Source organism: Ostrinia nubilalis, chromosome 11 (assembly GCF_963855985.1).
Source record: "Ostrinia nubilalis chromosome 11, ilOstNubi1.1, whole genome shotgun sequence".
In the NCBI taxonomy this organism is placed as follows: Eukaryota; Metazoa; Arthropoda; class Insecta; order Lepidoptera; family Crambidae; genus Ostrinia; species Ostrinia nubilalis.
The window spans coordinates 8,385,038-8,447,726 of record NC_087098.1 but is presented as its reverse complement, the minus strand read 5'-3'; the positions used below and the strand labels follow the sequence as shown (position 1 = coordinate 8,447,726).

The following is a 62,689-nucleotide window of genomic DNA, read 5'->3' as shown; positions in this document are numbered from 1 at the left end:
AAATGTCTGAGAAATAAATTATTTATATTACCTACATATTTTCGCGTGGAACTGAAACATAGGCGGTGAAATTTTACTAGGAAAGAATCTTGAGTGACCCTAGCTGAAAAATTCAAAACTGCTAGATTTAAAAAAATGAACCTGTCAACAGTACTGGCTGGATCAGGGGTGATTTACTGTTTGTACTCCGAATGACTGTCGTGAATACACCGATCAAAATGGCGTGAATAGTTATGCGCAACTTTAGGGCCCTGTAACTTATTTATTTGTAGAGATATTTTCATGATTATTTCACAATTATTATAAGTTTTACTTATATTTATTTCAAGTTTATTTAAAAGAAAAAAAAATGGAAACTTCTCCATTATTCAATCTTGCTTCGATGAAATCTTTTTCAATTTTCTTTACATGGTCATAATAACATCTGCACCAATTTGTGAGATATACCTGAAAACCCCGATAAAGCAGCTATTAAGTAAGAATAATATAAAAAAAACACAACCCTCCTTCTGAAGCAGTTGGGTAATAAACTAAATGTATCAAAACATTTCAGTCCTACTTACTGTCAACTCGACGACGCGCTTTAGAATCAAAGATTGACTTTGATTTATGCCTTATTTTACAATTCACATTAAAAACAATATGCGTTGCTTGAACTTTTTCGACTTTTTCAGAAAAATAACAAATAGTCAAGAAGAGATTACAAAAATTTTGCAGCGGCTGACAGATTTCATAATTTTCTTTGACAGGTGACAATTAAACCATAGACAATGGCCATATGAAAAACACACTTTTCCAATATTTTTGTTTGCCATGAGATTCTGGTACACCTATAGATGACCCACGGTGAACTGTCCCACCAAACTCAATGACAGGGGGGCGCTACCATCGTTCAACTATAATATGGTTTCCAACATGGCAAAAATCGAAACCAGCTATCCGGTATTGACGGTGGCGCCCCACTGTCAATGTCATCGATAGGACAGTTCAGTATTTTGGAACTATACTTTACTACTTTTAGGGTAATATAAATTGTCCTTTTATTACTTTTATAGCCTGACCAGGAACATAAAAACCCTCGCCATGTTGCGGAAAACTAATGGTACTAATTTCTTTTAATGGCAACAGTAACTGAAAACTTCATTGACATGTCACCTTGCATGTCAGTCTATTGTTGTCAAAGTGTAAACAAACTTTATTTTAAATGTGTGCAATTGATTTTGTGAATTAAATTGCTAAAATATTTTTATAGTCGTGAAAGAAAAGTGGTTCACAATGTGTTAATGTATTTGTCGAAGAGAAATACTAAGGGTTCGGACAATATTTTCATTGAATAATGTTTCCGACAAAGGTTGTCAAATTGACTGACATGTTTATCGTATAGTACAGTCCGCTATGAAAATTAGCTGTAGTCTGTTTCACTAAAGCCCGGTCCGTGAGCACGTAGAATTTTGTTCAATGACCCCTAGCTACCCACCCTTATCGCTCGCGCGTAATTATATTGTTGTCGCGACTGTGCGACTGGCACCCGCAGTGAGTGTGCGAGTGGCGACTCCTTTGAGAAACCCTGCCTTAATGCATAGGTACACGGGTAGGTGTTAGGGAACGTGCCGTGGTCACGCTTATGGCGATCACTGCAGAGGAAGGGCACCATTAACCGTAAACAAAGCAGGTTATTATTGACATAGATAGTAAGTTTTGAATTTTATGGAATTGGGAAAGAAGTACCGAGTTTGAAGCGTTAATGAGCAGAACTTGCAGTTGAATATTCAAGTTCTGAATTTGATTATTGATGAATAATAAAATAAATCCTACTAGCTAGATTGATGGTTTCATTTAATTTATTTAAACCAGGTTACCTTTAATAATATTTTTTCTTTAATTTATGAAAATATCAGATTAGCCCGTAATCTGAATCCTTATACATAAATTTAGCCTATTAATTTAACACATGTACGACTGTACTCAGTGTTGCACTATCAAATGCAATTGACGCGCCTCTATGCCAGGGTTTTTATGTTCCTGGTCAGGCTATACCTACCCCTACTCTCGTCATTTCACTCAGAAAAAAAAGTACGTAGATCTACGTATTTTCTTTATGGAAATAGTACCATTTCTACGTAATTTTCTAATCTGTTCTACGACTTTTTCAAAATCCGAGTTGGCAACACTGACTGACAGGGACAGGTGGTCACACTAGACATACTCTCTAATCTGTGGTCACACCACAGATTAGAGAGTATGTCTAAAGACAGATAGGAAACGGCCCTAGTATTGGTTAAACGATAAACAAACTGGTACCGAGCTAGATTGTCCAGTAGGTGGCGCTGAATACAATATGGCGTCTGCCACCCACAGATTAAATATACCTGTCATACTTTTTTATATTCCGTTCCTTTTCATGTATTGCGGTTAAAAATAAAACTATTGAAGTATCAAATGAAACTTTATTGATGAAATATAACATGAAATATTTTGTTTACGAAAATCAATAAGCATTAAAACTATTGGATTTTAAAAGATTACAGTTACTGTTGTGATTACAGTACATTGTTTTAGTTTTTACATAATGTACTCACGGCTTGACATTTGTATGTAACTCATACAAAATAAGTTGCGTTATGACTTATAGTAAAATAGTTTTTAATGTTCTCCATAAATTCACACGTTCACTCTCACTTTGGTTCTGTCCAATCCAATAGCCACTGTAAGCAGGCCAGATCTACACGTTTCTCACCACCTGTAAAATATATGAAATATTTGTAAATTTAGAGCAAAAAGATGCAAATGTCACCGTAAGACTGTAATCTCCTACATCATCTACATTCTACACTAATATTATGAAGAGTACAGCAGATGAACAAGTGATCTGTCTTATCTACCATACCTACTTACTGTCTGTTTTGTTTCTAGATTTGCACTACTTTGTTAAATAAAATTAATTTACCTTGTCAAATGGTGTACTTGTCAATCAATTACATGTACATTCACAGAATCTGGATTCCACCAATCTGTAATTAAATAATTAACTTTTATTTGATCCTAGTCGAAAAGCGTCAGAGGATAAGGTTAGAATCATTTTGAGGGTGTTTTAAATTTTAAAGGTACTTACCAAATGTTCTTATCAACAGAAGTTGTTTTAATTGTTATCTGGGTAATTCATCTAATACAAATCTTCCTAATTTAATGCATTTATGTCATGGCATAACTTGCAAATGAAATGAGTTCATCGTTTGTAATCAAGCATTCTTGGTCTGGTTTTATTGCTTATATAGGTTTCTTCTAAACTTATTTGAATAGGAAGTAAAGGTTGGTTCATCTGGATTTTAAGTAACAGTTGACAATAATGATCAGCACCGGTGATTCCATAGCAAGCACTTTTATTGTAATTGCAGCTTAACACCTTATAAGTTCGATATTAACCTGAAACAAATAGGTACTTAGATTCACTGTATAAAACACGTATCATTCACTGTGTCCTGCAATCTATGCCTGCAATGTACCTACGTGTATTGTATTTTGGGTCCAAACTCCAAAGTATGTTGTTACTCCATGAAACGATCCATATGTAGTTTCCATTGATTTAAATGGAGTTATGAATGATATTGTAATGAAGATTTAATCCTTTGTGTGGTTCAATACTTGATAAAACATGATGTTGCTGCAAGCTGCAATAACCTTTCTCGAGTGGATATCTTACTTGAGAGAAATTTCTTCTTAAAACAAACATCAATCCAACTGGCAATCCATGCACATGTAGTTCTTATTAATATTGATTGAGAAATTATTGATTTTAATTAGATAAAATTTGTTAGAAAAACACGTTTTTTCGATGAAAATTTTTGACGTTTTTTTTTTTAATAATGTCACAGTTGTAGACTTGAGACGGAACTAAATTGATTAAAGTGAAAATTACGACTTTGAATTAAAATACTTTTAAATAATCATTTCATTTATAGAATGCAAATAGATTCAATAAAATAATTTATAAATAAAAGTTGAAGTTGTAATTCGAAAATGTTTACTAACTTGATTCCAGACACGCAAAAGACCATTGTCGCATACAAACGACAACTATAAAAAAAGTCACTTCCTCTCGGAACTGTCAAAAAAATTCACTCTCTATGGAGCTGTCAAACTCTATGGCGTTTCCACCCCGTGGGTCACACTGCTGTCAAAGTCAAAAATAAAATCGATTTCTTCTTTCATCTTTTCGCGTAAAATAAATTGTTGCACTGTAAAAGCTGCGCACGTGACATTGGCGGAATAGTGTGCCCTCAGTGGCGAAAAAACGCAAGTTCATCGCCATAAACCAAAGAAGAAGAAGAATTGTTGCACATCTTTGCGGATTATTATCAATTTATTACCATTACTTGTTAGATAGCTTTTTGAATCTCAATACACCATGATATTGTTTTCTGTAAAACTGAATACATAAATATTTTTAATCGTATTCCCGTTCGTGTGTTTTTGTTGCGATAAAAAAATGAATTTTGAGAAGAACAGGTTGGATACATTTGGGACTTGGCCCGCCTCAGCTCCTGTTGAGCCAATACGAATCGCAAAAGCGGGTTTCTATTACACGGGCCAAGGTACAGAGGTGCAATGTTTTAGTTGTGATGGTAAAATATCGCAGTGGAACTATGGTGATCAAGTGATGTGGCGTCACAGGCAATTGGAGCCCAGTTGTGCGTTTGTAGTGAATCCCGACCAATCTGGGAACGTGCCTATCGTGCTTAACTCCTCAAGTGATTCCCCAATCGAATGTCCTCCGGACGAGTGGAACCCGGCAGATTGGTCCTTCACATTTGGACAACATGAGGTTGAAGAAGAATATGGAAACTTTGAACACTATGGAGTCAATGAAGACGATTTCTTGTACCGAAATGATGCGCTACGGCTGTTGTCTTTTAGCAATTGGGTTGTGAGCAAGACTATTTATTGTACTTTTAATACCCTAGACAAGTTGCAAAACTAGACAGTTGTAATTTCAAAAGGGTTTTGGCTCTGGTGTTATTTGTAGAAAGTTACTTCGCTCTGTGAAGGGATTAGATTTTCGGAAAGATCAAAACATGCCACTTGTCTAGGGCCCAAGGCCTTATTATGTTTATAGTCAATATCATATGTTTTAAGAATTTCTTCTTAGTTGCATGCTTGTATAATTAACACACAACATCTAATATTTACTTGTTCTTTAACCTTGCCCTTGTGAAGTTAAGGTCGTAGAACACTAACTTTTCAAATTCAACCTCATAGAAAACCTTGAGACAAAGTGAAACTAATGCAGGTTTAGTTAATGCACCTATTTAGTATAGCATATGGTTATACCTATGTAAATATTAATTTGAACATTTATGGGAAATGTTTATAAGTTATTGCATGTTAATGTAAAATTTATGTAAAATAAACCTGAATATACATCGAGTAGGTTATAATAGGTAAGGCGGTTTTAGAATCGCGCTGACTGCTCGCTGATCATCGGCACTGACAGATCAATATGTATGTAATTGAAGGGAACGTTCCTGAGTGACGCTGATCGCTCCGCGCCGACGCTTCATACATTTCGGCTGTCAGCGCTGACGGTCAGCGAGCGTCAGCGTGACTCTAAAACCAGCCTGAAATAGAAACAAAATTCACTGATTATCGTAGTAGGCAGTTAAAGTTATCACTTATCCCCTAACTCTTAATCTCTGCATGTTTTTCATGGTTGCTCTATTGCCTAACTCAGATTTTTCTTTTAAATAGGATGGTTCAATATCCAGAGAGGCTTTAGCTGCTGCGGGGTTCTACCATTCTGGGGAGGGTAGACTTCGGTGTGCGTGGTGCGGAGGGGAGTTGGCTCCGTTTAGAAGATTCGGATCACTGGGGGCCCCATTAGAAGTACATAGAATGTAAGTCTTCTAATAACACCTTATTACATGATTTATTTATTTAACATGCCATTATTGAACATCATGTATGTAAAATTTCCTTTCAATTGCTCTTTTGGTCCGTCTTATATTCAATATCTAAGTTGTTTACATAAATATTGTAATCAATGTTACATTCACCTTAACCGAATCTCATAACATAGTCATAAATCTTGATTATTTATTTATTCTTTCTAGGGACTTTACTTGTGTTTTCTGTTTACATAATAAGATAAACAGCTGTGATTATGTGTCAGGTATTTCCCGAACTGCGCGCACGCCCAAAGGCTTATGGAGTCAGCCAGGGATGTGACCCGTCAGATACAGGAGGCCCGCGCGGCGGCGCCGCCGAGGGTCCGAAGGGACGAGTCTCCGGGGTACTCTTTCAGTGACTCGATGTCTGAGCCCGAGAGGGCGGAAGGGACGCCTCCTCTCCCCGAGCCACCAAGTCAATCGTAAGTTCATCATCGTCATTAGGTCATTTAGGTGCTTATTACAGAACAGAGCTCAGAACTTGATTCAATTTCTTGCTCCGATTGAGACTTTTGATTGGCTAAAATTGAATATTTAGACCAATCATTGAACAGAATCCATGAACTTAAATTTAATTGTGTTCATTGTTTGATATATGGACAATGAACATGAATCCACTACATGTGCCATGTGGACCCAAAATAAAAGACAACAATGAAAACAGGTGCATCAAGCATATTTGTGCAAAGCCTATAATAAATTGATAATGATCTGCAAGTCACGAATAGATAATTATATAATCTACTTACAATTATCTCTAACTATAAATAAAAGTCATTTAAAGTGATTGGATATATTTATAAAAAAAATACCCTTACAATATTTAGGCTATTTTTACCAACGATTTTATAATCACTGAAGATAGTGAAAATAAAAATCATTTAGTCAGATAAAAGTTTTAATCTTGAAGTATGCTGGTAAAATGCAGTATTAAATAAAATTACAAAAAAACTTGTTTTTAATAAAGTAATATAATAAAGCCTTTTTTTTTGTCTTGTTGCCGACCAATCCTTTTACGTCGTTATTGTGTATGTGTAAAGTTTGGCCAATAATGTTGCATCAGTGCAAAGTAGTGCACACATATTTTGAAATTTCTATTTTTATCGTAAAATATTGGATGACTTAAAAATTATTCTGAGTAACAGATGAGTAATATTCATCAGAGAAGTGAGCATTCACCTTAAATGACGTCATCAATATTAACGTTACCTATTTGCGTAGCCTCTTACATAGAACTTCCCCTCTTCAACTGGTTAACGTGGATTCATGATAGTATTTGTTTGTATGTATAACATTACATCATAATTATGTTACATTTATATCTGCACAGTTATTGGAGAGTTTGCTTGTCATACCTACCTCGGTCCTCTGTATCTACCTCTCTCTATCTTCTGGGATAATCTCGAGATATATTTAAAATGATATTATACTTAAATGTTTTACAGAACTTAGTTATTTGCGAGTTAAATATTTTAATTAATGTACGATTGTATTGCAAATGTATGTATGCTACATTGTAAGTCTGCCCAAGTCTAAACACTGATACTGACATTGAAACTTAGCCTCCAAACAGTGTAAATTGGCATTGAGTTTACATACTTACTGTTGTATACTATACATAGTAAATTCTATGTAAATAAACAGCATGTATGCACAAGACCCCGAGGGAATGCAGCAAACAATATAAATTGATTGATTGAGACTGTTAATAGATCGTGCACTCGCATTGTACGATTGCAACACTATCGATTGTTGTTGAGTAATGCGATCTGTTACTTGTGCGATTTTATAGGGCACTTTGAAGGTTTCTTATTTCACGACTAAATGATTAACCCTTTATATACTCAACGTCAAATAAATCGCACCTTCCGCGATACGAACTTTAAAGATTTTCTTGTGACATAATCATGGTGCCCCAACAATTTTGGTGTTATTTGAAAGCCCAATAAATATCCTTTAAGAAAAACACATTTAATTTCTTAATAAATTATTAACATATACCATAAATGTGACTTGAAAAATGACTTCACTTTGGGCTCACCTGTGGGATCAATAAGACCAATTTTTATGGTTAGAAAACCAAATAATGACCTCACGTGTCCTCTTTAACAGATGGATAGCGATTAATCCCAACTTAACAGTTTTGTAGCCATAAAAGTTGGCTCAAGCGTAACTACCTATTTTTTGAAGAAGTGACTCTGGATCCTTCTAAAGACACATTTTTGGGGTAAAAGCCTTTCCTTTAATGAAATTAAGCTTAGAACTAGGCTTTCAAATGGTACCAATGTTGGTGGGAAGTGAGGATGCATACTTTTGAAAAGTGCTTGTTGCGGGAGGTGCGATTTATTTGATGCCGAGTGTAGAATTAGTCTACATTATTTTATGTATCTTCATTATTTAAGGATGTATTTACATGTTATGGTATTTAGTCCTATAAATGAAGACGAATAGGAAGTATTCTAACTTACAAAAAGTAAGTTGTTGCTTCTCTAAAAACTTTAGTTCCTCGCCTTAGAAATCCTGTCGATTTTTAGCTTTTTCGAGTCCTCCTGTTTAATCATTGAGTCAATGACTGACTGAATAATGACCTCTCGCTTCTATAGACGTTAAACATAGATATTAAACAACTTTTGATGATGATATTTCAACAGAAATGTCATTGTTGACAACAGGTCAGGTGCAGAGCACAACACTCGCTTACTGGATGGGAACACTTGGCGCAACCTCGGCGTGGTGAGCGGATGCGCGAGGAATCCGTCGCAGGCGTCGCTGGCCGCGCGACTGGCCACATTCTCGCGGTGGCCGACTGACCGCCCTCAGGCCCCGCAAACGCTGGCCGAGGCTGGATTCTATTACTCGGGGAATGAAGATCATGTATGTATTCTAATAGCTGTGCCCGCGAAAACGCGTGATAGTAGTATGAATTCCCGTTTTTGAAACATTTTTCTTTTGGCTGTAGAGTGGTGTTATATAGCCTGAAGCCTTCCTCGATAAATGGGCTATCCAACACATTTTTTTTTAAATCGGAGCTGTAGTTTCTGAGATTAGCGTGAATGTGGTGATAAAGAAAAAAGTTAAAGAAAATCATGTATATTTTGTTTCATCAGAATAAGATTTATTTTAATTTAACAAAGGCGATGGATAGTGCTTATTTGATTTGTGTCCATTTGCGATTTGATTTCCACAGCAGAACAAGAAGAATTTGGCTTATACATCCATATTATGTCGACCATAATTATCCCTTAGTTGCCTTTTACAACATCCACTTGAAGATAGAGGTGGTCCTATTCTACTCTCTCTAACCATACGGCTCATAATTTCTGACACTGCTGTTATTTTAAACCTTATTATGAGACCATACGTCTTATTTTTGCATTATAGGTTCGTTGCTTCTACTGCGACGGCGGCCTTGCCAAATGGGAGACGACTGACAAGCCGTGGGACGAGCATGCGCATTGGTTCCCGCATTGTGGCTACGTGCTGCTTATCAAGGGACGGGATTTCGTCGAAACTTGCCGCAAAAAGCCATCGCAAGGCCAGGTGGAGCGGACTGTAAGTCTTAATATCAATGCTATAGAGTATATTTTCGTGTAGCGATTATAAATAAAATAATACAGATTCTTAAACATACTTATCAAATACTTTTTTTTTGTAAATAAATTGCACTCGCGAGCAAAATATGGAATCACCTATTTGTTCGAGCGATCATAAGAACTAAATGACCAATAGAAGACAAATAAAAATGGTACCATTTTAAAGGTAATTATTATAAACTTTAAATTGATAATATTGATATCATAGATACATTCAGTTCTTATGATTGCTCGGAACAAAACATAACGATGATTCCATACTTTTGTTCGTCAGTGAGTATGAGTTCGTATTTATATACTTATATTTTTGAAGACTGCTATATTGTTAGACTAATAACATTTTTATTATTACAGCTATCATCTGACAACGCGCGAAGGCGGAGGGGTAATAATAATAACAACAACAATCCAGCAGCCGCCAACCCTCCTCCACAGTCAGTACTAGACACACAGGTAATAATAATTTGAAATGGTAAATTAACAAACGCTTATGACGATTAACAACTCAGCAATTTGAAAAGTAACTTGATTACGGGATTTAGGGCTACGATATTTATTTCCCTTAAAAGGGGTAAGTGTACACTTTGTACACAATAGCAGTTACATAATTAGGACCTTAAGACATTACAATAGCATTGAGTGAGTGAGTAGGATGACAGCTCGCAGGATTGCCAAACTATTTTATCCCTTTCAGCACAGAATAATACGAAAGTGCGTTCGACTTTGAAAAAATCTAGTGAATTGGTAAATCAATTTTACCGCGCCAAGACGCCTCCGATCGATCGTACGGTTCGATATATTTGCTATTTTTCATACAAAAACTTTCAATGGCGTTCAGTCGGTGCTGTGTTGAGTGACAAAGATGGACGTGTACATAACTACGGGAGGCGTGAAAAGTATTAATTTATTTAAATTACTTCTTTTGTGGATTTCAATGAATTTTGTGCGTATTAATTTAAATTATATCCTTAAAAAATATAATTCGCTTTAAGTTTATAAAAAGTTAGATGTAGCCGAGTACCAGGTACTCCTAAAGTTCTACAGCACGAGCGTGCATGTCGGGACGATGTTTGAATTTTTGGTAATGTAAGTAATGGAAACCTTTCGAATCTTTTAAAGGCCTGAACATCAGATTTACTCTAGAATAAACTCAAGAATGTCTCCGAGACACATAACCACCAAATAGTACAAATCCGCTGTAGAAAATACAGCCACCAGTGAAAATATCGAGTGAATACCAGGATTCTAGTACCAATAGATGAACCAAAATGATCCCTTTTATGAAAATATCTAACCCCATGTGTTATTGAATAATAGCCTCGACATCTGGGATTAAAAAAAATAAGTTATTACTAAAAACGAAAGCTCATGTTCAATTTTAAGATGCTACTACCCCAAAAATTCAGGTTTTGACAGAGTTCTAGGTTAGGGCCATGAGCTATTTTTGAATTTTTTATCAGAAATTAGTATCTAATTACGATATCATGTCTTTATGAAGAATAATAAAGCTCCTTACATCTAAAATGTCTTTTTTTATTAGTTTAAATTTTAATTGTAATAAAATAGCTATTCATAGGTTCATGACGGATTGATACGATCGTGCGGGGGGGTTAAGGGGGTTAAAGTCACCCCCTAAATTTTTTCGCTATTTTTCTCTATTTACTAAGATCCTAAAGACCCCAGAAACTAACGCGATTTTTTAGAAATCGTCAAATTTTTCTCTGGTGCTGAAAGGGATAATGGCCGTTGTAGAATAATAATAAGTACTACGTACAGAAGTTTTACTTCGCGAAGGTATTTAAAAAAATGTATGCTCAATGTCATTAACAATATGGTGTAATTTAGCCTGTCTCAAGAGTCAAGCACCATTTTGTTGACAAACGTCAGTGATCGGCACTGCGCCGAAGCTACAGGGCTGACTTCGGTAAAATGATGTGACGTGAGGTGAGGTGCCAAACTGCGGAAAATGGCGGAGGAAATACATGATTTAGCATGAATTATCATGAATGATATTAACTACTTATTTACCTCTCAGTGTCTTGAGGCAACTTAAAAAAGTACATTCTGTGTTTTTATTATTATTTAGGCAGTTAAATACTGCACAGTATTTAGTACACCATTTTCTTTATTTTCTTCCATCATACACAAGAATACGCGTGCGTGAGTCAATGTTCGCTCGTATGTGAGGCCTTGTCGAATAGTATCCTGTAGGTGGGCCATCGTGCGTGTTTTGTTTTCGATGTAAACTCGCCGAGATGAACAGGCCTGGTTGTAGCAAAAAGTTCATGAGTGGCGACCGATCCAAAAACGTAGTATAGGTTGGCCTCCCGCGATGGTCTGATCATTGCGGAAATCCTTGTGGGATGGGAGGTCTGTGTCCAGCATTAGGCTGCGTTTCCACCAGAGATTTGCGCGGATGCGTAGCAAGGGATGTGTTTGTAAAGAACCAATAGAATCGCTTCATTTACCGGTGCGAGGTAAATGAAGCGATTCTATTGGCTACGCATTCTCGCACACCTCTGGTGGAAACGCAGCCTTAGACGACGTTGACCGAAACGATGACTAACTCTGCGTGCTTTTAATTGTATTTTTTCCTTTCAGGTGGAAACGGTTATGGATAGTAACATCGTGACGGCCGCGCTGGGAGCTGGCCTCGACGCGGCGAGGGTCCGCAGGGCTATAACTCGAAGGCTGCGCGCTACTGGTCAGTATAGTAAACATCCTTCATGTTGTAAATAAAGTAATTATTGCTCCATTTATGAAATACTCTCAAAAACTTACAGTTTATTGTTTGTCTGTAATGAGCTGTTTTGTTTTAGGTGGTGAGTTTTATGCTAACAAGGTGTAAAAATAATGAATACCCAAATACCTGACATGTTGATAACACGCACGTGGTTGTATCGAAAAATAGTATGGACTGGGCAGGTGGCACAGACTGGGTAGATTGCGTGCCGATGTCCGTTCCGTGCGCCCGCGCAAGTTTTATCGTAGGCTTACTTAGGGGGCGTCCATAAATTACGTGAGACAATTTTGGCCATTTTTCAACCCCCCCGCCCCCCTTGGTGAGATTTGGTGAGATTTTGCCTGACCCCCTCCCCCACCCCCCTAATCTCACGTGATATTTAATAAAATGCCTATTTTCAATGTCTATGCTTCGAGTCTATTAGATTTATATGAAAAAATCAGTAACCCAGTGTCGTGCCACGCGCAGTGCAGGGTTCTTGGCATCAGGCACTTGGCCAATTTTTTACGCAATAGCGATGCCGATGACGTTTTTTTTTAATTTCGAATTTTCTTAATTTCGACATTTATTCTGCATCTTTAGTGTTCACAAATGCAGATGGAGGCATTTTTAGTTTAATTTGATTAGACGGTTTAGAATAAATTGTCGTTATCATCATAAAGAAAATCATTTTTTTTTACTTCAATAACCCAGTTTTCTGGCAATTTTACTCTATCTCTTGCGGGAAAAATTACGTGATATTTTCCGAGACCCCCCCTCTCCCCCACGTGAGATTTAGTGAGGTTTTCGTTGACCCCCTCCCCCCCCTAAAAGTCTCACGTAATTTATGGACGCCCCCTTACGCTTAGTCTGAATGAGGAAGAGCCGCGGACAAATGTCCAATTTTAGGATTATAACTCGCGACTTTAGAGGACACCGGGTTTTAGTTGAAAAGCCCTGTCCTTCTGGCGGGGAGAGTCCCAGATAATAACCAACTGGCCGTACCCATCGGCCAATGGCTATGCATAATTATTTCCCGAAGGAAAAAAATTCTAAATAAGGAAAAAAATAATCTAAGATATTTCTTATGCATGTAGAAATAAAACTTGTTCTTCAAGGAAAAAGCCTAATCAGTATTCAAATGCATGACCAATCTTTCGGCTAAATATAAAACTTTCCGCTAATTTACATCGATTTGGTAAACATTACTGTTTACAGGCATCCCATACGGTTCAGCGGAGGCGCTTATAGACGCGGTGTTGAACGAACAACTCAACGAGGAGGCTTGGAGCGTGAACCCCCAAAGCCAACAGTTGGCCCGCGACATACTAGCGGAGACACTAATGGAAATATCGCCTAGGGTTGGGTATGTAATATTTGTTTATTGTTTACTAGGTTTCGTTTCAGCCAAATGACGTCCACTGCTGGACAAAGGCCTCCCCCAAGGTTTTCCACAATGAACGGTCCTGCGCTGCCCGCATCCAGGCTCTTCGCGCGACCTTTACCAGATCGTCGGTCCACCTAGTAGGAGGCCTGCCCACGCTACGTCTTCCAGCCCGTGGTCGCCACTAGAGAACTTTCCTGCCCCAACGGCCATCGTCTCTACGAGCTATGTTTACTAGATCTAGCGCTTAACTCAGTGCCTGAGGTATAGGAGCGGCACGGGAGGAGTGACATTGACATATTATGACGTGACAGAGCATATAAATCTGAAGTCTCGCTGACGTTTGGTGTTACAAGAAAAAACCGGCCAAGTGCGAGTCGAACTCGCGCACCGAGGGTTCCGTACCATTGATTTATGAAATTAAAATTATTATTTTTTGTTTAAGTTATTAGTATGAAAGATTACGCGGTAATAAGCGGTTTACGATTTACTAGGTATTAAAAAAAAAACTACTTACTAGATCTCGTTCAAAACAATTTTCGTTGGTAGTTTTTATAGTATTGACATTCCCATTTGATTTGTCAGAAATTAAGAAATCGTTAAGATACCTATGTCTTGAAATGTCGTAATTGCGGTAACTTGCAATCAAATATTTTATTCAAATCACTTAAATATATACTTCAAGTAACATTATCATCTCATTGAGCTGACCAAACTTTCTCCACAGTAACCAGATGCCTACGTCATGGGAGGACAACCAGCCCGAGCGTCGTCTGACCATAACGCTTCCCCGAGAACCGAGAGAGTTAATTTTCAACACAGCAGATCCGAGAGCATTTTCTCCGGCCATTTTCTTCACTAACCGTGCCTCTACCACCCCTAGCCCCCCTCCCCCCGTCTTCGGGGCCCCCCACGCCCCTTGCTTCGTAGAAGCCCCTAGCACAACAGATGCCCCTAGCGCAACAGATGCCCCTAGCGCAACAGATGCCCCTAGCGCAACAGATGCCCCTAGCGTAACAGATGCCCCCCCTGCTCTTCCTGCCCCTCCTGCCCCTCCCGTGAAAGGGGATGAAGCGAAGAAGGAAGAAGTGGATGGTAAAGAGAAAAAGGAAGAAAAGACTCTGACGCTCGAGGAAGAAAATCGGCAGCTAAAAGAGGCCAGGGTGTGCAAGGTGTGCATGGATAATGAGGTGAGATTTGATTTGTTGGGTAAAAACACTTCAACATTTGTCAGGCTTTTGTTTAAAAGCCTCTTTATATGAATTTTTATTATTATTTGAATTTGAATCAACGATACGTTGTATTTAAAAAATATTTACATTTCATCAAGATATTATTTTATCGATCTTTGCTTAGGAATTGGTTTGATGGTTTTTGGAAAGAATTCCATTCCAATTGTTTTTTATAAAAATTGGAGAACCTTACTGACAGTGGCGCCAACCTGGCGATTGTATATGCGATCTTTTCGGCTTTGACCAGTTGGCGCCACTGTTTTAGCCACAAGCTAGTGGCAGGAACTTACTCGCCAGTAGCGCCAACGGGTGCAGCGGTGAGCGCAGTTTATTAAACCCTCATCATCCCAATTTAGCAAGACGTGTATTGTCATTTGACAAATTAAGCAAACATTTTATACTTTTACCGCCGAGTGAAGTGCTAGCATAACTCAATGAAGGCTATCGTTTTAATGCTCACAAGTTGGCGCCATTGTAAAAATCATGAAACTCATTTATTTATGCAAATAGGCTTTTAAAAAAAGCACTTTTACACGTCCCAGTAATTAACCCTACCACTGCTTCGGGACAATAAATGGGCCAGTGCTGCCAGAAGAGGCAGCAGCAGTAGGGTAAGGTCACTGTTATTTGCTAGTGGCGAAAGAACTCGGCGCCAAATAGTGAGCGCTGAAGCGGTAGGAGGACTATCGCATTTGCACTCATCAGCCGGGCTAAGATGGAATGGATGGCGCCGTGATAGAATCTGATTTTAGACGACATGTATGGTCTTATCGCGTAAATTTAATAAAATGCCTCGTTAAAAGTTTATCGTGGCGCACATCCTAGTTGGCGCCACTGTAGAATAGGATCATGTCAATCTCCATTAGTGCCAATGAGCGCTATCGTTTTAGCGCTCACCAGTTAGCGCCACTGTAGAGTAAGATCCTGTCACTTGCTAGTAGCGAAGACAGTGGCACCAACTGGTGAGCGCTAAAGTGTTAGGAGGACTATCGCATTTGCACTCATCAAGATGGGCGCCACTGTAGAGTAAGGTCCTGTCAGTCGCCAGGGGTGCCAACTGTTAAGTATAAAAACGATAGCCCTCATTCAATGAGTAGCTATCGTCTTCATAACAGTTGGCACCACTGGCTATTGACATGATCGTACTCTACAGTGGCGCCATCTTGGTGAGTGCAAATGCAATAGTCCTCTATCTTCGTCACTAGGAACTGACAGTGACTTTACTCGCCAGTAGCACCAACTGGTAAGCGCTATAACGATAAACGATAGCCTTCATTGATTGTTAATAAGCCATGATAGCCGAACGGTGAAAGACTGGCCGACTAGTCATACGGAGAACGCGGGTTCAAACCCCGCCTGCGCTCGACTATTTTGGTGAGCCCACTCGTGACACAAGCATATTAAAAGCTAAATACTAAATAATAGTAGTAAGAGGGGCTAACGGGACTTGTATACTTGGCAAAAATTACTTAATATGACCTCGCCTGCCACGAGATTTTGCGTCGATATAATTGTGCATAACTTTTAAAAAAAATAAAACCGACTTCAAATGCGTGAACACAAAAAAAAAAACTAAAAATTAAAAATATTGCGTATAAAAAAGTTCATCCCCAATTTTCCACCCTTGGGGGTGAAATATTTTCTTCAAATTCGGATGAAACCACCCTTTTGATAATACCTATTCAACAAAAAAATAATCGTTCAAATTGATTTATAATCGGCGGAGATATTGCGTATAAAAAAGTTCATCCCCAATTTTCCACCCTTGGGGGTTGTTTTTTCTATTATTAAATTTAAATGGGACCACCCTTGAGGTATTACCTATACGCCGAAAAAAGATTTGTTCAAATCGGTTCATAATTGGCGGAGTTATCGCGTAACAAACATAGAAAAAAAAAACATACGGGTCGAATTGAGAACCTCCTCCTTTTTTGAAGTCGGTTGAAAATCAAATCACTAATAAATCTTTAAACAAAAAACGCAGGTGAGCGTGGTGTTCCTGCCGTGCGGGCACCTGGTGTCGTGCGCGGGCTGCGGCGCGGCGCTGTCGGCGTGCCCTCTGTGCCGCTGCTCCGTGCGCGCGCTCGTGCGGGCCTACCTCGCCTAGGGCACAGGTGTGTATGAGCCACTAGCTTTTTTTTACATCGGGAAATGCTTTGCGCATACCCACTGGTCGATGGGGACGGCCAGTGGGTTATGTGGGACTCTCCCCGCCTACCCACTAAAGGCGGGGCCTACCCACTAAAACCCGACGGTTTCCACCAGAGCCCAAAGAAACGGAGCCGCGAGTTATTGTCCTAGTTGGACATTCGTCCGCAGCTCCGGCTCAGGCTAGAAGCTCGCTCACGAGAGAAAGTCTCTGGCTTCGAGGGAACCCTCAATCCCCTCCTCCAGTTGTTTTTTATAGAGGTTTTCTCCTCGCGGCCCTGGTACAACAGGACCCCCGGCTCGCCGTAGCGGGTTACGGTCTGCTCCAGCTACTCAGCTTTGCTGATCAGAAAAGTACCGAGAGCGGCCCTCCAAAGAATGGGCCCGGGCAAACGCCCCGCCAGCCCCGTCCAAGACAAGTGTCCCCTGATATGTCGCAGAAGAAGTATGAACTCTCCTAATCACTAATCAAAGTATAAACAGGGCCTTATGCGTTAAGTTTATCAAACTAAGGTTTATTCAAAACCGCGCAGTAGATACTGGCAATATGCACGGCGCTATTGCCATAAAAAACCGCGCAGTGGTCAAGCGCTACAGTCACTTAAAGGAGGTAAAAAATCTGATTTGCCCCCCTTAGGGCAGAAGCTGAGTACGCCAACACGGATGGTCGTGACAAAGTATTGCAATAATCATCGTATTCTTCGCGACTGCACTGTTTTGCGCTTGTTTGTCGTGTCTTCAAATTTTTGTTTCGACCTAGTGCCGTCCACTGCTGGACAAAGAACTCCCCAAGGATTCCACAACAACCGGTCCTGCGCTGACCGCATTCATTCTTCTTCTTCCCTTCTTTTCTATATTTTTAACATTTTATCTGATTCTAATTCCTATATTGCTGTTTCAGGTCCAATAATGGCGGTAAACGGCCACGTGCATCAGCTACCAGTTTTCCGTTGCGTTACTTTATCTCTGACTACTAGGTGTATTAGGTATGTATTACAATAAATATTATATTATGTATGGATATTCATTACATTTAGGCCTACATGTGATGTATGCTCGTAGTGCATATCGGTGATAACCGAAAACGGTAAAATTAATTTTAACTTGCTATTTATAATTATATTTTATTTATAAGCGTATGTATGACCACTGAGTCGTTTTTGTAATATAACTAGCTTTTGCCGGTAAATTGCAGTTGTAATCCGAACAAACATTATAATCCTGTAATGAATTTGTGACCGATAATATAAGGTTATTCTGAAACAATCATTCTTTATGGCATTAGTGTGCCATAAAGAATGACTGTCGTCGATAAGTCGATTCTTTGTTTTTTCTACTGTATGGATTAAATTGATTTAAAAAGGCTATCTTTGAATCGATTATTTATAATCGTTGTCGGTTAATTCCGTCGTCGCTACAGACTTAAATATATAGATTTACTTGCCATTTCATAATTTAAGAACCTTGACTGCTGTCACTCTTATCTCACTACTTAATATGAACAACAAAAAAGTAAAATTTATAATAATGAACTATGTATACCTTATCATCATTATCGAATAATTTAGGTTTAATTAATTTAGAAATTAACAAATAGATATTATGTATTTATTTATTAAAATTTAAAAAAAATCGAATTTCTCTAAATATTGTCGTTTACAAACAACACACCCAAATAGTCGTAATGTTTATTTCCGTTATTCCGAAATATATTTGGAAATATCATTGTCTATAAATAGATTAGTGATAATTAACGAGAGGGTGGTAAAATGGACCCCAGTGTATAATCCTATGAAAGTACTTTTAGTGAAACGGTTTTAGAGCTCACTTTACTATTAATATTAGATTGTATAACCCATGGTGTAGATGTGTGCGATTCAATACAATAGTTGTCTGTGAAACGGCTTGATTCAATGTGAACCTTATTCGTGTGAGATTATGTCTCCACTTAAGTAAGTAAGCATTACATTTAGCGTGAGAAGTATGGTTGAAAGGCAAGATTAAAAACCCAATATCTTAAACTTTAAAGATCACCTTTCCCTTACTTTTTGCTCCAAATATGTGATTTCAAGATCTTAGCTCGTGTCGTAGGTTTAAAACCATTAATATAATAGGTACTTATAACATTAACATACCCTGCGCAGCTTGTAGTTTCTGTTTAGTGAAATATGACAAACAAAAGATTTCTGTACTTTCCAACCACAAACAAATACATATAAATAGCGTAACATTTAATAATACATAAGGCCCAGAACACACGGTGAAACGCAACTGCAACTTCTAGTTACTTTTGAGTTGCATCTAAGTTTCTGCCATAGCGTCCGTTGAGAGACCACACATGACGCGACCAGTTTGAAACGCGTTGCAAATCAGTCGCATTGAAACCGTCGCGCAGGAAACTCGCGTTGCGTTTCATTCATCGGCTTCTTTTGTACAAAATGGCTGACGACGAACAAAAAAACATTACATTTGTGTTAGAAGTGGAAAAGTATCCTTGCTTGTATAATACCACACTATCAAGCTACTCTCGCTCTCAAAAAATTCATTTTGCAGACGTCTGTTCTCAAAGAAAACGAAATAATTGTGGTTGCAGCGTGTGTGGAAAATGGTTGAAACTGGTTTCTAATCAATAATTTCAAAAGGGTTTCGTTGCAGTTGCGTTTCACCGTCTGTTCTAGGCCTTAGAGTCGTGAAAACTTCACATACATATTGTAGGAGATTGGGATAGGAACGGGATGGGATACCTTCGATTGAGCAGACTCCACAGGACGGTCCAAGCTTGGTTCTTCTTTCACTTTCACAAACACTTGAATTTTTATTGAGATGAGTTTAGCGCGCGATTTGTGTTTATTTGAATTGGTTTATTTTGGATACTTATTTAGCAATAAACGCCCAGATAGGTAGGCGAAGCGGCGCGTTGCGATGCGAGAGCGAGACTGAAGGTGGGAGGGAGAGGATAGGAAAAGGACTGTCAGAATGAGTGATAGAATAGTGTGACATGAGTTTGAATTGCATGAGGTTTTAATGCTGGCGCGTACAACTCCCCCGGCCTAGAGGTCTTCCTCTAGATTGAGTAGCGTTTGTAAAAAAAAACAAAGTTAAAAACGCAAAAAAGCATGCGTTAGAGAGAACTAAACGAGTTAACTTAGCGTTAAAGTTGAGTTAAATTAAAATTAAAGTTGAGTTAAATTAAAGTTAAGAATATTAAAATTAAGAGCATTATTTGAGTTACTGTAAAGGAAGAGGACAAACTCTAACTACAGGCCGAACATAAGTACCGGTTGCAGTGCGAATCTTTAAGGTGCGAATGATTTTGTCCTTTCCGGGATATACTTCCACAACCACACCCAATGGCCAACAAAGAGGATGCGCATTGTCATCTTTTATAACAACAACAGAGCCCACATCTATCGGTTTGGTCACCGTATTCCACTTTTCACGGCGTTGTAGAGAAGTTAAATACTCCTGACTCCAGCGACGCCAAAAGCTTTGCACTAATTTATTGACTAACTGATAACGCGTTAACCGATTGTCAGAAATATCAGAGACATTCTCTACTGGTAAGAATTTCAGTGGAGTTATATTGAGAAAGTGATTGGGAGTGAGAGCGGATATATCAGATGGGTCAGAGCTAAGAACACACAATGGTCTACTATTCAATAAGCCTTCTATTTGTACAAGTACAGTGTTGAACTCTTCGTATGTTAACACTTGAAGACCAATAACTTTATAAAGATGCGTTTTTACATAACGAACATTTATCTCTGTGATGCCGTTAAAGTGCGGACCATATGGTGGACTATGAAGAAACTTAATGCGTTGTTCAGCCAAATGTGAACTTAAATAATTTTTGTGAGAGTCAGATTCCAAAAGAGCGTAAATTTCGTCAAGCTTGCGTTTAGCGCCAATGAAGTTAGTACCTCCGTCGCTATATATCATGGAAACGGGGCCTCTTCTACAAATGAATCGACGAAAAGCGGCGAGAAATAGATCAGAGCTTAAGTCTGAAACTAACTCTATGTGTAGAGCCTTAGTTGTAAGACAGCAAAATAAACAAATATAAGCCTTCTGGCTTTTAACACCTCTGCGGCGAATGTGAGTAATAAAGAAGGGACCTGCATAATCGACCGATGTATAAACAAAGGCTTTAGCTTCTGAAACGCGAAATGATGGCAAGTCGCCCATAAGAGGGTTTGTAGATTTAGGGTTTAAACGAAAACAGATATTGCATTGATGCACTCTTTGACGTACTAAGTTACGTGCGGAAAGTATCCAAAATTTCTGTCTAAGCAGACTGAGTAGAAGTGAAGGACCAGTATGTAAATTACATACATGAAAGTAATCAACTAAAAGTTGAGTGAAGCGATGTTTAGGCGATAGAATGATTGGATGCTTTTGTCCATAGTTGAGTTGAGAGTGAGTGAGTCGACCTCCGACACGAAGTATATTATCAGAGTCAATGAAAGGGTTAAGTTTAAGAAGCGATTTGTTAAAGGGTTTATTATTTTTAATTGCGTGCATATCTTGAGTAAAAAATAGTGCCTGTATATGGCGTACTAAATAGAGTTCAGCGAGTTCTAAATCAGAGGATGTAACCACTCCGTTTGAACGTAGTATTTTAGCGAAGCGTAACACGTACACAGTAGCGCGTAATAATTTTGGGTACGTGGAAATGCGATCAATTAATCGATCGAAAAAGTGAGAGTTCGATTGAGAGCTTGTCTCTGAAACAAGAGCGATAGTTTTCTCTTCCAGTCGAACACTGTTAGATGAAACTTGAAATGGCTCGATAGGCCATTGCGAGATTGGCTGAGCTGTCCATTGAGGAGAGTGAAACCAATTTAATTGATTTAATAATGCTTTAGGAGTTACAGGTCGCGATATTACATCTGCAGGATTTTCATTTCCATTAACATGATGCCAAATTTTTGCGTTGAGTTTCGAATTAATTTCAGTAATTCTATTCGCAACAAATGTGTGAAATTTGTACGCGGGAGAATGTATCCACGTGAGAGTGACAGTCGAGTCTGAAAATGCGTAAATTGAGTTAACAGGATAACGATTCTCTATACTATCGCGAACCGATAATAAAAGATTTGTCAAGAGCAGCGCTGCGCACAGTTCAAGTCGCGCAAGAGATATTTTCTTTAAAGGCGCGACACGCGATTTGGATGCGATAAGAAAGACTTCACCGGGTGAATCTGCATCAGAGCTCACGCGCACATAAACTACAGCGCCGTAGCATACTTCGCTGGCGTCCGCGAAGCCCATGATAGTGACGTGACAACCCGCGGTGATTCCTATGTGACGAGGTATTTTTAATTGCGATAAATAGTTAATCTCACTATCAAACCGATTCCATTTATTTTTTATTGAGTCTGGAACTGGTTGATCCCATTCAAGTTCGCGCTGCCAGCATTCTTGAATTAAGAGTTTGAGAAACGCTGTCACAGGGCCTAGCAAACCCAAAGGGTCGAATAATCTAGCGGTTGCGGAAAGAATCGTGCGTTTTGTGCATTGGTCAGAGTTAGTAGAGTTAATTTTGTAAAGAAAAACGTCATCATTAGGTTGCCACTGCATGCCTATGATTTTTGTCGTAATTTCTGAGTCAGTGTCAAAATCGACGAGCTGTGGATTTTTATGCGAATCGGGAATCTTATTTATAAGCTCAGGGTTGTTCGAGATCCACTTAACCATTTTAAACCCCCCGGCCATGAACATCTTAACCATTTGATGGTAAGATTGTTCAGCTTTTTCTAACCCGTCCATCGATGAGACATAATCGTCCATATACATACAGGATTGAGCTTCAGACGCGGCGATAGGATAATTCGCGCGCTCGTCCTCAGCGAGTTGGCGAACGACACGCATAGCGAGGTAAGGCGAGCTAGAAACGCCAAAAGAAACCCTATTGTATTGATAAGTATCAATCGGTGATTCAGGATCAAATCGAAATAATATGCGTTGAAACGGGTGGTGATTTTGATCAAGCTTTACACAGAAATACATCTTTTCAATATCAGCAGATAAAGCGACTGAGAAAATGCGTAAGTTAATTAAAAGATCAAAAATATTACTTTGTAAGTTTGGGCCAGTGTAAAGAACATCATTTAACGACTTTCCAGAGGTTGTTTTACAACTTGCATCTAAAACGACTCGAGTTTTTGAAGTGAGTTTATCTGGTCGGTATACTGCATGATGAGGTATATAATAATTTGGAGTATTTTCCTCTGAATTCGATGCGTTTTCGACTTTTGACAGAAAACCGCGATCGATACAGTCTTGAATATTTTCATTATAGTTAGTGCGTAAGCTCGGAGTTGAGTCTAACCTTTTCTCTAAGTTATAAAAGCGACGCCTAGCAGTAAAGTAAGAATCGCCGAGTTCTGATGGGTCGAGTTTAAATGGCAAAGAAACGGTATACGTCCCAGAGTCGTCGCGAGAATGAGTTGATTGGAAAATGTTTTCACATATTTCGTCGTCAGGGCTGATGTGTCTCTTAGTAGGTACACTTTCAAGCTCCCAAAAGCGTTGCGTGAGTGATTCTAATGAGTGCGAGTCTACATTGCAAAAGAATGCTTTATTATCATTGCGTGAATGAGCTGAGTAGCACTGAGCGCGTCCCATAGCGAGATATCCGAGCGTGGTTTCGATGGCGATGACAGAGGATTGCGGTGAAGTTATTTTATTACTACCTAAAAGAAGCGGGAATATCTCATTGCCTAACAAACAATCGATTTCAGCAGGGATATCGAAGCTGTCATCAGCCATAGGAAGACCTTGTAAATGTGATAACTGGGTTATGTCAACCTTTACATTAGGTAAATAATCGGTTATTGTATCAGTGACGCGTGCGTTAATAGTGTATTTACACCTGGGATCAAAGCGTGAGGCAATTGTGAAAGATACATATCCTAGCGACACACTTTCAGACTGACCTATGCCCTTAATAGTGGTAGGTAGCGGATTGACTTTTAAGTTCAGTCGCGCACAACATTTATTTGTGATAAAGTTGCTCATCGAACCTGTGTCTAGAAACACGCGTAATTTTTGACACGTCTTATTATTGTCATAAGTATACACTGACGCGGTGGGTAATAAGACCGTGGTACTAGATTCATCAGCGATCGACGGCGTGACTGCAGAGAGAGATACATTGTTGGTTGGCATCGATTGCAACGGCGGCGTGACCGGACCGGGCGCGGACATGGACGCGTCGGTCGGCGAAAGCGTCGCGCTGCAAGTCAGCTGTTGTGACGTCATAGGTCTATTCACGTTAAAGTTATCTATATGAATAAGAGTGTGATGTTTACGTTGGCAAACTGAGCAACGATTTTGAGATTTGCAATATTTAACATTATGAAAGCCCAAACAATTGAGGCAAAAGTTACATTTTTTCACTAAAGAGTAGCGAGTTGGCGCATTTTTCGAGCGAAAATAACTGCATTTGAACAGGGCATGTTCAGGTTCCGTCTTACAAAGTTGACAATTCTTGCGTACAGCGGATGGAGTGTATGAGCCTTGCGAATTCGGTTGAGATTGAAAGTAATGTTGATTGGGTTTTACTCCAGAAGCTGTATTAGAAACAAACGACTGTGTCGGTTTCGAGTTTTTAGACTGCGATGCGAAATTCGTTTTATTATTAACGTACGGCTTATTCTGCGTAAAACATAAGCGTAAAGCATGGATTTTATTCTGTTCTTTTATAAAAGTCTTGAGATCATTAAACGTAGGCATTTTTACGTGCTTAATGGATTGTTCAAATAAATTTAGAGTGTCTTTGTCTAATTTACTGAGAGCAATATGAGTCAAAATGAAATCGGAAAGGTCATCAATCTGTAAACGTCGTAAGGCAGCTTCAGCTGAGCAATACTGTTCCAAAAATTCATCTAAAGATTGCGATTTGAAGTTTATTAATTGTTCCAAATACATAGAGGCTTGTACTCTTATGTCTTGGTATTTTTCTAATAGGTTGTTCCAAATTATGTAATAGTTCTCACCAGTCGGTGGAATACCCGAGCAAATTGTAAGTGCTTTTCCGGAAAGTTTTCCTATAAGGTATTGAGCCTTTTCACCTGGAGACAAACCAGTGTTCTCATGAATAAGCGTTTTAAAATTTTGGTAGAAAACGGGCCACTTGGAAGGGGCTCCGTCGAAAGAGACTAGTTCTAAAGGCGGTAATTTTTTTACGAAATCCTGTTTGCGACGCTCTGTGTTGGCCTTTAGTTGTGCGATGGAGCTTTGCACCGAAAGGATGTTACAGTACAAATCGTCAAACGAGTCGAGTGCGGCAAATGTAGGTTTGAGTTCCTCATCATTTTTCATATAACACAAATTAAGTTCGTCAATAGTATCAAGAAAATCCGATCTTGTTTTTTCAATCGAATGCATGCGAGACATGAAAATTTGTTCAATCTGAGGGTCGGAGACCTTTAGGCTGAGGTCGTATAGTTCCTGAACCCTCTGAAAAAGCGCTTCTTTTTTAGCTTCAAGCAAATTAATTTTGCGTTTTACTCCCTCCATTGTATTGTAGGTGAGCAAACACACGCACGAGAGCTAGCGTTAAAAATGAGTTGAGTTGTGCGTATTTATTTATAATCCAGTAGGAAAATAAAATGCGTAGCGTATGTAAGCGAATTTGAAATTGAATTGAAATAAAATTTTAAAAGATTGAATTTAAAAAATACACGTGTTTACAAACAACGAGTTGACGTTTGAGCGAATAGTAATTTCTAGAATGTGTCAAATATCAAACGAATCGAACTTTCCAGAAAGAATGTGTCAAACGAGCGAATTTTCTAGAATTTTCTAGAGAGTTGTCAAAATGACGGATGCGTGAAAATGTGTAGTTGTGATTTTCTGTAAGTGTAAAGGATAGGAAATGAACCATGCGGCTCGGTAGGACCAGAAAGGAGTTGTAGGAGATTGGGATAGGAACGGGATGGGATACCTTCGATTGAGCAGACTCCACAGGACGGTCCAAGCTTGGTTCTTCTTTCACTTTCACAAACACTTGAATTTTTATTGAGATGAGTTTAGCGCGCGATTTGTGTTTATTTGAATTGGTTTATTTTGGATACTTATTTAGCAATAAACGCCCAGATAGGTAGGCGAAGCGGCGCGTTGCGATGCGAGAGCGAGACTGAAGGTGGGAGGGAGAGGATAGGAAAAGGACTGTCAGAATGAGTGATAGAATAGTGTGACATGAGTTTGAATTGCATGAGGTTTTAATGCTGGCGCGTACACATATTACTCTTCGTGTTCTAAATGTAATATTCCACATGATGATTCAATAATAATTTGATGTTTTAGAATAGAATAAATATATTATTAATCAACGTAGCACATTAATCAGTTCCAAAGTTAAATTGCTTGTAATATTGAATTGCTACTTAGCTTAAATTTTGTTGAAATTCACGCGATCCTTATAGTGATACAAATAAGAATGAATGTTAGAAAATAGACAAAACAATATTATCTTACTCATCTTGTGAAACTATTGCACTTTATAATTTTCCAAGCTCTCGACATACTGTTTTTTTTTATTTCACTTAAGTAAACTTGAATTTTATTTAAAAAACGAAACCTTTGCACAGTCACTTGTTCAGGCTAGCATTCTGAATCGATGCTCAAAACCGTATTTAATCTCACGTATTGATTCAAGCCATGATATGAAGGTTGAACTTCAAATAGGTGCGAGGGTTGTTAAGTATGATTGTATTCATCTCATTTAAATTCCATAATAGGTAGGTATTGTTAAAAAACGGGCGTAAATTGTCTACGGCAGTGTTTTTCAACCTGTGGGTCGCGACACTGGGGGGTCGCCAAGCCTCTATAGGGGGGTCGCGAGAGGTCGTAAAAACTACCTTAGTAAAAAAACAGTAAAGTTATAAAGATTTATCCGACATCTAATTTTGCACATGCATAATGTTGTATGGATTGAAATATTCGGTTCCTACAACATGTTTATAACATTATAAAATGTATGAAAAAAAAAGCGAGCGGTCAGGGGTTGCAAAATATTTTTTTCATACTAGGGTGTCGTGTCATGAAAAAGGTTGAAAAACACTGGTCTACGGGATCATGCATGCATGTGTGTACGCAGTTTCAGTGCAATGTTAGGTCATTAGGTTGGTATCGGCGTGTTCGCGAAAAAGAACCACTAAAAGAGCTTTAGAGTACTCCCTCCAAGTGAAATGAGTACATGTGTACATGAGTACAAGATTGTGTATCGAATGGCGGATTTTGTGATTGAGAAGTATGTAGTTATAACGATGTTCGATAGTGGCCCAAACTTAGCGGTCAGATAAATTAATTGGAATGAATAAAATTGTATCAATTATTATTATTATTATAGTACCTATCTGTTTCCATTACAATTTCGGTTGTTTCATTTTTTTATTTTTACCGTAAAATGATTTAAAAAAATGATTTTTGTAAGCATACTACTTCTATAATTTATTTATTGTCATAACCTATTGTATGGATTAGATTTGTGTAACAATTTTGAAGTAATTATTATCTATCTATCGTATAATATAATTACTGTAGAAACTAATATATTGGTTCAAAACCCACTAAAGTTATTATAGTAGTTTTATTTATATCCTTAACGCAATGAATTTAGCTTTTGCCTGCTGATAAGTCAAAGCCGTCATTAAATTTTCCGTTATAATATGTATTAAAATTAATATTATTCATGGGCACTGAAATACAGGTTGTATTATGAAATGCTATAGGTACTTTGAAATGTTTAGCTATAGGTGTAATGTTATTAGAAGAGTTCCTAATTATTATTTTGAACAAAGGAAAAAGTCCAGTCGGCAATGAAATTGGCAACCGATGCCCATCCAGTTTCATCTCCATGACATTTAGTGTAAGCAACGTGCAAAAGCAGATATAGATGACGGCACGTCAAGCTAAGCACGGGGGCATCTTAAGTGGTTGATATAGGGGCTATTTTACAACAAAAATGCATAGTCTGATATGCTGTATAAATTAGAAAATGAGCACAAAACAGACGCGAGTGCGAGTGCGCAGAGATCAAAGGCGATTTTTTCGGGACAAAGGTGAAGTGCGGGCGATGAGCGGTGGCAGTGGCACGCGCGGCGCCGTCTGGCCCGGAATAGCGCCACCGAAATAGCGCAGACAGACCGACATCGCCGCGATCCGGGCCCTGAATCACACCGAATTTATGGCAAAAGCATATTTACACCGAAAACAGAATTTAGAACAGTTTAGCAACCGTATGGTAGCAAGACACGGCAGTAATCACTAGTTTAGCAGCTACACTATGCGTTATTTATTGGAACTACAACAAGATTCTTGAACGAACGGAAAGTTAATGGAAAAGTGGAAGTGGAATTTTCGGGAGAGGTCTAGACGATTGTGGAACCAATCTGACAACACTGGCGATTATTAAGAACTTTCTAGTATGATAAGTATGGAAATTTCTGGAAAATAGTGGAATTTTCTGGAAAGTTCTCGAAGGTTGTGGAATCAATCTGACAACACTGACGATCGAACTCTAGTATGATCTAGAACTTTCTCGAACATTCGACGATGTTCTACACTTTTCCAGAGAGTTCCAATCATGTCACTCGTTAGGGTTCCGATAGCATTTTTTAATCGACTTGTTTTTGCGTCAGTCTTCATTATACTTATAAACAAAACCATTGACGTCCGTCCATACGCGATTTCCTTGTGTAATCGTTTGAGTAAATGTTTACAACAGTAACAACAGGAACCTATAAATGGTTAAATGGAAAGAACCGGGCAATTCCATTATAATTTTCCTTCGGCCGTTTGCAGCTTGCGCAGTGTAAAATGTCCAAGGATAAATGTGTATTATTTATTTATTATTTTTAAATTTGCATGCATTGGAGCGCAGTTGGGTTCGGTGTGAATCGGACCCGAGGCTAATATTAATAAGCGAAAGTCGCGCACCTCGCTAGAGAAATTTTAGACACGGTGATTCATGGAAATGCCGCCCTTAAATGTATTAATAAAGGCACATCGAACCTAGTGTTGTGTATGTATGCGTCCAAACCTTGGTACACTGGAATAGATTTATAGTAGAAGACTGGGTATATTATATGCGATGATGTGACTGCTCTTTGCACAGGTTATTTTGACTGTGAACATCTTAACAGTTGGAACCTGTTGGGATTTAAAGAGATTGGCATTGCTGTTCGTTGCTTAAATAATACAGGGCGTATTTTTTAGATAAAAATTCAGAATAAGTAATGACAAGACAACTAATAGATTATTAAGGCTTTTATAGACCCATCTTGAATTATTCTCAAGCGACATATTATTTATTTGTCTTACTCAGTCTACGTGTCCACGACTGTAACAACACAGCCGAAACGACAAGCTGTGAGTACTAATGTAACTCATGAAATTGTCGCGTTGAGACCCGTTTCTCTTTTTTAAATCAAATAAAGGTCTTTGTAACAGGAAAATCATAAAACTTTTCGCGCTATCCGCACTAATAGATGGCGCTGCTAGATCGGAGGCTTTAAAACGCAGATTTTAACGTTGGCGTGTAGTGAGTCACCACGAAGGTGGAATTAATTAACTTACCAGTGCATAGACGTCCTTGCAAGGCTATTGCGTCCCGATCACGTGCGCCTGCGCTGCGTCTCGATGACTCCGCGTTGCATTTCTGTGCGAAAATGATGCTTACTCTAAAGGGACACGGTCGAAGGATCAATGTATCTGCCTGCCAAATTATGGCGCGCATTAACTGTAATCTGTGAGGGGATTTTTAACTTGTTTAAACATCATAACCTATGTTTGGTAGGCTATAATTTAAAACAATATGTCACAATTTAAATTCACGTGGGCAAAGCCGCGGGCAAAAACAAGTGTTCAATAAATTACTAAAAATAGTCATCGTTATTTATGCTTTTCAATGTAATTTCATTTAAGTATGCACGAGTACGTGGTAAGTGGGTTTTCTATACAAGTAATTGATTGACTATACAAATTATTGCATCAGGCAGGATATTTTATGAGGGTCCTTAACCATGAGTGATGATGATTTTCATGATTTCCTGAGCACCTACTATAATATTACTATACACGTGTAAAGTATTGCGCCTTGTCATCTTTGAACTACTTACTGATACTGACCTATAATTATTTTAACACTAACTTTAGCCCACGATTTTCCCACTTATATTTCGATAAGCCTAGCCGCAGACTACAGACTTTTTGTAGGCCGATAGTTGGCTCGGGCTGTTAATCAGTATGGACAATATGGACATGTATGAAAGTGCGCACATAACACTGATTTGGTATCGGCCGATTCTTCATACAAATTAGAATCGGGCCCAACTATCGGCCGATTAAAAGTCTGAAGTCTGCGGCAGCCTGAATAATTTAATTAATAGCTATTTGATATACATACCTACTCATGCTGAAACTTTAACATTGTAAAGTTTCATCTAAATCCATCCATTAGTTCTTTCATGAAGTATAAACTTCTATCATAATGGTTGTTTTTGATACCTATCGTTGATAATAGGTACCTATAAATATAATATAATAAATATGTATTACTAAAGCAGGATTTTAGCAGTATTTACCTTGTATGTAAGTAGTACGAACTTATACAGCTTTATACAGTAGAATATAGTCTGCAACAATGAGGGTTTTCGCGATTGAAAAATCCGCCAGATGGCAATATGTAGACGGGAGGTCCAAATGCTGCATGATTGGTTATTTTTGACATAACATTGACAGATATATCAAAATCCACCAATCATGCCTTTTTAAACAAACTATTACATAAATTGTCGTTTGGCAAAACCATAAGCAATAAGCAAAAATGCATAAAACAAAAACAAGGAAATAAAGCAAGGAAACAAGGAAAGAAAGCTGAAAACAAGGAAAAATAATAAAAAAGCTTCGCCAGGCAATAATTTTCATGCCTAAGGCAGGCAGAAATTACAGATTATTTAAATTAGAAGTGTCAATTAAATTATTAATTACAAGAAAGTACGAACACAAACAAGCAGAATAAGCAGCGCTAAAAGCAAGCAATAATGCATATCCTTGAAATATTTATGTGTTTTTGTAGGTATACTTATTTAAATAATTAATAAGTAGGTACGTGTTTTTTCTACGCATTTTGTACCTACTTATATTATCGAGAAACGTCACGATAAATTAATTTATTATAGTTCGGCTTGTTTACATGCTTATTAATTTAATCGCAAAAATAGACAAGTTCTGTTTTAAAATTCAACAGTTCATTGTTTCAAACCATACAATACTTACGTGCCTTTTAATTCTTTTTCGTATTTCTCGTCGTAAAGCAGACTGAGACACCCACCCACAGTCGACTTGCTTGCGGCGCAATTATTGGTGAATCCACTCCAAGGTCAATCTTTAACTTTAAAACTATGGCAGTAAGGTTAATTTTGTGATAAACAACGATGTAGTGTTGCGAATCTCCGGCGCCGACCAAGTCTGAATCGGGAATAGAGGCTGAAAACACATATGGCTTAATTTATGAGTAAAGATCATTACGAGCAAACTGGCGTGACATCGTTTAGTCAGCGTCTGGCCTTCTTGTGTGATGATAGGGAAAAAATAAGCAGGAAAATCTAAACAGATGGAAAGACAGATTGAGAACAGAAAGACTACTTATAATATGAAAACAAAATCTAGATCATAATCAATTAATCACATCTGATTAAATTAGTCGAATTTTTTAAATGAGGGTCTCATGAATCGGCAAGATAATAATTAAAAATACCCATGCGCCATCTGGTGTATGGAATCCATACAAGTATACCTAGTAAAGGTAGGAAGGTGTGGGTGGCGCCTTAGCGAATGACTCAGAGGCACTCCTTGGCCTGACGAAGTCGAGGCAATCCGTTCGGGTTATTATGATAAATAAGTTGCACTAAACGCATTCTAACTGCTACGCTTAAATGCAGTTAGTCAAACAGAATAAAATGTTCCTACAATATTTTAAATGGCGATGGAATAAAATATATTTCAGGAAATTATTCTTCCCATCTTCCTCCCTCCTTTTGGCCTACATCTCACGGTCTCCTGAAGGAAAGTGATGATCATCATCATCATCATTTCAGCCATAGGACGTCCACTGCTGAACCTATAGGCCTCCCCCAATGCTTTCCACGTTGATCGATTGGTAGCGGCCTGCGTCCAGCGCTTCCCTGCTACCTTTACGATGTCGTCGATGCACCTTGTAGGTGGACGTCTCATGCTGCGTTTTCCGGTACGCGGCCTCCATTCCAGAACCTTGCTGCCCCATCGGCCGTCAATTCTGCGTACTATGTGCCCTGCCCATTGCCACTTCAGCTTGCTAATCCGTCGGGCTATGTCAGCGACTTTAGTTCGTTTACTCATTTCTGATTCGATCTCGCAAAGAAACACCAAGCATAGCCCTCTCCATAGCACGCTGTGCAACTTTGAGCTTCTGTATAAAGCCTATAGGTAGAGGCCACATTTCCGAGCCATAAGTTATCACTGGTAACACACATTGGTTGTAGACTTTCGTCTTCAGGCACTGAGGTATTTTGGACGAAAAGATGTTGCGTATATGATGGTGTTCCCGAACGCTGCCCATCCGAGTTGGATTCGACGATTGACCTCCTCCTCGAGGCAGGGAGATGTTATATCTCCGAAACTGTTCACCGCTGCATTGGAAGACGCTTTCAAACTCCTGGAATGAAAAGGATTCGGCATGAACATTAATGGCAAGTACATCACTCACCTTCGGTTTGCCGACGATATTGTGGTCATGGCAGAATCGTTAGAAGATCTTGGCACAATGCTCGAATGCCCTTAATCTAGTTTCCCAACAGGTAGGCCTGAGGATTAATATGGACAAAACGAAGCTTATGTCGAATGTCCATGTTGCGCCCTACCCAGTTTCAGTTGGGAGCTCAATTGTCGAGATTGTTGAAAAGTATGTCTACCTTGGACGAACGATCCAGCTAGGTAGGTCCAATTTCGAGAAGTGATGATAATTTCCACATAATTCCCGTTTCCCCATCCCCATTCGAGGAAAGACTATCGGGGTAAGATGGGAATAATACCTCCTGGGTCTATCTCTGCCTACTCTCTAATCTTGTACATGTATTTCCTCCAACATCATTTTAGTCTATGGCAGTTTACTGCTGGACGTCTGCATCTCCCAATTAATGCCAGAAAGCATGATCTCCCGAGTTTTTCATGCAGCCACTCAGTGGCTGCCACTGGCCCAGCTATCTTAAAGTCATCGGTCCATAGTGGGCATCCTACCCTACTCATTTGCCGACACGTGGTCCCCATTTGAAAAAAAATCAGAACTTTCATAGCTTTTGCCATACAAATGGCCTGTCCACTTCTACTTTTGAACTCCATTATTTGATCCTTTTAACGAATGTAAGTTTACTACAAGCTCATTGCAAAACATCGAATTCTTAAATCTTGTATTTAAATAGGTAGGTTAGGTGATGGTGACGGTACAGCGTGATTCTGGGAAGCTGTATAGGAAAAGGGAGGTAAATCCCCTGAACCTTATTTATTATACTAGCGTGTTATCACTTTATCAGCCAGGATTATCGTTATCACAAGCACGTTATCACACTCTAAAACCGTAATTAAGGTGAGCCGGCTGCGAAAGAATTGCGTCATTACTATTTTTAGATTGTAATGCAGAACTAGTTAATGCCAGATCTGTATGTCGTCTGTTGATCGTTGAAAATGGCCACATCGTGATATGCCCGAAACAAACGATATGCCCAAATATCGCTGGATAAATCTTCGACGTTAAGCTGGTGTAAGGCACATCACGATGTGCCCAACCAACGATCGGCCCGCGACATATTAGGTATACAAAACCATCGCGGACAGGTGTTAACTTACAATCCCATCCCACTACCTAAATTTCATAGAAAGTGCAGAGTCTTTATCGTGCGCGCGTTTCGCTTTCAGAACCACAAAAGCAAAATAACTTGGATTAAAGTTCATTGACCCCGCTCTACCACTTTTCACTTAATCATAATGTGTAATTTAATTATTGCTCGTCATACAAACTGTTGCTTACCATGACACTGAGCACGTTTCATAATAGGTAAAATTACATAAAGTGGACGTCATTTGGCTGAAACGAACGAACGAACTTAAAGTTACATAAAAGTTGCACTTTTTGAGAGAACTTTTTAAGTGAGCCATACCTACAGAAGAAAATTATCTATTTAGGTACAAATGTTACAATATTTTTTATTTGCATTAATTTGTTACATTAAAATGTATTTTACAAGTAACTTACGTGAAACCTCCATCACTTCCTTACAGTAAATATTTGTCTGTTCTCATTATGGTTCTCATTATGGTTCTTATTATGGTTCTCATTATGGTTCTCATTGTGGTTCTTATTATGGTTCTCATTATGGTTCTCATTATGGTTCTCATTAAAAGTGTGATGACAGCCTAATTAGCCAACAGACGTCATTTATGTTATGGCACTTGACCGTTATTGAAATAGATAGGTAGGTACCTACCAAGTACTCTCGAGTGTTTGTTTACAAATGCTTAAGTGCCCGATAACAGACTTACTTATCATACACGTACACATTTGCAAAGCATACATTGACGACTTAACTATTCTTAATAAATCAAAATAATATTAAACATTGTCGCCAATCTACTGGACTCCTATACTTACAATGTATTAATTTAATAACTTTATGGAAGTTGATAACATTATTGTGATAAAACGTAAAAACCAATTATTTTCAATGCCATTCAAAGGCAAATGTAATATAAATATTTATCCACAACGAAGTTACAGGCAGTCGAAAATGGCCTGAATTGCTTCGAGAAAAGGATGGTACGGCCGTGCCGCTTTTTTGCTCGACTTGGTGGGGGCACTGCCGTGCCCCCAGATAAAATAAGCATTAACAAATGTGACACCAAAATTAATAAATATGTATCGTTATAATACCTAACACAGATTAATTACTACCCACCCTTTGGACTTTAAAATGGTATTGTGATCTTATGACATGTTTATCAGTGTGTCATAGACATAAATTTAAAATTACTCATTATTATTAATAAGGTCCTATCTACAGGATGTTCAAGGAAGTGAACAAAAAGGACTTGGTTTGTGGACTGGCATCTAGAAAACAGCTTAGGGTGACTGAATACTTCATCAAAGAACAGGTTGATTCTACTGCTCAAACGCAACATTTTTTCCCAAGAGACCGAAGTACAAAAAGTACTTGAACTTTCCATAAAAAATATCGTCAGCAATCCGTTATTTGGATTTATTTATTTAAAATAGGTACACAAACATTGGAGGATGTCTATAATTGGTCCTGTAGGAAAGTAGTTGTATTTGAGCAGAAAAGTCAACCTTCTTTGTTTCATCACGTATAAAAACATCCTGTATAACTCACTGTGCAGTGTGTGCAGTCCTTTGTGTCCTCTGTAATTAGGTATTTTGTTGCCAGTATCGGAAGAGTCACACTGGGTCAGTCGATAACGCTCGTATCAAATAAGGCATTCATCCGTCCGTCGGGTGATGATACACTGTTCGCTGAACTGATGATTTCAAACAAAAACATTACTATCAGTCAACATAATAATAAAGGGTGGTAGTATTTCATTAGGAAGCAGAATCCATTCCATAAGAAAATCTGCTGTTACAAAAAAGTTGCTGTCGATTCAACCAAAATAATTACCACCATTGATCCCATAGTAAAATTAAATGCTGCTCAAAGTACCCTTCCTGAAGGCAGTTGTTTTAAAACAACCCTGTATGTAGTGTCGAGATTACCTCAAATAAAAGCAGCCAATTGTTTACATTCTCAGTCATTAAATTAATGAGCGCGATAGTGAGCGCTCGTCTTATAGACAAGACTAACCAGATTGATACAGTATTTTTTAGATCATGATCATCACCATCAGATCGGATTTTTCATGTTATAGCTTATCCTTTAATAAATGAGGTGATTCTACTCCTGAAGGTGGCTAAAGACGATACCGAAATTTCAGACAAATTAACTTACCACAGCTAAATAATTCAGCTGGTTGGGTTTTTTGCGGAAGATTTATTTCTGTATTTTGATTCTTACATGCTTTGGCAAGCAAAAAAGGTTGTACGTACGTAGGTGGTAAAAAATATCAGTTATCTAAGCATGTGCCAATACCTAAAGTCTAAACCTACTGACAGTAGATTACGACTGTAAGTACGTGCATTACTTTAACATATTATTGGAGTCACGACCAAGACTGAGTAGCGACTGCGTTAACAAGACATTTACCTGCCAAGGTGAAAGAAACCGTTGTCTGCTAGAAAATTGTAGTTATTTTAAGCCCGAGCATCTTGGTGTATACCTTTTGAAACGACTTTTAAAAAGCCATATTAACCATGACCATGACCTTAACCATAATAGTACAAGTAGGTAGGTAGGTATCTAGGTAGGAAAGAAGCTGATCATGCTGATGCATAAACGAATCTTAGGCCTAAATAAGTGGAAAAGGAAGTAGCATTTACTTACAACACTGATTCACTCATAGGCTGTTACAGTACCCTATCTTTTCTATCCTGTTGTGTCACTTCCAACTTATGAAATGGGATATGAGTGTTGCGGGAAGTTAAGTTCCTTTGTCATGATTATTATACATGTGTAAGTAAGTAATCACATCGATGACTACTTAGTTATCATTTGCGTGGTCGGTTATTAACCATCGATCTTTGCACTTTGCTCCAGCATCACGCTCAGCCGTAATTAACTTCATATCTGGCATACCGGATGGTCAAATTGCTAACTACACAGCGCACATTTAACTACTCGGGTTTCAACTAGTGTTGCATATCATATCATTAGTTCACCACTATCGATTGATAGGGCAATTAGAATTATGGCCAAAATTCATATTGTAGTTATTCATAGTTAGTCAGCAAGCAAATCGGCAAGACTTGGAGCGAGATCAAACGCGAAGCTCAAGACCAAACCGATGGAGGACTGTTGTGGACATCCTCACATCTGCCCCATCTAGGGGACATAGGACTTGATCATCAAAAGTACCTACTTATATCAATAGATCCTAAAGTCATATATCGATAAGTAGTTCAGCAACACTAGTTTCATTAACGTGCAGAGTATGACGACAAACTAGCATACCTATAGGGGTTGGTCATTCATTCATAGTCAATTTATGGTCAGCAATAATTTGCTGGGTTTACCTGTTGGCAACACCAACAGGGGCAATAGAGGCAAAAACTAAAGAATTTCCTTTTATCTATGTATCTGTTCTGTAACTTATTCATTTATCTTCGAATAAGGTTACTAAAGAGTAATAACTACGCACTAAAACTGTACATTTTTTCAGAGATCTATCTTATAAAGATTTAGGATAGATCTCTGAAAAAATGCATAGTTTACCACTCACTCGCTAGATGGCGTAACGTGTTCATTTCTCTCACATTTATGCTTGATTTACATGGTGCGGTCTCTTTAGGAATATAATATCGTGGTGACGAGCTTGTTCTAAAATTATATAGCATTTTAATTCTAAGATGCTTGCATTAAGTGGCCGCCATTAAAAAAATAAAGTAAATTGAAGAAAAATCAAGAGCGATGCAAGGCTTTGGATGTTTTCTTATTTTACGACTGCTCAGAAATCGTTTTGAGCGAGACCGACTCACACTAATTGTCCGTTTTTCTATTACGTAAGTGTTGTATCTGGTCGATAGATGTCGCAAGTCGTATCGGCACTCGGCAGTGGCACAATGTAGCAACTGTCTCTTCCGCAACTCGTGGCGTAACTCGAGTTCGCACAATGCCCGCTTTCACTGGGAATGAGAACGGCGCGGTATAGTCCGAAACATAAATTACTGCTGTTTGAACCTTATACACATTAAAATAAGAACGAATTTGCATAGCACCTTCTGAAGACATTTTCAGTCGTAAATTCGTTGAATCGGTTTTGCAAGGTGTGTGTGGTTTTCCCGGATCCGACTATGGACCTTACCTACTTTATTAAACACAGATAAAAAAGCACATTCTTTTCAACCGACTTCAAAAAAAAGGAGGAGGTTCTCAATTCGACCCGTATGTTTTTTTTTTTTTTTTTTTTTTCTATGTTTGTTACGCGATAACTCTGCCAATTATGAACCGATTTGAAAAAATCTTTTTTGGGCGTATAGGTAATACCTCAAGGGTGGTCCCATTTAAATTTAATAATAGAAAAAACAACCCCCAAGGGTGGAAAATTGGGGATGAACTTTTTTATACGCAATATCTCCGCCGATTATAAATCAATTTGTACGATTATTTTTTTGTTGAATAGGTATTATCAAAAGGGTGGTTTCATGCGAATTTGAAGAAAATATTTCACCCCCAAGGGTGGAAAATTGGGGATGAACTTTTTTATACGCAATATTTTTAATTTTTAGTTTTTTTTTGTGTTCACGCATTTGAAGTCGGTTTTATTTTTTTAAAAAGTTAATTATCTGAGTGTTAATGTGTGTCGTGTGAATGATAAGAATAGTGTTTTTTAATGTTTCGAATAGAATCAGATAATGTAAGGAAAAAGTCAATTTAGCTAAATTATAGCCTCCAAAATTGGTTCTTTATAATTCTGAATAATTATAATCAAGGATATTGACAATTTTTAGATTCATTATGCATGCGATTGAAGGCTACTCACTCACTCTGTTAACCCACTGATCTGAAAATAATAAACTATCAAAGATAATAGTAAATTCAAATTCAATGCCTGTTAAGACAGACCATTAATCCAAATTCCAAAGCTAACAGCGTCCTCTGAGATCCATCCTGAACGATCCATTAAACAAAGATGATTAATACAACCGATAATAACAAGCTGCCATTGCTAAGATTAGCATCATAATTGTTTAAGAATACTTCGAAACGGAGTGTATGTCGCCTCAATGGTATTGTAGCAACGTGCTTTATCGTCAGTTCACGTGGAGCTGAGTAATACTGGATGGAATTTGTGGATACTTAGCCATGCGGCCGCGCAGCGTGTCACTGGCGCCAGTGACTGACTCGGCGACACTATTGCCGACTGTGCGATATGCCCCTTATGGCTAAGCAATATTTACAAATAGAGTAACTGTGTGAGTAACAATTTTGTGTGTATCTTGCGAGTCTGGCGAGACAAGTGGTACTATGGAACACATCTTTTCAAGGCTGACAGTACTTACTAGAAAAAATAGATGTTAACTTTTTAGCCTTCCTACTAACTATTTGGCCTACTGCTTTCTTGGTTAAATGTTATTTGTCTATTAATATTTGTTAAATAGGTCGAAAATATCTCCAACTTCTATGCTAATCTTTTTGTTTTCCGCACCACGTGTGGTGGCGCACTGGCGCTGCTTTACACCATCTCCTGAAAGAAGCTAGCTACAGTGTTCATGTTCATATGTCAGCTAACTTAAACTGTACATTCGAATTCTTATAGAACAGTCGGTTCAGTAGGCACCTCCTCACATATTGAAATGATGAGTCATTATGAAGTCATTGAGGCGAACATATGTTATGCATGCCGCATATCAGGTTTGTACAGTCGAAAACAAACTAAATGTTTGTTTCAAACTAGTACCTATTACAACTCCGTAAGATACAGTGTTTAGCTTGAATTGCCTGCCTGACCTCACCAGGTAGGAGAAACCTTTTGAGGATAATGCCTGGTATACAGTTTTACTCATTGTTTTTTTATAAAAGGACATGGAGGATTTTAAAATTTCTGTAAAAGGTTTTTAGTATGTTGACTATAACTCTTTCTGCAGGGTAAATTCCTTTCCTTTTGTCTGGCTGGAAGCTTTTACAGTTCAACTCGTGAATCCCTTCATTATGAGATGAAGATGAATCGAATACTTTTTCTTTATTGTTTATTTTAATAAGGGTGAGAGTCGAAGTTAAGCATTTAGACATGTCTAGAATAAATGTAATTCTGACATTCACCCAAGGTAATCCTGAGTGAGATACAGTAGCTAGCAGATATCCGCTCTTTACCTTGCTTAAGGTCCTCAATAAAATGGTGGAAACGGTCCTCCGTATCTTATTAATCGCCCTATTCCCAATATCATTTCGCTAATTCAATGTAAGGTACCTAATAAAAAAAATGATTAAGATACATAAAAGGATCAAAGAATGAATGAATGATATTCCACCATTCTTATATTCCAAGTAAGATTTTTGCAATCCTTTTATAAGCGGCCTTCCCTTCGCCTGCCACACGTCTGCCTTGAGACGCGGAAATGGAGTCAGATGTCTGACAATGATTGCATTCAATGCAGCCGAAGTGCATTGTCCAACAAACACTAGCGTCATCGGGGGACACACAGCCGGTGTCAATATTGCTGGCAGTTCCACCAGCAGTCCTCTTTTGTTATTTACCTACTTATTTAACTTTTGTAAATTTCAAAAAAAAAATACCAAGGTTGGTAATTTTTTTTTAAGTTTACAATTAAGTAATTGAAGAACCTTCTCCTAAAGTCGGTTAAAAAAAGGAGGAGGTTCTATATTTTCTTTAGATGTATGGTTTTTTCTTTTTTTTTATATCTTTTTTTTCTCTATTTGTTAAATGTCAATATCTATCTACAGTCCGCTATAGTTACCTATAACAATCAATATTGATAAAAGTAATTTGAACACTGCATTGTGACGTGCACAATAAAGCGGATAAGACTTAGATAATAATAGGTATGTATAATATAGATTACTTTTGTTTTTTTAGTGTTTCTGTAACGATGCGGGCTTAGGCATCTCTTTTATTTTTATTTTTGGTGGAAACAACAAGGTCAATTGAATAATTGAGAAGTGAAACTGCGCAGTAACGATGCAAATTTTATTTTGGCCTAAACTAAGTGAGTTAGCACTATTTGAAACAACAATGCAGTATTTAATTCCACTTGACATTGACTTAATTACTATTGTTTTAATTTACCTATAGATAATTCAGCGTCACTAATCAAAGAATCGTTAATTAGGTAGTTATGATATCCGTATCTAATTCATGGAACTAAACTATCTATATTTGCCTACGTACATTTATTATGATTGATATTGTAGGGCCAGGTGTTCGTTTTCTTGTGGCTACATTAATTTATACTCAAAACTATCAGGGCAATGATCTCTTTTGTTTTTTTCATATTCTGTGGAAATGGCAAAAAATCAATGTGCTATAGCGCAGAATTAAGCAAGTCGATCAATCAAGCAGCAGGAATGTCCCGCCACTGTATCAAGAATTTAATGTGCATTTTTTTTAATATTGCCATACTGGATTTTTTCAGAAAACAAATTAAGTTGTTGCCGAACTTCCATCGTGTCGTGTCGTGTATAATTTTATTCATAAAAAATCTAAATGATTCTTGCTAAACCACTCTTTAAAATGAAACTCTAGGTTCTCTTTAGAACACTAAACTTATCCATGTGAGCAATCACCATCTCCACAAAAAAGCTCTCCGTTTACCAAAGAACTATTCCCGACATTTAACCCCCGACGTCCCAGTTTGGTCCATTAACAAGAATGGTCTAACAGGCGTTAGCGTCACGAAGATGAATGGCTCTTGCTGGACCATGAATGGCCGAGTCAATGGTCGACAACTAATTGACCCGAGCTCTGTCGTGCACCAATAATTATCACAAGCCTCGAACCGTTGTTTGTTCGTGGTTTCTGCCCTGTGCCATAGAATAGATAACCCTTAGAGATACTCCTATCTATGATGCTTCGAGCCGTGTGGAGCGTATGGGATAGGCCACCAGCACCACGCAAGTTCAATACCGTACGTAGTAGGTATTCAGACTAAGTTACAAATATTTAATTCTCACCTTACGTTGATGTAAATAAAGATTAGCTGGATCCGAAGAGAAGGACAAATAAGGCAGATCAAACAAAATACATGTCTAGAGTAACCAAGAGTCGTGTTCTCGTGTTTGCCGGTTTGGGTGGCACCTACCTCTGATTCTATGTCCCCGAATTCCCGACCTCCGTGCAGGTGTTGCTAGGGATGTAACACCAAGACATCGAAACATCGATAAACTGATAACGCTCAAAATAATCTTCCTCTTCCATATAATTTAAAATATTATTAAAAAGGATTTCACACATGTTTATTGGTATCGAACTTCAATAAATCATTGCAGTACCTTTATCATTGTCCCCTTATCATATCAACGGTTCCAAGTAATTGATATGGATGTGAAGAGGTAACCCACCTGGCACCTGGTTCAGACTGGTATGTTTTGTCATGCTACGAATGAAGTAACAATATACATATTACTACCAGTTTTAACCGGCTCACAAATATTTTTAATGACGCCAAGCTGTCTGTAAAAACGTCTACTTAATCTAATCATTAGCGTAAGACCTATTGTTTCTTATGTTTAAGATTTTTCTTTTATTTAAAAGTATTATTTACCGATAGTAGCTTAAGATACCTGGTTAGGTAGGCACATTTAGTACTACTGATTCAAAAACTCATTTTTATTTCTAGTGGTAGTTGTCGATATCGACAAAATTTAAAAGTTGACCTTCACTTACTTGGAATGTTAAATAATGAAGTTTTGAGATTTCCTAAGTCGGTAGTTTAACGTTGTTTTCAAACGTTCAGTCTTCTGTCGACTTGGCCCTCTTTTGACTTGGACCACGGTCCAAGCCGGATTGAATTTTTAAAAATGTTTTTTCTTCCAATGTGCACAAAAGATCAAATCTTAATTTTCTTTTCTATTAAGATAAGATAAGAAAAACTTTATTTGACACAAAAAGAAAAAAATAGAACAAAGGAACTTAAAACTATACACGCATATTTTGTGTCAAAAAGGCGCTCGCTCAGCATTAATCGAGCCACGCGTGCATGCACGCGTGCCCCGACGCTGGTTTTCAGCGGGTGCCTCTTCTCCAACCAACATTTAAATTAAAAAAAATAACACTAAACAAAACATTGACAAAGACATTGACAAAGAGGGCGCCACCATCTCACCACATAATAATTACAACAAGAAGAAAATAAAAATTAAATTATGAAATTAAAATATTGTACAACACTGAAATTAAATATTAGAAACTCTACTTTTTTAATACTTTACTGTTTTCTTGTGTGTTTGATTGCAGCAGAATGGAAGGCGGCATTAACTTGAAGTAATACTTAATACTGTCTCATTAAACCAGTAGCGGCGTAAGGGGGGGGCGGTGGGGGCGGTCCGCCCCGGGTGCCAAGCATCAGGGGGTGACACAAGTCGCGCCGATTAGTACTCACTGGCGCATCTGCATGACAAATCTGCGGTCTATATCAGCGATTGTCGTTCAATCTTGGAATCGGTAGGTAACCCCAAAATCCTGGGGGGTACCAGGGGGTGCCTTAGGACTTATGACGGGGGGGAAGGGGGTGATCGCCCCGGGTGCCAACCCATGCTACGCCGCCACTGCATTAAACTTAGATTATTTAGTCTATTCTGGAATAAGTTAAAGATCATAATATCTACCTACTAGGTACCTACTGTCTAAATAACAAAAGAAATAAACTCTACTTAGTTATTTTACTTTAATGTTCCTACTAAAAATTGTTGGTTTATAAAACGCAACAGTTTTGTAGGAGTGTAGGAGGAAGGCTATTTACTAGTTGAAGGCGGCATTAACTTGGAGTGAGATAGGAAATACATTAGGCAGCTGGTATTAAATACGAGCAATTTAATTTTTGTAAGACTTTATTGTTGTTATTATTTAGTTGGATTCACTTTTTGTAGATAACAATAAATATTTTAATTTTTTAGTTCTATTTGGATAATTTGTTCGATTTTAAGCACCATGCCTTTCGTTGAAAGGCGGTGTAAACCTGGAGTAAATATGCGCATCAGCCTTCATAATATTTTTGTTGAAACCCATGAGATATTTATTAGCTTTGCTTGAGGTGCCATCGTCTGCACACAAAAATAAGGGTACTTTGTCTACGGAACCCTAAAAATCTGGTCCTATTTCGCACACGAGATGTTCCGTATCATCGAACAAGATCGAACACACACAGTAATAAAATGTAACAGAAGTGTCTTTATACGTTTTTTTTTTAATTATTATAAGTATTTTTTTAGAAATACTGTGAAATTATGACTGTCTACTTATTACGTCATGTTCCGCTGAAAGAAGACCTGCTAATCCAGTTGGCACCCCTCAATTATGGCAGCCCTCAAAGTCCACCAGTCGTTTAATATTGCCTTCAGTGCATATATTATGTAAATCGCCAACATACGGACAAAAACAGTCAACAGTCGCTGTGGCCCTTATCACCTCTGCAAGTATGTCAAGCGAGTTATCAACTGTTTGCATATTAGGTATCTACCCGCCATATAGGTCGTTATTCAGGCCGCGAACGAACACACATATTAAGTAGGTATGTAGGTACCTATCCAGTAGGCTCTCTACCAGGCCAGAGCAAACTGTCAAAGGGTGTGGTCTCCACCTCTCGATCGAACTGTAAGTACTGTTAACTCTTCTGAGGGCTGAGTGTGAGTGTAAATTATGTAAACCCTGGTCTTCCTAATATAAATAAATAAAATAAAATAAATCAAACGTCGTAACTTGTCAACTTGTGAGCGCGTTTAAAAAAACTATGATGATTTTAGTTCTTGAAAATATCCGCTAGGGGCGCTGTACAATCCGTCATACATTTAGTCATTTTTTACGCGCTCACTAGTGACGACGTTTGATGTAAACTCACATTAAGCCCTCTGTAGCCAGCATCTGCCTGCAGCTTAATAAATACAAATAAACTATCATTGGCAGCCACAGATTTACGAATTTTTTAAACCAGGGCAATAATTTTACAGAGGCGCCCTCTTCGCGTTACAAATGCCTAAAAAATAGGTCCACTCCACACGCTCTTTGACTTTCATGTGAAACTGTTGTTTCCCAAAATATATTCAAAAAATCTTTTCTTTTGGCGCCCTCATTAGACTGTATGTCGCCCGGGGGAGGCGCCATGTCTTGAAATCAATTAAAAGTTGGAAGAATTTGAAGATAAGGATCGCTGCAAAGCGGATGATTGATTCTAAACGAATCCTGCTGATTTATACAATCTTAAAAACACATATCTACCTACTTGGGATTGCAACTTTGCAACCTAAAATAAAAAGGTGATGTGCCCATGACTAATTTACTACTTAACCCTACTCTTGTGGGATACAGTTATGTAAGTTCTCAGTCAAAGATCGGCCAAACACGAACGATTAAATCTTGCGACAGAAATAGCATTAGGTTTGCTAATACTTTTCCTGCTAGATTGCGACTTACGATTGCAAGCAAGGATGTTACAACACCAATAGGTAGGTACTGCATGTTGACACTCTTTCCTTTTGGTGGAATTGCCTTAAGTACATGGGGAGTTTCCTTTTTGCATGGAGAATTTAACGAAAAAACATTTTGAAAAAAAAAAAAGTTTTTTTTCGGGAACAACAACTAATTTAAACTTTGTAAAAAACATAGACAGAGAGCTGTGTTTAATATCACAATGTTACCAAAAAATCACCCAAAATCGTGTTACATTTACAAATGCGAGTGTGGTTACTGTCAATAAGCCTTCTTCTTCTTCTTTTATTATGGCAACGCGTCAATAAGCCAGTATCCTGACGGAACCATTAAAGCAGCTGACAGCGCACTTCCGGTTGCGCCCGCGCACGGTTCTTGCCCGCGCACGCGTCGCTGGCGGCAAACAAAGGTTAAAGGGCTTCCGGCCGAAGCACACTGTTTATGTAGTTCTACCTACGTTGTTTATTTCAAGACAGGTAATGCGTAGTTGTTAATAGAATCAAGTGGTTAAAACCTTGAAGATGTACCATTAGCTACTTTAACAAACAAAAATATTTGACTAACCCCAATCCGAACGGACCTATGGATGATTATTGAGGTCTGTTGTTTTAATAATTGAACCCTTGACCCTTTCGATATTATGGCGTTCCAAAAAATGTTCGGTGATAAGGGCTTTTTAAATGAAATTACCCATAATTTAAATAACCCTATGAAATATCTTCGATGATTATGCCCTAGAGAAGTGGCGTTCGATTAATCGATCAATCCTAGACCCCCATGCTAGGCAAGAAATAAGTAAGCAATTAAATAAAAAGGTTGAGCTCGAGACTTGAACAGCCCATAATTTTCTGTCTCCAATCCAGTTTTAAAAAACATTAGAAACATCGACATTTGATCCGTGGCGACTTAATTAATTCGTCGTTTTGCTCTAACGACAGGATAACAGCACTTAAATGGCAGGTGGGTATAATAACCTAGATGTGGACAGTTGCGCCGGCGCATTCTCCATTCTCGCTGGGACCGAAACTGCGCGGTTTGATGCGACCTCTAAATTATGCAACGACACAAGCATACCTGCATGACATTAGTTGCGTAACGAAGCTGAGAAGACATCCATTTGTGGTACGTTTGGTATACCTATCCTCATTTTTCTAGGACCCCTTTTTGCAAACCCTTTTTGCATCAGCTGCAGCGATATCAGCGATATACTGCACTTGACTGCAGCGACGTAACATTATTTGATTGATTTATCTAATTTTTTTGACTTGCTATCTAGACGTTATGAAAGGCTATAAGGTAAGTAGGTTCTTCAATGTTGTTGGCAAAGAATGTAGCGTCTTATTCAGTGGCAATAAGTGCTATTATAGCAAACATGTAGAGCCTGATGTGCTATCGACTACCAGCAAAATACTACCGTTCATAAAGTGTGAAGATTTAGCACAGTAACAAGCATCACGCGAATTTGTGCAATTAATTTAACAAGCGCGGGGTCGAGGACCTCTAACAATGCTGGTTTTGTTTCAATTGCTTAGGAGGTAGGTACCTACGTGCACGCGTCCTCGTTATGAAACATGCTTGATTCTAAAACTACTGAATTTAGGTTTTAAAGTGCCATTGCTTCTAAAGAGCTACAAGACTAAGATTTTTGTTGGTTTCTTCTGCTTCTTTTTTATATTTTATGGTGTCACAGATCCAGATGTCCCTTTCTGTATCCGTATCAATTTGTCTTTGTAAAAGTATTTGGTGCACCTGTTTTTTTTTCAATAAAGCAAACTTTTCAATTGTTTTTTTTTAATATAATACCTACCTCCTTGTTAACTATCGGATTAGAGTAGGTAATTCAATTTAACAAAATCGGTAAAGTTTCGTAGTTACAGGACAAATAAACAGGGAAATTTTCGGCATAAACCGCGAATTGGAAGTTCCAAACTTGACTATTGTTAAAATTTTTGAATAATTTATGAAACTACCTACATAAGTTTATGAACTAAGTACCTAAGTAGTCATATTTTCCTGGAATCGATTGTAGAGGTATCTTCTACGTGTTGTTAAATGTATACTAAATCATTCAAACACTATCAAATCGCATTAGACGTGACAAAATTTATAAACTTATCGTGACAGCACAATTCGTGACTATATCACGGCGAGGAAACTATAAACGGTCTACACTTCCATTAGTACCTACCTACCTCGATATTGAACTAGCCAGTAAGTTGTTTGATGTGGAATTTAAACGAAATAGAAGAAAAGACCTGTCTTAAAATAATCTAGATCTTTGAAAAAATAAAGGACGTGCTATCTTAAGAAATGAAACAATCAACGTCATTTTTCGTGACTTCGGCACTCCAAAGGCTGCCACACTCGACGCAGGCCTCAATAGAGACAAAAGTGTCTCGGGGCACTTTGATAAGGCCGCTGCATTGTTGCCTAACTTAACCTTTACTGACAAAGGGATCAGCGATAATCTGTCTCGTGTCCATCAGGTCATCAGTCAGGGGAGATGAAAGCTGCCCGAAGAATAGTCTCGTACAAGCGCCGCTCTTGTGACAAATGGACCACTTTGTAACGTCAGCTTTGTGTTCGGAACTTGAAACAGAACATGAGAAAGCCGCTGGGAAAGCTTCGATTTGAAAATAACTTCAACTTCAAAATGTGCTTTGTTTTCTTTGTGATGAAGAAGTAAGTTGCAACTTTTATTTAACGGACCAAGAAATCCAAAATTCCCCTGGTATGTGCTATTATCGTAAAAAATAACCGCATTTACAAATTAAAGGTAAAATTAAGTTCAAGGCAATAACGTTTAATTAACCCAATTGCCAGAAATAATAATAACTCGTTATGGCCTTCAATGACCTGAAAACGAACCAAATGGATTTAAATTAATCGGTAAAAATTTCCACCTCCCATCTGGCTCTAATTTGCAGTATTTTGCAGATTCAGTCGCGATACCGCAGGCACACAGGTCTGAGTTTCTCATGTCCCGCCAAGTGGTTTACCCGTATAAGGCGGTGTGGACGGCTGACCATTTCTTAGGTTGGCATTAGCCAGTTGCCATTTTAGTTGCACGACTGCGTTGGTATGACCTTTATTAGTAGCATGCGAATCATCGATTTAGAAAAATCTGTGTCGATTTCAGTTTGCACACAATTCAAAAGAAATGTGACTATAATTTTGAAACCATTATTCTGTTTCAGCCACGGGTTTTTTCTAACCGGGCAAACGTTTTATTGTAGCCCCCCCTCAACTTTACAGATGCCTAAAAAAGTCAGCGACTCACTGACTGACTTACATGTAGTATATTATGATGGCGTTCAAAAACCAGCTGGGCGCCTCTATGCTTTCCATTTGCCCCCCCTTAGACTGCCGCCTAGGGCTGGCGCCCCGGTTTGCCCACTAGATCCGTGCCTGTTAATTCATAATTTTCTTCTTGACGCAGAAATGAAAACAGTTCCATAATGGATTAGATGAAACGAGGTGTTATAAAGTTCATCGGCCAGTTGTTTTCCACTGACAGATTCATTTATTCAAATGTCCAGCATAAAAATTGAGGACAAGGGGGGAACGTCCCGGATTATGCATCTCGCCCGACTAATGTGCATTTTATGAGATGGTAATAACAAAACAGACGTCTTCTTGTTTAAAAGAATCGATTTGGTAAGAGCCATTTCACACTAACGTGACATAGTCGCAATGTAAAAATCGCAAAAATGTCATATAAATAACTCAACCTTTACCTACTTATCATGAAGTGAGCTGCAAACGGGCTGTAATGTAACAAATTTATTAGATACCACTACTAATATGTTTTCCTATTTTCTAACAAAATGTTGTCATCACTTAGGTACATAGGTACCCAAAGTTGAGTTATTTTTAAAATAACGCTAAGTACCTAAGTTACTTTTTTGCATGACCCAAGATGATCTGGTAGAAAGTTATAAAAAGCTATCCATTTTCTCAGTACCACCGTAAAGCTCGTAGTTACGAGTAGCTTTTTTATTTTAGTATTTTTAAGCCGCCTCTTCGAGAAATCACTGCACAAATCGCTAGTGTGAAAAGGCTCTTATTGTAATGTAATCGATGAGATTTATTTATCACCCACTTGATCGTGATGAAAACTGGTAGTCTTGTGTATCTGATTCTGAAACAACAAGGACGTAAGTAGTAGGTACATTTAAATGGAAATTTTGGAGAGAGGCTTTTGCGTAGGTAATTAAAGTAGTAGCGTATAAGATATTGGTCTTTACGCAGGGCCGGATCTACCATATGGTTTTTTGGGCTTCAGCCCAGGGCCACGTGGATTCAAAGGGCCGTCAGCTAAGTCTAAAATAGACGACAATGCGAAAGAGTATAGTAGGCGGGCGGCCCGTACTCCGTAGCCGTAGCCCAGGGCCTCCTAAACTCGCAGTCCGGCCCTGCCTTTACGTCTGAAAGTCTTAGGTAGGTAAACTCTTCACTCTTTCAGCTTCATCTCATTTTTTCATAATTTTATAAAACTCAATAATTTATTGAATTTCACAATGTAGGTAGGTCTTAAAAAATGACATTCTTTGTTACTTTATTTTATTTCTTCAGTTAAGTCCATGCAATGTTAGCTACCTACTTTATTTTTATTATCATATCATGTTCTAACTCAACTTTTAGCCATATCATAATCTAGCCTTGCGCAGTAGTAAAAGGTATAGGCAATTGACTTAATTACAAAACCAATCATTTCTAAAACTAAGTCAAACGTACGCCACATGTGTCCCAGATTAAGGGCCGAATGCAAGGCTACTGTCCACGCAAGCAATCACCGTATAAAACTAGTTTTTATCTGTGTCACGGAGAGCAAATTAATTTAAGTAGATAATTGAAATTAACTTAAGTACATACAATTAAATATACTCAAGTTTACTAATAGCGATAAAATATCGTCGCCTTCGTTCATCTTCTTTTGAGTTCCGCACCCAAAGGGTATAAACGGGACCCAATTACTAAAACTCCACTTTCCATCTGTTTTTACGTCACAGTCACCACCAGGCATCTCATGAACTGTGATAGCTATTACAGTTGAAATGTTCACAGATGATGTAGGCGTTTCTGTTGCCGCTATAACAATAATAATGTAAGTACTAAAAATAACTATCTAAGAGGGGCATTTAATTAGCGTATTTTTTTTTTCGTTATTTAGCTCGAAACCCGGCTATAGTCCATTCGCCGAGCACGTAGAATTTCGTCCTATGACCCCAAGCTACCCATCCTTATCGCTCGCGCGTAATTATATTGCTGTCGCGAGTGTCGCGACTGTGCGACGGGCGGCCGCAGCCGCAGTAAGGGGGCGTCCATAAATTACGTGAGACTTTTAGGGGGGGGAGGGGGTCAACGAAAACCTCACTAAATCTCACGTGGGGGAGAGGGGGGGTCTCGGAAAATATCACGTAATTTTTCCCGCAAGAAATAGAGTAAAATTGCCAGAAAACTGGGTTATTGAAGTAAAAAAAACTGTTTTTTTATGATGATAATGACAATTTATTCTAAAGCGTCTAATCAAATTAAACTAAAAATGCTTCCATCTGCATTTGTGAACACTAAAGATGCAGAATTTAATGTCGAAATTAAGAAAATTCGAAATTAAAAAAAACGTCATCGGCATCGCTATTGCGTAAAAAATTGGCCAAGTGCGTGTCGTGCCACGCGCAGTGTAGGGTTCCGTAGTTGTCTGTCGTTACCACAATATATTTCAGAAACTAGCAATTAGGTACTTCATCTAAAGTCACTTTTCATATTTTCTTCTAACTAAGGAATTTTTACTGGTTAAGAAATTGTATAATACATGAGTCAAATGACTATTACTCTTGTACTAAGTAATGTATCTTAACCGTTATAGTTTTCCTTGAAAAAATTCATCCCCACTTTACATGCAGGGAAGCTACCCTAGAATTTTTTTATTTTTTTTTCAAAATGTTATTTTACCGTTTTGTCGGCGTGATTAATATACATACCTTCACAAAATTACAGCTCCCCAGTACCAATAGTTTCCAAGCGAAACCTCGGACAGACAGACAGACATATCGAAACTATAAGGGTTCTTTGTCAGGACTACGGAACCCTACAAAATTACATTACATAGGTACGTATGAAAATATTATGTATTCGTAGTTAATGTAACCAACAGTAAAATTTGACAGATGTCAAATGACAAGTGGTTCAATAACAGAATAAATGTTTTTTTTCATATAAATCTAATAGACTCGAAGCATAGACATTGCAAAATAGGCATTTTATTAAATATCACGTGAGATTAGGGGGGTGGGGGAGGGGGTCAGGCAAAATCTCACCAAATCTCACCAAGGGGGGCGGGGGGGTTGAAAAATGGCCAAAATTGTCTCACGTAATTTATGGACGCCCCCTAAGTGTGCGAGCGTTTTAGTTTGTACGGACCTCAGATCATAGAAGGGAATAGATGTGAAACGGGGGCGTGGCGCGTGTCTCCGCGATATGCCCAGAAACAAACATCGCCCGCGACGCCAGGTTAGTCGCGATTCAGTCGTACTGAGGAAATGTTCTCCGATATTGTTGGATAATGCGTCGTAACGTGCAACAACATAAGTGAAACGAAGAACTACAGGAACAATGAAGTCATTTACCACATGTAAGTATTGCAAATCCATTGGTATTTTGCTTATAAATAAAAAAAACTAAACATTTTTACGAACGAATTCAGTGCCGTGACATTTACTGCGATATCGAAATTAGTGGTGATAAAAATTCAAATACGTTGTACATTGACGATTTAGTTAGCAACCACTTTATGTCATGCGTAACTACTGCGCAATGTATTTTATTTCTTCCGATATCCACTGACGCGTGAAAATACACAGTACGGCCGCATGTGCCGGTCGTAACATAGTGCAGGGCTCGTGTTTTAATACGGTTTCCTATTATCGATAAATAGAAGTAAATTATTATTTTCTATTTTCTAATTTTGAATGAAAAAATCATGAGTTGCTTGCGATTTTTAAGTTTTTACAAAAACAATAACAATAGTAGAAGGGATTAGTAACTGTCAACTATGTAATTACTATAAGAGCTAGTTGAAAGCCTAATATAGGCATTATTTTTGATAAACATAGGCGGTACGAATTTCGCCATAATTAAAAAGTTAATGCGCGATAGTAGTTAATAATAATTACAGTGATCCTGTTATTATTATTAAAGTAAATAATAATATATTACCAATATTGTAAATACTGGTAAAAATCGCAAGTACCTACTTAACCCATGACTTTTCATACAAACTTTGTCAGTCTATAACTTCTACAGGGTGTTAGGTAAATGGGTATATGAGCCGACACTAGCCCATGTTAACATGGACATATAAATGGTATGGTGAAGTCAGAAATTTGATATCATCATTTAAATTTTTTAATTTTCATACAAAATAAATTTTATAAAATCCGATTTGTATGAAAAATAAAATAATTAAAATGACGATATCAATTTTCTGACTTCACCATACCATTTATATGACCATGTTAACATGGGCTAGTGTCGGCTCATATACCCATTTACCTAACACCCTGTATACTCCATCGATAACGACATTGAGCTTTGGTTGGGGTAAATTAATATAAGGTAACTTCATTTAGTCCCAATAATTGATTCTGAGTTTTTCGTCCATACAAAATGGAACTGACTCCTTTATCATGCAAAAATCGTTAAAGAACATAATAATAACGTATAATAATAAAAAGGTTTTCATACAAGCATTTTTTAAACCAATTTCGAGCCTTGCCCCCAGGATTTAAAGTATCGATATCTTATCGACTCCATTTTATCTTTCTTCTCTCTAATTGCTTTTTTCAAAGTGTGCGTCACGTCACGCGGCCATTGATTGGCCATAAGGCACGCCTTCTGGCCAATCACAGCACTTTTAAGCCGGTTGCACATGTTGTCGGGTAGATCCGCCGATTTTATTCCGCGGGATTTATTTTACGTTTTTTGAAAAACTTAACAGGGATGCGTGCAAACTAGCTTAAACTGAAAGGTTAAGCAATAAGCTTTTTAGATCAGTGTGAGGCCCTTAGATTCAATCGTGATTTTAGAAGTAACAAGCGTCCAAATATTTTTTCACAAAATGGTAATGACGTTTTCCTAATGGTAATGATTTTATTAAAATGGTAATGATCTTATGTTAATGGTGATGACGAAATATATTTTATAGTAATACATTAAATTAAAATTACTTAAAAACTAAAATTTAAATATAATTGTTTAGCTAAACACCAATTTTATCTGTGTTATTTTCCTAGCTAAGCACGTACCTATTAAAGAATGGGTTGGAAATAAAAATAAATGTATTCAATATTTTAATGAATTTATTGAATTTGGAACAATACGGACATTAGTTAATTTTTTTTTACGTTCCTAATATTATTCAGAATCAGAAAAAATATATATTTACACCAATGAGGATTTTGATTGAAAAATATGCCTAGGTACTCTTACTTAGACTTACACAATAGTCAACATACAAGAAATGAATAAAAAAAACGTCTTTTCGTAAACTAATAAAAAACCTTCTCATTTAAAAACAAAGCTTAAAGAACAATGGGACAAAACGTCCCCAGAACTGTAGCACTTTAATACCTACCTTGTATGATAGACCATGCTAATACCCGACCGATCTCTCTAGCTACAATCACGGCAAAGGTCCTTGACAGTGTGCTTGACTCTCTACTAGATAAATATTTAAAATCACATAATGCTCAATTCGGGTTTAAGCCTGGACTGTCGACCGAGAGCGCCATCCTTAGTCTTAAGCACACTGTCAGGTACTACACGGATCAGGGGACTTCCATTTACGCATGCTTCCTCGACCTCTCCAAGGCGTTTGATCTTGTGTCTTATGACATCCTTTGGGATAAGATGAGGAGGCAGAGCGTCCCGTCAGAAGTATCACAAATATTCCATTATTAGTATGCTAACCAGATTAACAGCGTAAGATGGGCTAACGTTTTTTCTGAGGAGTATGGGTTGCAGTGCGGGGTGAGACAGGGTGGGCTGACGTCTCCCAGGCTTTTCAACCTATACGTAAATGACCTCATTGTTGCCCTTAGCAGTATGCGTATCGGATGCTGGGTAGATGGTGTTTGTATCAACAACATAAGCTACGCTGATGATATGGTACTGCTGGCGCCAACAATGGGGGCTCTCAGAAAGATGGTGGGTGTGTGTGAAGCGTATGCTAAATGCCATGGCTTATTTGTATAATGTGAAGAAGAGCGAATACATGGTATTTAAGGCCGCCAGTAAATGTCCAAACGTGGTACCCGACCTCTTGCTGAATGGGGTAAAGTTAAACAGAGTCACTAAATTTAAATATCTCGGACACTACGTTACTGATGACCTTAAAGATCATGTTGATATCGAGAGGGAACGAAGGGCGCTGGCAGTAAGGTGTAATATGTTGGCTCGCAGGTTTGCCCGATGTAATGACCATGTCAAGATCACTCTGTTTAAAGCATACTGTCAGAGTCTATACACGGGAAACCTATGGACCACGTACTCGCAGAAATCGCTTGGCGTCCTTCGGGTCCAATATAACAACGGTTTCAGGGTGCTGTTGGGCTTGCCTCGCTTCTGCAGTGCTTCGGAAATGTTTGCTCAGTCGCATACTGACGGCTTCTTTGCTGTCCTATGCAAGAAGACTGCCTCGTTGCTCAGTAGGATACGGGCGAGCCCCAACAGTATCCTGAAGACCGTGGCGGAGAGGTACGACTCTCCTATTATCCGACTCATTTCCTTCGGCTACTTCTTACCGAACGGGTTGGATAATTAGTGGTATGTTATAATAAGTAAATTACTAACATAGTTGTATAAGGCACCCATTTACTAACCATGTGGATCATTGTTATCTTTAAATGAGTAAATTGAATTGAATACTATAATTTTATTATATGACAGCTCAAGTGTGACATGTGACAACTCGACCCCTGCTACAACTCAAACCCTGCGACAACTTGATTTTTTTCAACACTCAACACTTTTAACTTACTTCAAAATAATGGTTTCACGACTGCTGGACAGTGGCGGCGTAGCATGGGTTGGCACCCGGGGCATAGCACAACACAGCATCCCCCGTCATAAGTCCTTAATGTAAGTAAGTTGGGTATACATATAGTGGGGAGGTAAGACACCCCAAAATGGTCTGGTGCACCCCCTCTTTTGGGTTACCGATTGAATGAATGAAAGGTGTTAGTTCGAATGAGCTATATGATACTAATCGCAACACACAGGGGTCCAGTTGTCGAACTGTCGTAGGGAACCTACGACAGTTCGACCCCGATGACAACTATGATACTTATTGTAAACCATTTAGCTCCATCAATCAATGCCTGAACAGAATCTAGAATAAATGCTCAGAGTAGTCGCAGGGGTTGACGTGTCGCAGTGTTCGACTTGTCACAGGGGTCGAGTTGTAATAGAGATCGACTTGTCGCAAGGATCGAGGTGTCCAGGTCGAGTTTTCTTAACGCTCAAGCAGTCGTGATACCGTTTGAAGTAGGTCAAAAGTAATTTAATCGAGTTGTCGCAGGGGTCAAGTTGTCGGAGGGTTCGAGTGGTCGTAGGGTTCAGCTGTCGTATGGTCCAGCAGTCGTGAAACCATTTGAAGTAAGTCAAAAGTGTTGTGTTGAAAAAAATCAAGTTGTCGCAGGGTTTGAGTTGTCGCAGGGGTCGAGTTATCACAGGAGTCGAATTGTCCCGGGGTCAAGCTGTCGTGATACCCATTGAAGTCGGTCAAAAGTGATTTTGTATGTATTTTTTCAGGGTTGCTTATGGATTCTTATTTTAGATATAACTTTTTTCTGAGACATGCATGTCACACTTGAGCTGTCATATTATAATAAAATTATAGTATTATCATGTACTATCATATTATAAGGTAGGTATTAAAGTGCTACAGTTCTGGGGACGTTTTGTCCCATTGTTCTTTTAGGAAACCATTCATAGTCATCATTACCATATACAAAGTGTCATTACCATAAGCCTAAATGATATGGTAATGATGTTAATGGTAATGACGAAAACGATTTTAAAATTATATAAAAATAATTGTCACCACTATTGGGACACCTCAATATCGCCATTTTTTTATTGTAATCACATGCTACAAAGTGCTAATTATTAGAAAAATATCGATATATAAAACTTACCAAATCGCACAAAATGGGAATGACGCGAGCCGATGACAAACTGCGAGTGTCTCTCGTTTTCGGAGTTTAAAAAGTCTCGGAGCTGCGTAAATTTTACGTGCATTCTGTTCTGTTACGAGCAACGAATTGAAGAGTGGGACGCGCGGACACAAGCGGGGATAAGTCGCGTCGCGGCCACATTAAAGAACCTTTGATGCTGCCGCGATGGCTATGACGATTTCTCGTGACAATATTTCAATTCATGATTCCATTTTATTGGCTAATACGATTTCAATATAATTTTGTTATTTTGTCACGGTAAATATGTACATTTTAAATTTATAATCAAAATCTGGTCTGTGTATAGGTAAAGTAAAAAAAATTAAAAGACAACGGCAAAGGTCAGTATTTTTACTGTGATGGTAATGACGTTTAGTGCGTGTTTTCTTGATTATCGAAATAACTTGAAGTATTTAATCAATATGGATCATGGCGCCTTATGTGGAAACTTGTATGAATCGTTATTCAGAAGTTTAATTTACCAGAACTACAACAGTTTTTTTTTTATCGATCGGAACATAAGTTTTTTACTGTTTCGCGGATTTACCCTGTCGTAGACTCTCAGTCGCTTTGTTTTTACACAGTTGAATGTGTGTGTGGGAGCTGTGGTGGGGGAAATGTGGGGACACTGGTTCTCGTTGTAGTTACGCGCGACTTCATATCTATTCTCTTTCTATGATCTGAGGTCTTAATTCAGCTTGCAAGATTCCACCCATACAAATATGAGCCAGTCACTGTAATATGACGTCACGCGCATAAAATGGCAGGCCGGCCGCCGCCCGCACTTTTAAAATTCAATATCTTGGAAACTAATTGACGTATCGAAATAATTCTTTCACGTGTATTTTTTATTTTTAACAGAGAATACAGAAAGCTAAAAAACAAAATTAGTGAACATTCTTCATTATAAAATCGCGTTTTAGACACGACATTTTTTTCAGTTAAAGTGGAAATATTTATTCTTATATGGAAAAATCTAGAGCAGAATTTATCTGACAACGCTGAAGGCTTTTCACTTCTCAGAATGAATTTAATTTTTCTACTAAAACGGTGTAAAGGGTGTTGTATAAATTCAGTACAGAATTTTACCGTTTTATTTGTCCAGTTTCATACAAAGCCTCAATCTTAGGAGGAGATCCTCAACTTTGAACTGTTCTTCTATTAATTTCGTTGCGGGTCCAATGAAAGTTTAACTTTCCCCCGGGACAAATTTGACCTTCACTGGTTGGGATTTTATTGGCGGTCAAGCTGTAGATCCTGGCTACAAAGGAGTTGCAGCGGTGGGAACAAGTGGTGGGAATATAAGTAGTCTCGTAATCTTAGGAGGCACGTTAACTAAGTACCTACTTATGAGCAAAAATGTGCTCGCAAATGCAACATTTCAGAGGATATCTCAGTACTTATGTACAAAGTCATTTCTATTTTAGAACCGGCCTTGTCCTCAAGCGCAAGCAAGTCACCTTGCAGTTTTCTGAGCGCCATTTAACTGCCTCGCATCTAAATACCTGACCACTGACTACACCGCTGAGGCATTTCAAGTCCATTAAAAGCTAGAATCAATATCTACCTAGATATCTAAATTATGATTTAATTGAAATGCCTTTCCGATAGACGTCAAAGGGCGTAAAGTTAGCGTACTTAGTTAATGTTAACCATCTTTATGTATCGAGGAGACAATCGGATTTTCTTTCTCTTCCTTTATTTCATGTAGGGTGAAGACCCCCTTTGTAATCCCTGTGCCTGTTTTGGCCACATGAGGTAAAAGTAGTATCAAAATAACTGTTTTTTTGGCAACTAAAGAATAAAAATACAATTAAAAAAACGTTTTTTTTTTTCATTTTGGTTAAAATTTAGAGTGGTAAAACGGTGACGCGGTATAAGATGATCAAAACCGGTAGGTACCGTACGTACAGTCGACAGCATATCATACATTTTTGTTCTAAAATAGCATCTAATATAACTACACAAAATGACCCAGTGTTTATTTACCTTTAATATGCTGTCGTCTGTACCTACAACAAGCGACCGCGCAAAATTATATCTCGCGCAACGCGATGTCCTCGAACGTTTGACATTGGAGATGGGTGTGTGCACCAGCACAATGCAGCATTATGTGCAAGACAATAGAGCATTCAACCCGTCACGCATCCAGCCATGCTTTATCAGTTAAACACTCCATTATTTTCCTTTATTTGTCATGCGATTGCCACATATCTGAATATTGGTACATATAAGTACCTAGTTTCTTATAAACATTTGTATTGCAATCTAGAATGTCACTTACATACTTATTGCAAAATTTCATAACCGTTCGCCCCCGGGCTTCTGAGTTCAGATAAATATTGCCTTGATAAAGCATAATTTTGCTGTTGACGTTCGCCCCTTATCACAGCATTAACCTCTAATGAGTAGATTACCCGCCACATCGCAATATATGTACAAAAACCGGCCAAGAGCGAGTCGGACAAACGTGAAAGGGTACTTCCGTATTTTCTTATGAATACAAGAACAAACAAACCCTATGCTGACTATGCTCTTTATTCTACTTACGTAGGTGTAGAGTTTAATAACTGAATAAGTTATAAAAACACATTTTCTAAAATTTTATACTTTCTTGAGATACAGCTTAGCTAGTCGACTGACTAAATAATAAGATCCCATTGAAACTTTTTAGGTATGGATGGAACCCTAGCCAGAATTATCAAGCTCATTTTTTGAGACCAAATGTCAAAAGTCAACGATAAGTAAAAACTGAAAAAAAAAAACTGCGAACGCTAAAGAATATTTCTTTTGCTCGAAGTCACGCACGATCCCTGGCGATATTTTAATCCGTGATTTTTTAATAAATTGCAGTTTTAATTTAGCTACCTAGGTATTTATTTTTTCACCTAATTTTTCACAACCTATTTTCATACGAGACAAGAAAACAGAGCATCATTGTAATTTTTTGAACAAAATAGTTTTATTTTTTGGCCGCTCATGACATGACATGCCTACCTTGGCACGCGCTTTCAGATACAAAAGCTATTTATACCCCAATTTATCGAAACAACCTGCTTAGGTGTTCTCCACGAAGAGGCACATGGCGTCCCAATTTTAGTTATTAATCGTTTCCTCTTTAATCCGACTCGTAAACAGAGCAACATACAAACTATACTATAGCACAATTACCTATAAATAGGCATTTACCTTAAACGACTTGACGGTCGGAAAACACAAATTATTGTAATTGTCGCCGTAAATATGAAAGAATTAAGAAATTACATACGTACAGGTTCAGTACGCAAGCATTCAAAGGTTTAAATATTCTTATTTAAAACCTAATTAAATTTTATCTTTAAGTATAATTCCCGTTGACATGAGGAGAATAATTACTTCAATAAGTACGTAATTAATCGAATTAGTTTAGCCGCTGGCGTGGAAAATTTTATGCATTTTTAATACATAAGTAGAGTTCTACTTTTAAAGCTTGCTTATCTGGTTATGCTGTCCATACCATTCAGTAAATTATTTAAATGAGTATCAGGGTGTCTGAGTCTGCTAGGAATTAAATGTTATACCTACCTCCTACCTACTGCCACCCGCCATTTTTGTACGATATTCACAAATCTGTGTTCTGCAGTACTAAGTAAGATCACTACCTATTTAGGTATACCTACTTTATAACTACTTAATACTCTTGAGTTCAAAAATACTCGGGCCTGTAAGCTACAGGTAGGGTTCCCAACCCTCCCGGATTGCCCGGGAGACTCCGGAAATAATGGTTAACCTCCCGACCTCCCGGAGAGCAATATTTTCTCCGGTATTTCTAAAATTAAATGCATCCATTGCTGCTCGTACTTGTTTATAAATTTTATCTTTAAAAGAACCAATCACATGGACCAGCATTACTAAACTCAATCAAAAAAAATCAAAATCAAAAATATTTATTCAGTTTAGACCACAAGTGGCACTTATGAACGTCAATAGAAAATAATAAAAAAAGAAAAAGGTAGCCCTTATGGGGCACTTTACATGTCTCCTTATCTTTTGGGCCCTACCAGCGCTTCGAGACAAACATATGGCAAGTGCTGAGAAGAAACGCCGGAACAAACTCAGTCACCACTTATTGCCAGGAATTATCTAACGGTAAGAATAGTCAAATTTAAGTACATCAAATATGTGCAGACTGAACTGACCACGCATCCTTGTCATCAATATAGTCTCGAACCTTGTAGTACCCTTTGGACATAAGGGTATTTATATGTATCTTAAATTTGTTTATTGGCAATTCGACAAGGTTGTGTGGTATTTTGTTAAATATGGTAATACATTTCCCCAAGAATGAATTACCTATCTTATGCAACCTAAATGATGGAACAGCAAGTTTATTCTTATGTCTCGTGTTAAATGAGTGGACGTCACTTTTCTTAGTAAATAAATGTATATGTTTACGGACATACATAATGTTATCAAATATGTATTGCGAAGCCACAGTATTGATTTCTTTAAAAACTTCTCTAAGTAACTCCAGGAATTATTAAATATTGACATAGATAGTGACAAATTGTACGATGAGGTTGGACTTTTGCGTGAGGTGCAACCACATCTTATTGAAGAAAATCGAGTGGATTTACGCTGGGTTGACTTCTTTACGAAATCGAAAGACAGAAATCCCTGTCCTGAATTAAAAATAATGGTCACGTTTGTTCTTTCCATTCCTGTCTCTATTAATGCTTCATTCGAGCGCGTATTCAGCGTGATGGAGCAACTATGGAGCAAGCCCCCCCCCCCCCCCCCCCACAATTCTTCCGGGTTGGTCCTTTCAAGAGTTGGCAACCCTAGCTACAGGCTACAGCTACAAAGTCAGGGATGGCACAGAGAACAGTCGCCGATCAATGCCTACTTCTTTGTAACTGCATATCGATCCAGCAGTTTACGACTGTATACCTACTTTGTTTGTGATTTATCTGTCTGCCCCGCTCAGATGGACATATCTTCAAAGACCACCTAGGAGCAAAGCACTAGTTTTGTTTCGAAGTTGACAGTTTATACTTCAGCGGGCTGAGTGTGAGTTTACAAGTGAGCACGTTAGAAAAATGTATGAAAATTTTAGTTCTTGAACGTTTTCGCTAAGGGCGCTGTACAATCCGTTATACATTTAATTTTATTTTTTTACGCGCTACTTACTAGTGAGCGCGTTTGATGTAAACTCACACTAGGCCCTCAGCAGATTTTTATCAATCAAGTACACCTTGGAGAAGGAGTTTGAATATTGGACACGAAGCAAGGTAAGCATACAAAAAAATCCTAAGTAGGTAAGTAGATGTCATTAGAATGATTAGAGAAGTTATCGATTGATAAGTACACCTAACCAAATATAATAATACTTTTAATGTTTGCTACCTCGCAAAAACGATTTATTTATTTTTAAGTCACCTACATTATGTTGGTTCCGCAATAATAAGAGGTTCTATTAAATAAATGAATGCTTTAAGATGCACAACAAGTCATAAGAAAGTCTAAATTCTTTAGAAATTTGACATATTTAATTTTGGAAAAATAAAACATTCAAAACATTCAAAAAATTATTGCTGGGCTCATTCATGATTGTTTTGTGAAAAAATCAAGGAAATATTTATGAAATTACGTGTTTATTTACTGATTCATTCCATTTCCACTAAATTTCATTTGATGTAGGTATTTGTTACTGGAATTAAGTGTAATAATATTGCAAAACTGCCACGTAGGAAATACCGCTTGGTTATCAGCAAGCCTTATCAGCTGACACGCAATTCTAGCATGGCCCTTTGGTAAATGTAGTTTATATACCTACCTATATTATGTATGTCGGTGGGTTTTTAACGTTAGTTTTTTCCCACCTAACAAGTTTTAAAGAGCTAATGTCTCACTTGACACTACAAAACTTAGTTGGCGCCCAACGTGTAGCTGAACATGTCATTAAAAATATGTGTGTAGGACATTTAAATAGGTACTTTTAAAAATAAAATACTATATACAAATAACGGTTTATTAAAATCAATGACACAAAAAACAATTTTGTATTAAATTTAATTTTTTATTTTATTGTTATTATCTTCAGTAGTTATCGGCATATTGGCGCCAAATAAACTGATAACTGCCAAA

General features: G+C 38.0%; 1 protein-coding gene and 1 long non-coding RNA gene across 4 annotated transcripts; one reads left to right on the top strand and one right to left on the bottom strand.

Moving 5' to 3' along the window:
* Nucleotides 1-2,433: 2,433 nt before the first annotated feature.
* LOC135075869 (uncharacterized) lies at nt 2,434-3,856 on the bottom strand. The gene is made up of 4 exons (XR_010258133.1): nt 3,508-3,856; nt 3,113-3,423; nt 2,948-3,011; nt 2,434-2,740 (listed from the first exon to the last, which is right to left on the bottom strand). It is a non-coding gene; the product is annotated as an uncharacterized LOC135075869 (long non-coding RNA).
* A 477-nt stretch (nt 3,857-4,333) lies between these two features.
* Nucleotides 4,334-19,726, top strand: LOC135076207 (baculoviral IAP repeat-containing protein 7-like). Of its 3 annotated transcripts, none has more exons than XM_063970689.1 (11): nt 4,334-4,921; nt 5,746-5,891; nt 6,167-6,364; nt 8,594-8,816; nt 9,324-9,494; nt 9,890-9,988; nt 12,137-12,239; nt 13,476-13,623; nt 14,369-14,831; nt 16,858-16,987; nt 17,923-19,726. In XM_063970689.1, the coding sequence occupies exons 1-10, from the start codon at nt 4,487-4,489 to the stop codon at nt 16,978-16,980; spliced, it is 2,109 nt and encodes a 702-aa protein (XP_063826759.1). In that variant the 5' UTR covers nt 4,334-4,486; the 3' UTR covers nt 16,981-16,987; nt 17,923-19,726. The 3 variants fall into 3 exon arrangements, with proteins under 3 accessions (XP_063826759.1, XP_063826760.1, XP_063826758.1); XM_063970690.1 differs by having other exon boundaries at nt 4,334-4,924; nt 8,615-8,816; XM_063970688.1 differs by having other exon boundaries at nt 4,334-4,924.
* The last annotated feature ends 42,963 nt before the right edge of the window (nt 19,727-62,689 follow it).

Bases quoted from the DNA above. Each gene is read 5' to 3' on its own strand.
- LOC135076207 (XM_063970688.1), top strand. From the start codon at position 4,487: ATGAATTTTGAGAAGAACAGGTTGGATACATTTGGGACTTGGCCCGCC. The intron at 9,495-9,889 runs GTAAGTCTTAAT...TTATTATTACAG, and splicing joins AAGGCCAGGTGGAGCGGACT to CTATCATCTGACAACGCGCG. The intron at 13,624-14,368 runs GTATGTAATATT...CTTTCTCCACAG, and splicing joins GAAATATCGCCTAGGGTTGG to TAACCAGATGCCTACGTCAT.